Source organism: Diuraphis noxia, unplaced genomic scaffold (genome assembly GCF_037042655.1).
Source record: "Diuraphis noxia isolate RWA-SAM2 unplaced genomic scaffold, SU_Dnox_SAM2 contig0002, whole genome shotgun sequence".
NCBI classification, from domain to species: domain Eukaryota; kingdom Metazoa; phylum Arthropoda; class Insecta; order Hemiptera; family Aphididae; genus Diuraphis; species Diuraphis noxia.
The window spans coordinates 50896183-50950074 of record NW_028301712.1 but is presented as its reverse complement, the minus strand read 5'-3'; the positions used below and the strand labels follow the sequence as shown (position 1 = coordinate 50950074).

Here is a 53892-nt window from a genome sequence, read left to right as displayed (position 1 = left end):
TAAAGACTATAGAAGCCTTATAAAGTATACACTATTATTTTATTATGCTACCTATTAATTATTATAATATTTTATCGTACATTATTGTTGTACATCTGTAATTCATAACTTACTGTCGTACGGGTTTCATATGTAATAGTGCAAAATATAAATTCATGGTTATAAAAGTTTAAATTTAGTTGAAATATTTTCAAAATTGCAGTGTCTGTAAGAATTGATAATGAACAAAAATATTATCAGGAATCTTGTATTACATTTTAAAGGTTTTTGTAGGAAAATGTGTCTTATCAATACCTACTTACGGGGAGTAAAATAAACAAATTAAAAATATTAGAGCAAGCAATCAACGATTTTCTTATTTTTTAATTATTTCAAAATAACTGTTAACCTTAGTTTGGTACTTGAATTTGTTTTTGAAAAAAATTGTTTCATAATTTTCTATACATGCTAAAATATTTAAAGATTAAGTTTCTTTTTCTAATTTTTTGTCAATAATCAAATGAATAAATTAAGAAAAATAATATTGAAATAATGTTATAACATTGTTATAATTTAAATTTAAAATCATTAACTTTTTTGGTTATTGTTATATGATATTTAATTATTTAAATTAACAATATTCATAAACATTAACCTCTTTGGTATAAAAAGATTTTTATAATGTTAGGGTACATATCTTTGGATTTACCTTATTAACGAAATATAATATAATCTATGGCAATTGTCAAAGTCGTTGAAGAACACGCGTAGTCGATTGATTATTCTAAAATCAAAATTTCAATTAGCAAAGCAGACATGAACTAAAAATGTTCTGCATTCTGTATGATTTTATTTTCAGACTTCAATATTCAGTATCTGATGCGTTCTCACGTCGGCGTCAGAGTGTACAAACGTAGCGGATTCTACTAAATACGGAAAGATTCGATGTTTGAGGTAAGTTTGTTTTCATAATATTCTTTTAAGACTTAAATTTATTTTTAGACTTAAAATAAATATTAAATGTCACGAAAAATACGGTAATTAAGTATCGTTGACGTATATTTTACTTCTGTGTGCAAGATCGTGTAATAACGCAAAAATAAAAGAAAAGAATTTAAAATAATAAAAATAAAACTCTAGAATGAGTAATAATTTGACTAAAATATTTAAGTTAATATAACTATTATATAACTAAGGCTCCTGCCAATAGTTATATATTACTAGATATAAATACTAAAATTGCGCTATTACCTTCCTCCTGATCGTCGGAGGGTTCTCGAGGTCGTGATTCGAGAACGATCAAGTACACCGTAGTAATAAAATATTAATTATTAAATTATAAAAATCTAATAAATACAATATAATATATGAAATTATATAAATATATGAATATTGATGCGCATGCACCTTACCTTATTCGCAGCTGTCTTTGATATGCAGTTGACGTAATAAAATAAATAAAGGTTTTTTATTAAACACTCAGATTAAAGAAAAACAACACTGTTAAATTTCGATTTTAAAAAAAAGAAACGGTCCAGCTGTCGCTCGCAATGTCTGGTGTTGAAAAGTTTTTAGGTGCTCCTGCACTCTTGAAGTTGTTTTAATTTTGGGTGGTGCTCATGCACTCGAGAGTGGTGCTCATGCACTGTAGAGTGGTGCTCATGCACTGATGGAAGGAGACGACGTGGTCCAGCCAGCTAGGGTTGTAGGTGGCTCCACCAAAGGCCTCTGCGTTTCCAAATACTTAGCATTGTCTTTGGCAACAGAGATCCTCATTGGACCATCCCCTGCTCTGGTGGCACACGAAATAGCTCACACGTGTTGTGCCAGATAGTCACAACTACGTATAAGTTCCCATGTGATTAAATAATACAAATCTAACCTAACCCTTTGGCTGAAACTACCTAGTTAATAGGTTTACACCTTTGACTTATGGGATAGAATAAAAAGAGAAGGTTGGCTTTTGGTTAAGAGGATCTTTAATCAAATTTAATATATTATAAAATTATACCTTGATGCATGAAAATATTTACCTAATTTAATGCCCTTTACAAATAAAAAATATGACAAATTCATAAAAAGTCCTCGCTCTATTAATACGTAAAGATATAGGTATCTTTACGGAAACCGGGATACAATGAGACATAAATGGTAATAGTGTCATGATAAGCGATCTCCTTAAAAATAATACCGAAATTTAATAAATAATAATAATATTGTGTTTTCAACTACGTAATTACAATATACAAAACGCTTAAAATAATATTTTTATGAGCTCTTTTAATTTAAATAATAGAACAGTGTCAAAAAAAATACATACAACACGTTTATTATTAAAGGGGACTTTACAAATTTATGAAAATGCATATTATACCTCATAAAATAAAAACTATATTATACTGCATTTTAGTGTGTCTCATATTTCACTTTAATGAAAATATTATGGTTAGGTATAAAAAATATTTGAAAAATGTAATAACTTTTGAAAAAAATTGAGTTTAACTTATTAAATCTTCATAACAAGCTTTCATAGAATAATAATTATTATGTCAACAAATTGGTCTTGATTAAAACATATAATTCAGCATTTAAATACCATTCAAACTCACATGTGTGATTATTATATATTCTTAAAAAGTAAATCTTTAATAATATTTATAATATGTAAGATATAATATAATTATATTATATAAATTGTGAAATAAGAGAAATAAATAAATTAAACTCAACACATTATTTAACTTAAATGAATGATAATATTCTAAAGTAGGTATACATGCCATATAATAGAAATACAATGATGTAAAATAAAGATTCGTTAAAGTTATTTGTCCATATAAAAGAAAAACAACTTTTGAATGTGGTTAAGATTTATAAGAATTACGTTAGGAAATTGAAAGCAACTTTTATATTACTAGCTTTATAAAATTAATTCAAATCTCTAATACCTACAGGAAAGAAATAAGATCTGGTGATAGATGATTTTTTTGTCAAATACAGTCATTTTTAGACATTTAATTTTTACTTGTAGTATTGGAAACTATACTAGTCTTAGTAATTTACTTTTTTGACTTTGTAAATTTAAGATTTTAAATATTTTATTTTTTAAAATTATAGTTGTCACTATTACCTATTCAATATTTTAAGTGACATACGTATTGTAATTATTATCTAAATAAACAAAAAAATATACTTGAACTTGATGAAAAATAGACGTACAAGTACTAATAATCTCATATAATAGATTATGTTATGGTTTGTATATGTTTAAATAGTAAATTTGAGGCCTAATGTGGTACGATGGTTAGCCGAAGTCTAACTAAGTCGCTAGCTCCTGGATGGGCGACCACCTGGGTTCTTAGTGACGAATCCTCGTCCTATTTACATGTGTTTCAAACTAAACAGTAAAACCAGGCTATGCAGTTGATACATTGAAAAATAATGGCCCCTGGCCTGGTATATGGACACAATAGTCGTACTAATGTAAGAATACCAAAAATAACATTTTTATTTAGAACATAAACGATGGGTACACAAAAAGTGTAATTTAGGACTGGTGTGGCTCGGTGGTTGGCTGTAGTCTTTATCGTTGTCAAGCACCGCCTGGCGTCACTAGCTCCTGGATGGGTGACCACCTGGGTTCTTAATGACGAATCCTTTCCCGCATACACATGTGTTTCTAAACAACCCATAACGACGTAGAAAATGCTAATGGCCATAGTTGCCAATGTTAATGATGAAAAGAGTTTATTATGTAATTATAAAAAAAAATACGAATCCAATTATATATTGTCTAAGTCTATCAAATATTATAGTTCATAGTAAATTTTTTAAGAATAATAATTAAAAATAAGTATGTAATTAAATAATACAATTTTCTTCTGGACAATTTATCTTTATCACATAAAAGATACAGACACTGCGACTTAAAGATCACCTATCAAACAGCAAAATGTATGCATAATAATAAATAATACATTTTATTGTAATTATTACAAAATCATATCATAAAATCGTCATAATTCAACTTCTGCTGTCGAGAGTCGTTTTTTTTTTGGTTATACTCTATAAAAATAAATAAAATTATCATGATGACACATGATATTTTTGGGGCTGGAAAAGAATAATAACTATAATTTCAGTGCTGGTATTAGGGGGCAGAATTCAGATATAATACCCATTTATATAGGTACTAATATTTAAAAGTTGTTTTGCTTTAATGAGTATGTCTCACCTGTTCGAGTATTAAATTATTCTTACAAGTGCAAAACATAAAAAAGTTATGCTCAGCAGTTATTCGGATCATCAGTTTTTTATAATAATAATAATAGGTAAATTCTCTTGAACAGGACTTGTAAGTCGTAGACAATATATTATAATACAGATTTATCATTAATACTTATTAGTTATTACTCCTACAATCTACGTCCAATCATAAGTTCAAGTTTAGATCACAGTATTTGATTAGATAACATACTATAGGTATGACTATATCCAGACAGTTTCTCCCATTATTATATAAGCACTCATCGCGGTCAGGCTTATGTGCTGAAGATTATATACACCAAAGAGATGGGCATGGTTCTATCCATATTGCAGTGGCTTAGCCAGGATTTTTTTTTCAGAGTGGGGGGGGGGCTGATCAATTTTTTACACAGCGGTGCATTAAATACCTATTAGCACGGCCGAAGATATAGAAAACTAACAAAATAAAGATGACAATTTAAAATTAGTAAAATACAATTTAAGACTTTTTGAGTGAATATTGTAGACCATTGAAATATATTTTAAATTTTATTAACATTCGGGGGGGGGGGGCTGCAGCCCTCTCAGCCATACCCCTGGCTACGCCACTGCCATATTGTATTATCCACTGACACAGAATTCCTAAAAATCTAGTAGGGTGATAAAATTTTTAAGAAGTCTAATTTCTTAATATCGGCAAAATGGCGTACCATGGCTTGACCATAACATAGGGTTCGGCGCACTAGTATTATCTAAGAGGTGTTTCTAAGAGGTCAACAATCATGAGATAAACCTGATAAGCAAACACTTAAACCGGAAACCAACTAAGGATCTTTTTATTCAAAGTGTCCTAGTTAATCATCCGTTTGTCACGCGTTAACCCAAATACTATTTATTTTTCTACGACGATTCAAATTGATACTTATTAAACCCAGTGGCGTAATCAGCCTTCCCCGAGATATATTGGGTGTATAGTACTGTATACACTCTCCCTCTCCAAATCCTAACCCTGGCTACGGCACTGCTTTCCCCGCGTGGAAAGCAGATGGTTAGATATATAAGTCATAAGAAGGTTAGGTTAGGTACCTATGTAGACTATGGTAAGTTGAAGCACAGGTGATGATACATGAATATCATCACTGGTCGTAACCTTTGCAATGATATTTTCCTAATAACTATTAAGGTATATGACATTGTAAACATAACAATGAAAGAAAATATTTTAAAATTACTGAGGAAACTTAAATTATTTTTTTAATTAAATTATTATTGATTTAAATTTGTATAAATTATGTATATTATTTTTAACTGAATCAATATTGCCAACATTTTTAACATGGTTTTAAAGCCGCATTTGTGTTATACCGGTATTATATACATCCGTCTATTGTCAATCATAATAAGTAATGCGTACTCTGATCAAATAATAATCATTAATTTTAATATACACAATAATATTTTTGATAGATAATTTAAAATAGACTGCAGTCCATAGCTGCGAGCTGTATTTCTTTTTTATTATAATTTTTGCAACTTGTGTTTTACAACGTTCGCCACGTTGCCCTCATAAAATAAATTTTAATAAAATAAATACAAGTTGGATTATTAAATCAAAATAATAAGTATTAAGTTTATGCATTTGGAAGTTATAGATTGCAGTCTTCAGCTTGTTCTCCCACTGAAGCTATTTTCAATTTGTTCTTTTTTGCTCCTCGAAATATATTTGCCTGCGGGCGCCAATACCCTCTTTCAAATTTTTTTAATATTTGTTTATTGTTTACACAATTTGTAAACGTTCATAACTATTAACTACGACCCTCTTATATTTCATTCAATCATTATTATAATATTTTCAATAGTTGTTTTGCCTTTGACTATATTTAGATCACACACTGTAGTCTTCAGCTTGTTCTTCCACTGTTGCTTTTTTAAATTTTTTATTTGCTCTTCGAATTACATTTGCCTGCCGGCGCCAATACCCTCCTTCACATTTTTTAAAAACATTTTTTTAATATTTGTTTATTGTGTACACAATTTGTAAACGTTCATAACTATTAACTACGACCCTCTTATATTTCATTAAATCATGATTATAATATTCTCAATAGTTGTTTTGCCTTTGACTATAGTTAATTCACACACTGCAGTTTTCAGTTTAGTTTGTACTCCGACTGTAATTTTTTAATTTTTTTTTTTTAAATACTCGAAATAAATTTGCCTGCGTGTTTCAATAGCCTCTTTCACATTTTCTTTTAAATTTTTAAATTTTTCGATTGTTACACAATTTTTAAACATAAATATCCGTTAGCACCTAAATTATTGTATCGCGATTTTTATATTCTCAGTGGATCTTTTTAATTTTATCACACAATGCATTGTTCATCTTATACTCCCACTGTAAATTCTTCGACTTGATAATAATTGACTCCGACTTGAATATACTTGACTGCGACTTTATTCAACTTGTTAGTCAAGTCGTAGTCAACTATTTTCAAGTCGTAGTCAAGCGTTTGTCAAGATGTGTCTACTCATATTCAAGTATTGAGAAGTCAGAATCAAGTTTGAGTCAAGACGTAGTCAAGTATTTTCAAGTCGGAATCAAGTTATAATTCAGTTGTGTCAAGCCTAAGTCAAGTTTGAGTCAAGTATAGTCATGTTTGAGTCAAGTTGTGACACGTCATAGTCAAGTATTGTCTAGTCAGAGTCAATTTTTGGAAGTCAAAAAATTTACAATGGGAGTATAAGAAGAACATTATCGTGTGTGATAAAATGCAAAAAAACTATTGAGAATACGAAAATCATATTATCATGTTATTATATTTCAAGATTGTTTACATAATAATCGAAAAATTTAAAAGAAAATGTGAAAGAGGGTTTTGGCGCCCGCTGTCCAATGTATTTCGAGGAGCAATAAAGAACATTTATAGTTGGAGTACAAACTGAAGATAAATAAATGCAAAAAAACTATTGAGAATACAAAAATCATGATAGAATAATTTAAGTGCTCATGGTAATTTATGTTTATAGATTGTGTACATAATAATCGAAAATTTTAAAAATTAAAAAAAAAAGCGGGTAAGTCGTGGATGTCGCTCTGCTGTACAGTAGGTTACTGTAATGGATGGGATTAAATTTGAATGCAATGATAGGTATCATTGTATACGAAAAACGATTCTGAACGGAGATGATTTGTCAGTCTAGGATATATTATATTTAAATATTGTCATATATTTTATTTTGAAACAAATATTTTATTTTTCAATTAAGACGCATTTTGCATATGGCATGGTTAACCATTAGTGTAGTTATCATGTTGTTATCATAATTCATAATACCTTATATATCCGAATACCTGGTTTGAGGATAAATCGTTATCATTACGCGATTTCATAAAAATTTAAAATTTAAACGCACTTAAAATTTGTCCTATAATGATGCTTCGAGTTTTCTCTATAGCTACTTGAAGAAAAACTTATGGTAAAACTTAATGTTGTATTTTTAATTTTTAGTTATAAACGCAAAAATTTTTATGATTTTTCAACTATTTTTACCGACACTTCAAAAAAAAATTCTCAAAAAAATTGAAAATTTCAGTGGTCTATAAATATCTCAAAAAATGTCTAAAATTTTTGAAAATTAAACTGTATATAGATAACACTAACATAAACATTTGGTGAAAATTTCAAGTATTTACAGTGATCAGTTTTTGAATTACAACCATATAAAAAAATCGATTTGGTCGAAAACTGATTTTGCGTAAAAATTCCCATTTTTCTGTCATTTTTTTTTTGTTTATCTCGATTTTTTTGAAAACTGTTGGAAAATGTTTACTTTTGACCTCTATAATGCACCAAGGATATTCACTTTTACATCATAAACCACCCCCAACGTTTGAAATTGAAGCATTATTTTGACTAGTTATGCTGTACCCAGACACAAAAAAAAAACAAAACACATCATTGTAAAATCAATACATTCATCACTTCGTTCAGAATCTAAAAGTGAAAGAGTTGGGACAGTGTCTCTTACACTGGCGCTCGCAGGAAATGCATTTCAAGAAGGAAAAAAAAAATTTAGTTTTTTTGGTTATACTCTATAAAAATAAATAAAATTATCATGATGGCACATTTTTGGGACTGGAAAAGAATAATAACTATAATTTCAGTGCTGGTATTAGGGGGCAGAATTCAGATATAATACCCATTTATATAGGTACTAATATTTAAAAGTTGTTTTGCTTTAATGAGTATGTCTCACCTGTTCGAGTATTAAATTATTCTTACAAGTGCAAAACATAAAAAAGTTATGCTCAGCAGTTATTCGGATCATCAGTTTTTTATAATAATAATAATAGGTAAATTCTCTTGAACAGGATTTGTAAGTCGTAGACAATATATTATAATACAGATTTATCATTAATACTTATTAGTTATTACTCCTACAATCTACGTCCAATCATAAGTTCAAGTTTAGATCACAGTATTTGATTAGATAACATACTATAGGTATCTTGACGCCAGCATCATGTAGCGTGGGACGTCACGTTTGGGCAATAATGCCGGCCGGCGGCCGGACTATAGATACTAGATAGTATTCTAGCTATTTCAATAAAATATGATTGATTAATGGCTTACTGCTTACTTACAAATTTTAATTCTTAAGCATTGGTAAACACTAATCACTAATGTTTTTAAGTTCATTAATTGTTTGGAATATTAAAGTTGCAATTATTATATTTTGTTTAATATTTTCTTGATACTAGTAATAAAAAGTAAAGTAGTCTAATTCAGTTAAGGTATGATAAAAATTACTTACTCTGATATTATTTTTTAATACCAATGTAATAGCTTCACATGTTTCAACTACAATTCTTCTAATTGATTGAGGTGAAATTGCTGTAATAAACTTTAGTTCTTCAAAGTTTGCACCAGTAGCTAAAAATTTTAGAGTGCATTATAAACGTTGGCTTGGTGGTATAGCTTCTCTCAGATGAGTGTTTCTTTTAAAAATAAATGGTGTAACCATTTCCAATAATTCTGAAAATGTCGAAATGTCCATACGGAGGTAATTTTTATAGTCGGATGGAGATGATAAACGCAATTTGTCAAGTAGATTATGTTGAGAAAATGTATGTCTCTTCTTAAACCATTCTTTCATCCAGAATCTTTTTTCTTTGCAATAGCAACAAGAGCATCTTCTTTCATTGTAATAATAAAAGTGAAAAATTCAAATTTTTTTATTTAAAACTGGTAAAATTAGTAAAATAATTAAACAGTATAGAGAGAATAAAGTAAACTCAAATGGCTATGTAGAATAAATGAGAACTGTCAATCTTGATTGACCATAGGTTGTATGTGTATATGGCAACAATCAGTCATCAGTCGAACTGTCATTCAAGACGATTGTCATTCTTTGAATGATAGTGTATGGTCCGCTTTAATTTCTTATTTCCTTACTATAACACTAATTACTATTTATCTATCTATCTGTGTATCTCGGTTTTTCTCCTATTTTACGAGTTATTTATTAATTAAAATATAATTATTAAATTAAATTCACCAAAATGATATATTTAGAATTAGTATATTGTTACCTCATTGTAAACTCTCAGATTAATATACACTTGAAATCATAAAATAGCAAGGCTGGGCAAGTTAACTATTTTTTTTAACTCGTTAAGTTAAGTTAATATAGAAAAAAGTAAGTTAAGTTTAAAGTTAAAAGTTACCTCTATTTTTTTTTAACTTGCAAAAGTTACAAGTTAATTAGAAAATAAAAGTAGTTACTTTAAGTTAAGTTTAACTTAATTAAAAATAAGTTACTTTTTTTTTAGTATAAAATTAATAATTATACTGCCTACCTTTTTTTAAGCTAACAAATTACATAATAATTAATAATTCAATAAATGTCTTAAACATTTTAAATAAATGTATATAATATTATTATGGCTACATAATTGTGCCTACTGCCTATACAAGCATATGATAAGGCGCGTCTATTAGCTTATATTATGGTCGAAGGAGTTTACCACGATTTAAGATAGTCTATCTTAAATCGTGGATTTTACAAATTGATATGAATTGTTTTACCGCCAAAAAAAACCATTATCAATCTTAACCTATAAAACTGTTAAATAACAAACACAAATTGAGTTTCACTTGTTTCAGACTCTGTGCCCGGTGGTTTCAGGATTATCCGTTATTTTTTAATATTTATGGTTTTCTATATCATATTATGATTATTTGTTTTTTTAATTTGTTAAAATTGTGTATGTTAATGATTTCACTTTAAACCTTATTCCATCTAGACTGAATGTCTGAATGTAATATTCGTAATTTGCTGTTGTAATAATCTATACTTTACAAACATTACACAATGGCTACCAAACAACAAAGCCAAAACGCCATCACTCTCAAAGGGTCTGCGAAATTGGTTATGGACTATTTAAGTGAGCATAATATAAGTATTATACCTAATAATTATTATTATTATGATTATTATTTACCTGTCATATAATGTCCAATTGTAATAACATCAATTATTCGATCTAGATTTTGGAATTAACAGTATTCTTTTTCAACGGGGAATATACCCACCGGAATCTTTCAAAACAGAAGAACATTTTGGTCTGTCGATTCTTGTGTCAACAGATACTAAAATTCAACAGTTCTTACAACCCGTTCTCAATCAAATGAAAGGTATATTATATTTAATTATTTAATTAATATCATTATCTGTGGTTGATAATATTTTTTCTTATACATAAACAATTCATTTTAACTATATAGTATATTTTATCTGCAAGAATATTTTCACATAGGATTTTTTGATTTTTTTTAAAGCAAAACATTTTAAAATTAAATATTCTTAAAAGTCCTGGATGATATTCTTGCCTTTAAATTTTATCAAAGATCAATTTACTCTCAATTTAATAAAATTACCTGAGTTAAACAGGTTCTTCTGAGCATAAATTTAGTATGTTATGCTTTAATAATACAGAGATATTAACTGAAACTAAAAACAACTCGCCCCCTAGTACGTCAATAATCTCCCTTCACTCTGAGTTCAAAATCTCCACCGATTGATTCATTAGCTTCTCACTATTATGAACCATTTCATTAAAATACATTCAACCATTCAAATCTTCTAATTTCAATTATATTTCTTATACTTCTTGATAACCCATCACACTTTCTTAAACTAAATTAGCCTAGAGACTTTACATTTAAAAAACTGCCTAGAGTTATGACTTAGACGCCTCTTCCATATTACCAATTGTACCTATACATTTTTATTACAGATTGTATATTTCTAATAAAAAATAAAAAAAGAACTTAGAAGTCTAACTAAGCATCATAATTTTTCAATTATTCAATAGGTAATTGATGAATTTAGAAATAAATTTAAAACAAACAATATTTTGGTAATTTAATATTAAGCATAAATTCCTAAAAATGTCTAATTAAATTAGAGAATTGAATTAACTTTTAAAGGTAGGTACCTTGAGTTATATTAGATTTTTATAATCCTTTTGTTTTAAATTACTTGATTATTACGAAATACCTACATTTAATAATATATGTATATATATATTTTTTTTTTTTCATAAACTAATGAATAATTTTGTACCTAATTATAGATTAGGTATATTCAATTTATTGAGATTTTTATATTAACTTATTTTAAATAAAATAGTTTTCTGTAAAAAGTTGTATAGATATGCAAATTGCAAATTACAAACTTACAGACATATTATTTACTAGTTATATTGTACGTACAGTTAAAAGTACTTCCCATTCAAGGTTTTTTTTTTAACATATATTTTTTAGATAAAAATTTAATTTTACTTTTTTTTAGATTGGCTGTTAGAACAAAAAATTCAAAAGATGTCAATGGTTATATCTAATGTTAACACCAAAGAAGTGATGGAACGCTGGGATTTCAAATTACAGTATGAAGGATCTGGCGATTCAAATCCAGACTCAGTTGGGAATAAAGAGCTAGCAACAATCCAAAAAGAAATTAGAGATGTATTAAGGCAAATTTGTTCTACTGTTAGTTTTTTACCTTTACTTGACTGTCCATGTGCTTTCGATTTGCAAATATACACTAAACCTGATGTAGATGTACCACAAGAATGGTCTGAAACTGCTCCTAGTTATATTGCTAATTCTCAAGAGTTACAGTTACGATCATTTTCAACTTCATTGCATAGAATGGATACTGTTGTCAGTTATAAAGCAGACTTTTAAAAAAAATCTGTTATAGCGGTAATCAAACTGATTAAGTTTTTTTTTTATACTTAATTTTAATATACATGAATACTATTTTGTATACTACGAATTTCAAGTTAAGTGATAATTAGTATTCTTATTTTGGAAGCTAATATTTTTATCAAACTACTATTTTGCTAATCATAAATCAAATAATAATTTGTTTTGTTTAAGTATTTCATTAAACTATTTTTCTTGATCACATTATTGTTAAACATTTTTTTACTTTATTTTAAGTGCCCTATTACTCTATCCTATAGTATTAGATAATCAATTTGTGTTTCATTTTAATTATATTTTATTATTATATTTTTACTCTTAAGTTGTATACATTAAGAGGACGTGTCACCAAACATTTACGCGTACAACGACCGAGAGGATGCGCTGTTATGTGTTTTCATGATCCGCAAGCGTTTAAGTCACACCTACTATTCGCAATTCGTAACCGGTCGACAACTGCTCGTTTGGGAGTGCCGGTTATTTGTCTATGAGTGTTTGTCCAGTACGATTCGTATTATTATAAAATTCATTATACGCAAATGCCGCCATATTTTCAATACCCGTGCATACCGATTATAAATTATGATACTGCTTACCTAAATTTATGTTCCAATATATAGATCGTAAAACTGTATTATAACATAGCTTGATTTGTAGTTATTGAATTATTACATATTGTAAAATCTAATAAATGGTAAATACAATAAATACAGCGAATTAAATTAATATTAATTTTCCGTGTTTTATCTTTTACGTTCAACTGTTAATGTTAATGTTACTGTTTGTTTAAAATTACTATACAAACTATATATTAAGTATTACACAATTCAATGAATTACAGTTTATCAAATGCAAAAATCAATCAATAGATTTAGTATGTGACCTATATTATTTATCACCATAATATGTTTATTTAAAAAATAAATTATAATCATATTACCTATATTAATATTATAAAAGGATAACAATCAACAATTTCCTGTTATTTAACCATAAAAAAAAAATTAATATAAGTCCAACAAGTATAATATAATTTTTATTTTATTTTATTTTTTTTTTATATTTTATAATATTTTCTTTGATGTGTGGGGGTCAATAATATTGCTTTTTTGCATTCGCTTTCTGTATTGAGAATCAACTATTTCAGGTAGTAAACATTCTTCGTAAAATCTGAAAAATATAATAAATGCTACTTACAAAAATACCAATAGAATTTTACCAATTCATATTATATAGAAACCAAAAATACTTCTGAATAATAATTAATAACTTCGAGTTTGTTCCACTTCGGAGTAAATATAAAAAAATAGCATAAATTCCGTTTTGTGATGTGCATTTGGCCTTGGATCTGATAGTAGTAATTACTATCTACTTTTAACTTGACTGTATTGTTTTTATTTATTAAATAAGGAATCTAAAAGCAATATTACTATTTTAGTGGATATTACAATTTACAATACATTTTCATCTAGACTATTATTCGAATAAAGTATTTTTTATATTAAATACTCCTGATTACGAAGTACAAAAATAGGTATAAAACTTTTCAAGAAGAGTTTGTTCCAAACTTTCATAATCATTAACAGAAAACGGACATTTAACTTCAACAGTAGCATTATCTTCTATTAAAATTCCTTATACTTCCCGAGATATTAACTGGTTCACGATAAAAAAATGAAAATCACCCAGTATATATATATGTATGTGTGACATCAGTTAGAAATTCACGATGAATAATAATAAAGTATTAAGTGAATTAAGAAATTAATGAATATCACAAATAAAATGGTGTGCATGCCGTCTAGAAATTCTTATGATTAACAGAGTATGGTTTAGTCACAAATTAGTAATAAGTATTAATACAATGATGATTTTTTTTATAGTGTTTCTGTTACATTTGCATTGATGAAATGAGTAATATAAAAGATATTCCTTTTATATATGTGTTTTTCTTCAAGGGTGTTCCTAGTAAATTTTTTTCTATATACCTACCTATTTAACCGAACCTAACTAATATTACAATTACATACATATAACACATGTCATCATAAGTTCAAACAAATTACTGCTGGTAGTTGTGTAGCCTATAGGTTATTGAATAATACTGAAGACAACATATTGTATGATTTAAGGAATTGGAATTTATTTAGTGTAACCAATGGCTTATTTTAGGTAAGGGTAGCCTAAAGGTATTGCAATAAAATAAGTAAGAAAAAAATGTGATTTGCCAATTGTACTTATTAATTAAACATAGGTATCAATTAATTTTATTATATTTTAAATTTTGATATAACATTAAACACAATAAAATTAAAAAAAGGGGCGTATAACGATTCCGCCGATTTTATATCAACGGGTGGAACCACGTGGGCGCCTGTGCACGAACGGTCGTGGACTTCGACCCTTTGGCGATCGACTGATACCCACGACGTAGCAGCAGCACGGGGGGGCGCGTCAAAGAAACGGAACAATGGTCGACACGAAAGGGCGACGTGTACATCGACGGACCCGTGGTCGGACAACGCGAACAAAGGGCACACACGAGATTAATCGTCGGCTGGACAAGTGCGACACGAAACACAAAAACCAACGAAAGCGCACGATGACACAGTAAAAAACGAAAACGACCGGCCTGGCAAGTGCGCGAAAACAGTACCGGGTGTCAACTCGTAACGGCCAACAACAACTGGTTGGCGGGTCGTTATAGCTGTAGGCGCGGGGCGCTGTAGCTGGTGGGGGAGCGGGGTCGAGCTTTGCGAAGATTCGACGCCCACCGCGCCGCGGCCGTTGGAACGGAAACGGTGCACAATGTTCTAACAGCTTGTATAATTTTTTTGACGATTCCTGTAACTGTGGCTTCAGCTGAAAGATTTTTCTCCAAACTTAAATTAATAAAAATTACTTAAGAGTTAAGGATAAAGCTTGAAAGAAAATGTTTTTACGTATGTCGTGATTCTTATCGAGACTGTCCCGTATTGTCATATAGAGTATTTGGTTATTCTTATAGTGGTTAAAAAATTATAAGAATACATAGGAATGATTTTTTTAAATTAACATTTGAAGTTCAAATATTGACAAAAATTCGTCAAAATCACCTCCGTTCAGAATCGTTTTTCGTATGCAATGATACCTATCATTACATTCAAATTTAACACTTCTCTATGATATAATAGTGATCCATACGGCACCTAATGTACCACAGAACGGTACGTTTTTGCACATTTTAACATTTTAATTGCACATTTTTTAAATTTTAGCTGCACAAAAATCCGGTCTTTATATCATTATAAATGCGTTATTACTGCTTTACGACGTTTCTCTGTTTTTCTTATGTCATATTTAATAATTATTATGAAATCAGTAATTATATATCCACGTATATTCCGAAATTATTATATGTTAATTATCTCAATGATATAAAATGGTACTATGGATATTATTGAATTCTGTAACCCCGTAGTTACTGGAGTGTCACACTTTTGAGTTTTGATAAAATGAAAAAAAAGGTAGAAAAGAATTGACGTTGAAATAAAAAATAAAAATAAAGAATTTGATTTATATGAATTATGATTTGTAGTTAAACTAGTAATATTAAGATGGTAAGGCCTTTCGGTTAGTTTTTTTTTTAACGTTCGAGTCGCAATCTAGTTAAAATTAATATAAGAACTATAATAATATATTTCCGATTCCAGCAACAAGCAGTATAATGAGGAATGAGTTTACAGAATTATTCTTTTAATTGTTTATTAATCGATATTTTTATATTAGATGAAAAAAATTTGCGATTTGTATAATTTGTTAAACAAACATAACACATAATTTTAATTATATACATTTAACCATCAAAAACATTGTAATAAATAATTATTAATACAATTACTATATAATTTTAATAAAAACTTAGCTATTTGAGGGTAACAAAATTAAAATTTACACTTAAATAGTTAAATATAGGTACAAACTAGGTGAAACATGATTTAAAATTATAATCCAATTATACCATATTGTGCTTTCCACCAGTGATTTGTAGGTATATCAAACTGCCACCACTTTAAAAGAAGTGAGAATAGATATCTCAACTTCTGCAACAGATTTATTAATCGGGAAACCTCGCGAGACATCGTGGATGAACATATTTTCCAAGTCTCCACGAATTTTCAGTGACGATATTACGGCAGCGTGCGTTCTTGTACAATGTTCAACTTCCTCCAAATGTTTCTCTTGTTGGTAGTACGACGCGACGACGTGAATTTCAACAAGAGAGAGAACTGCGTGTTTATAGTTAATAATATTTAATATTACTACATAAATAAATCAAGTATGTCGTATATATATATATGCATATATATATATATAGATGTTGTAATTATTTTATTTGTCATACATATTATGTCTACCTACACTAATAACTAATAATTAGGTAAGTAAAAAATACTAATAAAAGGACCGTCACATCCGCTTGAGTTATTTCTAACTTACAAACGTATACCATTTTTGATTTATTATTAAACCTAGAATTAGAAGATTCTCAGTGTTTGTACATGGGTTTAATATAATTTTTTTTATTTTTAAAGATTTAAGAATATAAATATTTTATCGAAATATAAAATAATAAAAATATTATACATAAACTATTTTGCACTCTGCCATTGTAGATGGCAACTCTTTGAAGTATCGTTATATCCATTTAAAAATCTATACAACGATTCTAACATTTATTGGCTGTTTTAGGAAAAAAAAAATTATTGGCTGCTTTAGTAATTGGCGACTATTTGACGAAACTATCTTTTTAAATTGTTATGTAATAGATAGGTATAGGTTAGATTAGGCTAGAAATTTTATTTTTATGCAATATTTTACATATTCATAATTCGTTTGAAAATTTAAATGTACAATGAACTATTATAATACGCCAAATAAAAAGAACATAACATATTTTGGTTATAATTTCATTTTGTAAGAATGCATTTGGATATTTGAATTGGAAATGTAATTCGGCTAAATGTAAACTCCTACACAAAAAACCTTTTTACCTGTAAATCAAAGATATTGTATAATATCCTACACCCCAACACTTTATTTGTATCTAATACCTATACACAATTATGGGATTGAAAAGCTCAAAAAGCTAAAATTGATAACTTGACAATAATAAACATGAAAAAATATTATTACAGATAAAATATAAATACCTGAATAGAACGTGTTTATGTGCTGTGTATTAGAGTTTACCATCAAAGTATGCCACAAAAGTAAACGTAAATGAAAATGACTTGTTTTATACAATTTTTTATTTATTTTGATGTGATTACTGATAACCTATTATTTAAGTTTTTATTTTTATAAAGCTTAATTGATTTTTGTATAATATGTATTGATGTATTGTAAGACAGATAGTTTATTGATACGAAAACATATTTTTTTGACCGTCACTTATTACCACACAAACGCGCAAAATACACATGGGACAAAACCACACAAAGATTTTAAAATAATAGATATCCAATTACTGCATACGTATATTTTGGACGGTTATCAACAATAATCTATTACAACATTATTAAGCTTTATCTGTAAAATATTATATCCAAAGTGTACTAATTTGTAGAGAGTTTTCAGTCGGTTTTCAGTCTTTGAATCATCGCATGTGACATTTAAAATAAATTTAATATACAATGGTATATATGGAAAAAAACAAGTTTAAATTTTAAACCAATATTAGTGTCTACAAAATTCATGTTTTAAAAACTTAATTTTATTATTATTACTATATTACTACAAATTATGACTATTTAAGTGCTATTTTTAATTATTTAATTCTATGTAATATATTTTTTTAAATTTTTATATTTAATAAATTTATGCGGTATCGTACCTACTATTTGTTGTGTAGAATATACTTTTCTATAAATCTGTGTTGTATCGTATTATTTTTGTGTGCGTTAGGTATTAGGTCATGTTTGTGCGGTAATGGTAAGCTTCGATTTTTTTTTACAAATTTGTTTTTTAGCATTATTTTGATTTGTCTATCAATATATAAGTAAATTGGTTTTTGATATTTCATCCATAGGTTCAAGAGAAAATATTGCAGAAATTTGTTACCTAAAATGATTTCATGTTAGATTCCAGCACTAGTTGGCCTCCCTCCTCATATTATTCAAATTAAATATTGTGCATAAATTATAAAATTTACTTATTGTGCTGTCTAACACAGATTGTAAATATATTCTTCAGATAAAATAAAAAAAAATAAATATTTTATAATTTATATAAGTATAAGGTGTGTACACCTATGTCACTTGTCTACCTTTTTAAAAATGAATTTAACTTTTTGTGTAAATATTATTATTTTGTTATCGCATTTAGGAATTAACGCTATCTATGTTTGGAGTTAACACTATCTTTTGTAGGAGTTAGAACTATGTCTATGTAGGATATAAACTACATTTGAAGGAGTTTACTATTCCCAGTAAAGTCGGCCTAGAGTAAAGCAACTAGAGACTAACAAGTGGCATCAGATAATAAGAATAGCGAATTTGCCTTACTGATTTAGTAATTTGTTATAATAAAATCACGTATGATACCTAAACACGACCCGATTTTATCCGTAAATGTTACGCATGAACACGCATAAAAATTACAAAAATAGCAAATTATGAAATATAGAAATATAGAATGATTGAATCTATTTTATATAGATTGTGGCTTATTATCATGTGCTCTCTTAGTAATCATTAGTTGATAACGTTTGACGATAATTATCATACAGTCCTAAGTAAGCGTAGAAGGCAGAGGCTACTAAGTTCAATTTAATACACTTAAGCAACTTACCTATCGTTCGAACTCGAGCAGAATGAGTACATTATACGAGGGCAAACTGTAAAAAAAAGCCTGTCTGTCGTGACAAAAACTTTATATATTATTGTTGTGATACGACAACTCCTACAGTTGTCGGAATGACTTGCAGTCTGATGGAAAAAAGGTTAACCAACGGTTGGTGTCACCGTAATATACTGACAATTAACAGCGCCATGCACACAGTTATAATATAATGTATTCGTAAGAAATTGATGTTAATTAAAAAAAGTTAGAGGGATGAGTGAGAGGGACCCAATAATAATAATTGTGCATTTTAGGAAAAAATTATCTTTAATCCGGGCTTGGATATACTGTAGTCTATATGGGTAATTACTAATTATTAATTCTATGCTTTCGATCAATCTTTTAGCAGTTTTGTACACTATTGAAAAATTAATTTTAAATTATTTTTATGTTAAAATTTTTTTTAATAAGCGTTTACAGTTCAAAATTTTAAATCTGTCGAAAACGCGAAAATTTGCAAGTAATTTTGAAGTTGAAAAATCATAAAATTTTTTTTGTTTATAACTAAAGATTAAAAATACAAAACGTAAGTTTTCCTTCAAGTAGCTATAGAGAAAACTCGAAGCATCATTATAGGAAAAATTTTAAGTGCGTTTGAATTTTAAATTTTTACGAAATAGCGTAACGATAACGATTTATCCTCAAACGATTTTAAACATTTGTTATTATTCAAAAAGTATAAGTCGTAGATACTTGAAAATTTTATCAGTTATTTAGATTGGCATTTTCTTTACATGATTTAATTTTCAAAATATTTTGACTTTTTTGAGATAATTATAGACGACTGAAATTTTCAATTTGTCTGAAAAATTTTTTTCGAACTGTCGATAAAAATTTTTTGGCCCTATCAAAATACTTGAAAATTTAATACAAAGGTCCTCATATGTTATTCTTATAGTGAATGAAAAATCATAAGAATACATAGCGACAATTTTTTTTTATTAGTAATTGAAGTTCAAATATTGACTAAATACGTAAAAATTACGGCAATTTTCAAATTATCTTAGATCGAAATTCATAAAAGTTTTTCTTTTTAATTCTAAGATTTGAGAATTTAATACAAGGCTCATAATATATTTTTACAATAGCAGTTGAAAAATAAAAGAAATATATAGCTACATTTTTTTTTTTACATGCATTCAAATTTTAATTTTGACAACATACGTAAAAATCACGAAAATTCGTAAATTATTTTATTCTATAAATTCATAAAAAAATTTCCTTTTATACCTAAGATTTGAAAATTTAATACAAGGCTCCTTACAAGTTTTTCAATCTTTATCACAAAAAAAATGTCCATCGGAAATTCAAATTAAATTTTTATTAGCATTTGAATTTCAAATATTGACAAAAATTCGTCAAAACCATGAATATTTGCAAATTATTTTGTAGTTCAAAATTCATAATATTGTTTGTATTTATATCTAAGGTTATACAATTTAACACCAAGTTTTCCATAGGTTTTGCTTCAAATAGCTATAGAGACAATTTGAAGCGTCATTATAGGAAAAATGTTTTGAGCGTTTGAGTTTTAAATTTTTATGAAATCGCGTAATGATAACGATTTATCCTCAAACCAGGTATTCGGATATATAAGGTATTATGAATTATGATAACTACATGATAACTACACTAATTGATTAACCATGCCTTATGCAAAATGCGTCTTAATTGAAAAATAAAAATATTTGTTTCAAAATAGAATATATGACAATATTTAAATATAATATATCCTAGACTGACAAATCATCTCCGTTCAGAATCGTTTTTCGTATACAATGATACCTATCATTGCATTCAAATTTAATCCCATCCATTACAGTAACCTACAGTACAGCAGAGCGACATCCACGACTTACCCGCTTTTTTTTTTAATTTGATACTAAATATATTTTTGTAGATTGTATTGTACCTATCCATATTTCATACGCATATAATCGTGACTCATATAGTCTTATATGTAGCCATGTAGGTATATTTAGTTATTAGATAATATGTATAAAAAAGAAAATATCTAAATTTAATTATATTTAAAAGCTCAGTGTGATGTTGACTATAGTTCATTAGTTAATAAAAAATTTAGAAAAAACATCAATTTAATAATAAGATGAACCCCTATTACAAAGGTAGTACTTAAGTAATTCCATAAAAATAAACAAAAATAATACAATTATTAAAGATATATTAAAAATCTACATTTTGAAATTCTTCTTCATCGTGTTGTTCAATCTGTGATGTTAAATCCGAACGCAGTCTACTGTAATTGGTCTCTTCGATTAATTTCTCTTCTTTGTAGAATGACTGCACTACTAAAATCTGGTACACTAAGGCAGCTAAAAATAAAATAAATAATTATACCGTTAGTCATTATACATGTTAGTACATGATATAATTGGTGTGAATATTATTTTTGTATAGTCAAAGTATATTTAAACGGGAATCGGTCAATAATTTTGCATAACTACTGTGGGTAAATTATGCATTTTTGAGTGGTATAATCATAAGAAATAATTGTATAAATTTTTAAAAAATAAATAATTTTTTGTTTTTGAAAGATAAGTACCTTTATAATAACCTAACCTATATATTTTTACGGAAATTGATAAATTTTTTTGGTCAATACTTGTTAATCTCCAACAGGTTGGGTATAGAATATTTCTGAATATAGGTATAACCACAACATTAGTTGATTGTGGGTATCGAAAAAAGGAACTCCTACTTCCTGAAAATGTCAATAGCTCCTAACGCCATCAATGAAATTATATTTACATTCGTGGACTATTTTGTTTTGGATAATCCAACAGTCCAGTCCACAGAAAATAAATGGATACCTACCACCCCTGAATAACGACTATGATACCAAATATACTTCTTGAAAAAATTGTTATACTACCTGATGTTTACCTATCATCAATATTTTAGTATTTTTTTCTTTCCATAAAAAGCTTAAAAAAATATATAGTTCTATAACCTATAGTAATATAATAAATTATCTTTGGAGGAGGGGACTATATATGCCTCTACACCATCACCAAAGATACCACTGGCGAGTGTAGTATAAATCAATTATTTCAAACATGTGTTTCTGAATAAACATTTATTTCTCCAACACTTTTAGAATTTTTTTTTAAATAAAAATAAATAATTTTTGAACAAAAAATCAATATGTACATCTTTGTATTACCAAATATTTTCATTTAATACATATTTTATTTATGATAATCATACCTAATCAATAGAATGAATGTTGTCTTCGTTATTTTGGAATCAGTATTAAGGATGGCACACGGATATTTGTTGCCTCCGTTTTACAAATGTATAACATGTAAAAATTTTATAATTTACAGCTTAAAAATGGTCATTACTTACTCATAAATAGTAATATTAATAAAATCCTTCAAAATGATCTAGATAATATTCTTACTTTTAAATTTTATAGGTTGTAAATTCACTCTAATTTTAGAAATTACAAATTAAATTGTATTATTATGAACGTAAAATTGTCCATGTTGTAGGTATGATTGTAAGACGGGAAAAATAAATGTCCGAGTGGCGTCCTCTTAAGTGAGTAAAAAACCGGTGTTTTTCCCGTGAAATTTTTACGTATAAAATACACGGCCCGTTGCCAATAATTTGAATATGAGACTACTGGTATAAGGCATAACTGTTTTATAGTACTGTACTACTGTTATTGTTTATATCCGATGTATGAATTCGACAAATAAGTATATTAATTTTACCGTCAATAAGCACAAAGCATAAGAAGAATCCAACTATATTATGTTGGACGAAACTTGTGTGTTTCAATAGCACAACAATCTCAATGGTGACAATTGTACCAAATTGAACACAGCCGATCAAAAGCCATAAATAAATCTTATGCGCAGCATTCTAAAAAACAAACAAACAAACAAACTTAACTAGGTACTTAAATATTGTAATTTGTGCCTAACTATATAATGATAAACTATGTGTGTTTCTTTTTTGAACTAGGTATCGAAATATCTATAATGAATATAGATAGGTAATTAATATATATTATGGTAAGTTATACCAATTATTATGTTATACAGATTACAGACATATACAATTTACGATTAAGTAATAATTTAAGAATATAATACAATTATACAGAAGTAATTGATTATGTAAGATACATATAGGTAAATATTAATCTAATTATATGTTGGATTTTAACGTACATTCAATGTAGCTTGTCTCAAGCCAAAACTCGCGAACAGTGAAGTAAATCCGACGAGCATAAAAACTAACGTGATGTAATTCAAAAATACTTCTAAAACAGAAAAATGCATGTTTATGTTAAAATGTTTTATCAGGCATGAATAATTAAGCAGTTATAAAAATATGATTAGCACATGACGAGTCATGACTGTTATAGAAATTATTAGGTAGGTTAATGTACATGCCAATTAATATAAAATATTATGTACATTATTGTACCTATACGTATTGAGTATATTCATTTTTCTAATAATTTTTGTCTGATCGTTTTTCCAACAGTAAACAGTAATTTAATTAAAATAATATATTTAGTTTTTAAATTTGTCATAACTCATAAGTTCTTTATTTAACAAATTAATAATTTTTCGTTTTGATTGTATACCTATTAGTATTTATATTTAATAATGTAAAAAACAATCTTTATTTTAACACTGAAATACAATTAATTATAGTAATTGATCGTGTGTAGTGTATACAATATTGAAATTATTATCAGCTGGCCTAGTCCATCTCCGCTCAAAATCGTTTTTCATATGCAAAGATTTATCATTGAATTCAAATTTAACACGTATATTATAGTGACATATAGGTACTCAAGAACAAGGTGCACACCATACATACTTTAAAGCAGAATGGTTACATATTTTTCTCCTTTTTTTAGTTAAATGTACCCATAATGTACCATAATTATAGTCTATTAATAAGCTAATAAAAATGAACTTAAATCATTTTCGAATATTCACTTTGCTTGTTAATTACTTAACTATATTATACTTCAACACGCTGCAAGGGAGACGCTATCAGTCTCGTTTATAATATTGCTAGTAATATTAATAGTGAAAAAATGTAAATAGCAAAAAGTTCAAGAGGGAATACTTGTAACTATACTTCTTTCCCACTTGCAAATTACAGTATTTAATGTATCTACATAGGAATAAGGCATTTCTAATTAAAAATTTATTTATTTACCGTCTATAGCTTGTACTAACTGTTCAATTTGACTGCCGTCCATAATTTTGTTTTCTTTTGGCACTTCATAACTTACGTTATATTCCCAAATGTAATAACAAATATAACAAATCGATGCAATCTAAAAAAAAAAAACTTATTGGTAATTAGGAATATTTAATAAATTTACATGAATTGATAATTATTTAGCTTTAAATCGTTTCAAACTCTACTAGAAAGTTTTTTTTTGAAAATTATTTTTTAATACAATATTCCCAAATGTTGATCAAAAAAAGTAGATCGCTAACTTTTAATTAATCACTAATGTGTACGACGGATAGACGCATATCTTATTGTTTATTACTTAACTAGTAAATATTCATTTTTGGTACATACATTTGATGTGATTTCATTTATACCTATTTTACTCCAATCAAAACTTGTAATTTAGCTGTAAGTATTACTATTTTTTTTATCTAATCATAATAAAATAGATATTAAAGCTATTTGTATCTATATACTTGTACTGTCTAGTAGAGGCCATTGCAAGGAGGCAATTTATTGGTTGGGTGCAGTAGGTAAAATATTGTTAAACATTTGTTTTAAAATTTCTTTCGATAGCTTCGGGCCAAACCAAATCTCAATAGTATTGATGAAAAAATTAGTTATTTAATGGTTACAAATACGGTAAAACATTCCGTAACCCTGTAAAATGTGTGACATTATATATGTAATATCATTGATTTTAAATACTATTATAGTATTTATAATCAATGGTAATATGTATATAATATAATTAAGGGGAATTAAAAAATGTGAAGTAAAAAATCAATATTAATTTAATTAATTTTACATTTAACTTACCGAATTGATAATTGCTATAATATTTGTTCCTGTACGCAGCGGCAATCCAAAGCACGACGAAACCATATTTTACTGTAAGATTTTACTAATGTATGTTTAAAAAAATAATTAATTCATATAAAGTATATGAAATATTTGTTCGAATCTGATGAATATTGAAACACAACTACTAACTAGTGTTATAGTCCGAAATTATCAGGAAGGAAACGATTGATAAAGTTGACCTTTGCTATTTTATCGGATCGAATGGAAAATAAAAACTTGATACGTGTATATAAAACATAAATATCTGTTTTGTTGTTTTATATAAATAAATGTTTTATGTTGATATATGATAACAATGAGACTCAAAACAATAACACATTTTACTTATATTGAATATGCAACAAATATAAATTATAGATAATCACATAATATATAGGTATGTATATAATTAATAAAATATTTACACCTAAATTTAAATACGTGTAAATATTCATAACTGATAGACAACAATTAATTAGGTTTATTATATTGTATTATGTTATATTATTAATTTTAACTTTCAAACAAAGAGAATAGTAATAAAATAAAATTGAATTGTAATACAGGATGTAACAAAAAGACCTGAAAAATTATGAAATAAAAATGAAAAATTGATAAAAGTTAAACGTGTGAAAAAAATACAGATAATAAATAATTTAAGATTTACTTATATCTTTGGTAAGTTAATACTAATAGTATTTTGAAAAAAATAATTATTGAATTTCGAATTAATTTAAATAATTACATACTTCCAAAAAAAATAAAAAAATAAAAATTTTCCATAAATAATAAAAAATAAATAAATATTATGCACTGTATGAGTGCAAACATTTATTAATAATATTAAAAAAAAAAAAAAAAAAAAAAAACTATTCATGTATAATAAAATATTGATTTGAACAAAAGTAATTCATTCTGTTACACATTGTGAATAGGTCTTCCACCATTTTTATTTATTAAAATATATGTATATTATAAATTCAATAAATACACTTCATTATTTTATTTATGCATTATCACGTAACATCTATTGTTAATTTTATTAGTTATATTATCTACTTCCGACACTGAACACATAGTTATACATAAATTAATACAATTATTTAAATTGTTTAGTTTTAGTGCCTACCTATAATGGTAGTATACCTATACATACATTTAAAAAAACGATAAATGGTAATTTTACACTTTCTAATTGAAATACTACCAAAATTAATTGCATGTAGGTATGACATAACTTTACATATAAGTCAACATTTAAATGGGATCATATTATAATATATCATGACGTTTACAATATTTTTTATAATTGTCAATTATATCTGCATAGACAAACACACGACATAATATTAAAAACGCATCGATTTAAGTAAAAATTGATTAGATTATTTTTATGCTCAACAATAAATATTATATACTAGCAGCATAATCATATTGATCCTGCAGCAGGGCGTTGTCCGTGACGAATTAAATTACTGTGAATAATATAAACTACGGATTTTGAACACTGCAGTTATTTGGATTGTTTTAACCAATTATTATTAAAATACAAGTCAGAAGCATAATAATTATTTATTTTCTGTAACCCCAATGGCATCTACAGCATATAATTAAATTAAATTAATATTTTTAGATATTTTTATAATATTTGCAAGAAAAAAAAAACTGAATAACGTGTTTAATGTTTATAATTGCTAATGTAATTCGATTCCCAAACTATTCAAATTTAACTGTCTATTCGTATCTTATTGTTTACGATTGGTTTTGATATTTTAGTAGCAACATTACATGAGTAATATTTTTATTCAAAAATGTCACTTGGCTTAGTGACGTTTGACATCACTCCTATAGTTCTATTTAATAAGATTTATTACTTATTAGTTATGAAATCAGAGATATGAAATTAGAACTCATTCTAACTATTTACATATTGTACAATTATTAAGTATTTCCATATTAAAAAATTAAAAAGTAACTGATTTTATTATATAATTCGAAAGCATAATATGGTATGATGAAAGTATACATACTTAATGATTAGGGCTCGGATTTTGTAGCAAAATAAATCCTTAAAAAATCATTTGAAGTAGCCAAAAAAAGCATTTATTAATTTAACTCTAAAAAAGCATGTTTCAATTACACATAAAATTAACCTAACCTCCCTGATTGTCGATTGATATTTACCGGCCAACTAAAATATTAGAACGTGCTATAAAAATATGTAGGTACCTATAATTCAGATAATTTTCCCTTTCCTTGAGTCGTAAATACAACTATAGATAATTGTAGATAAAACTATTTCGGCACAATAACGACAGTTATTTTATCAGTCATATATTTATTACTGGTTTTATAATTTCTGGTAATAATAATATAGTCCAAGACGTATAATATACCTAGAAATAAGCTAAGTTTTTAAGAAAAATATGTAAAAATCAAGAAAAAATAACCAAATACCCCCTATAAGCAATAAAAAGCAGATTTTGTGGAAAAAAGCAAAAAAAAGTTTACTTCATTAAAATCAGAACGATTCAAAATGTATTTATAAATAAGAATTATCTTTCTATCACACTCCCCTCAAAAGAAGCATTTGCTACAAAATCCGTGCCCTATTAATGATATTGTTATTGTTAAATAATATTATTATGTAGGTATTAGGCACATACAATTTTCTTCAAACGATTTCAATTTACAGATTTAATAAACTACAATAAATATTACATATGTCTGACAATGGGCACAAAACACTTTTTACCAAATATGGATTGCACGACGAACTGGCAAATTTGATCATACAATTTTAAGAATTTGCGCGGCGCAAGTCTCTTACAAATATCGGGATGTAACTGGATTGGTCTTCTGTTTGATCTGTAAGCAGATTCTCTGGTATTTTATATATCGTGGATCTATTTTCATCTGATTGAGTCTTAGGTTTTGGTACATATTTCCATTTTAAATGAACGAAATCACTGATGGCGGCCAACTTCTGTTGTTTGTAATATGATTGCACGATATATATTTCGACCGCAATAATTGTTATTTCAAGAAAACACTGAAATACAAAAAAGGCCGTATAGATGTATTTATTATTTAATAATTTGTAAAGATGATTCACGCTGTTCAAACTCACAATGGAGTATAAAGTTAATGAATTATAAACATTTATTGATAATGAGAGGTTTTCGAATTAAGCTTAACGTACCTAAATGTTATAATGATTTGGAATGAAAAACTGCTAATTATAATATTCACGCATCTGGGCGACAACTTTTTTTCACTGATAAAATATATATTTAAATTATAACGATAAATTTAGTACAAACCATAAAATATTCTATATCTTCAGTAATCGTCATATTAAAGATGATGAAGATTAGAAATATTATTCCTGAGCATAAGTTTGAGTAATAAATCACTAACCAAGCATAAATCTTTTCTGGAGAAACCTGAGAAAAAAATGTCATAAGTATTTTATTTAATAGGAAATTAAATTTTACAATTTTAAATTATTAACAAAGACTAAGCATTAAGGATATTATTATCTGTGTTGAAATAAAAATTTTTTTTATGTATTTTACTGATAATTAAGGTGCCGAAAATGTCACAAAATAGAATTTTTAAATTTTTTTTTAAATTTTTTATGAAGTTTTATTAGTATTTTATTAGTAATCTGGCCTTTATGCAATAATTTTAAAAACATTTTGTCTATTCTGATATCCTGTCTAACGGTTTACCGATTTATCAGTATTTATATATAAAATAATAATAATAACAGATATAATTTTATAAGTTTTCTAATTTTCTATTTAGAAAAAAAATATTAATAATAAAAACAAAAATTAAATATGATAGCATATTATAATTTTGAAACATAACGTTAATTTGCGTTTTCATGAAATCTTATAATAATAATTATATACAATATGAATATTTTGTCCTTCATACATTTAAAATTAGTTAATTTTTTAACACATATTTTTAAAAATGGAAAAAATACATGATTAATGTATTATTATATTATATATTTTTTTTAATTTTTAATTTTTATTTATTTGTTTACGGGCTGGGCTCTATACAACAGTTTAACATAATGCAATAATATATAATTTAAATAATTAATACAATGACACAATTAAATTTATATAAGATAATAACTACAGAATAATAAGTATAATAATGATAATAAAAAAAATAAAAAAAATAAAATATATATATAATAATAAAATGTATCAGTTTTTATGAACGGTGTTCTCATTGGCCAGCCGCATCATGCGGTCTAACGGATTATTTCTGCCATAGTTGGTAGTGTGCCCAGAAACATCGAAAGGAGCATGGTATCTAGTAGTACGGGATGGAACTTTGAAATTGACTAACGAGAGAAGTGAGGGAGCATCTATACGACCATCAACCAGTTTATTTAGAAACTCTATGTTAACGTTAACTCGCCTGTCAGCCAGTGAAATGAGGCTGAGTTCCTGCATAACTAAGAAATAGTCATGGGGAGGATGATTTATTTTTAAACAAAAGCTGCGCAAGATAAGAACCGTCTCTGAACACGTTCTAGTTGACAGGAGTCAGATACCGTATAAGGGTCCCATAGGACCGATGAATATACTATAATAGTGAACGGACCAATGAACAGTATAAAGTTTTTAATGAAGAAGATGAGGTCAATCTATCTTCTTCATTAAAAACTTTATACTAGTACTTGATATGCGCATCACAAACCCAAGCGTTTTTAAGGCTTTGCAGCATATCATTTCAGTGTGGGAGTGAAAATTGAGATCGAAATTAAAGATAATACATAAGTCTTTCTTACTACATACCGATGTCACACTTGAACCATGATCATAACCTATTGATCATAATACTACTCAATATTCTTATCATATTATCAATATTAGAAATATTGAAAGATACTTACAGAGTACGTTGATTGTTTCAGGCTAATGTTTAAATAGAATTCCATCACACCCCATGCCAATTTTACGATAAATAGGTAGTCCATAAAAATTTCTAAAATCATTCAAAACATCATAAAATACAATAAATATTTATATCTTTATACATTCAATACAATTAAGATTAGGTGATATATCTGTTTGCACTTGCGGCACGCTTTTTAAATTTAATTTGTAAAATTTCAATTGGGCGGTATAGCTCGTGGTTATAAGATTGATTTTTTGAATCATGTTCCATAGTTATTAAAATCTATTATTATACATAACAAATGTACACAAAAAAATTAAAAACATATGGAAATGTATAAATATAAAATATTTACAATTATATATAATATACATTGTAATTCACCAAGCATGCTAACCTACACCTTTTCCTTTAATACATAATATATAACAAATTTATTCATATTCTAAGTTTTGGAATTTATAATGAACTTCTGTTTTTTATATTAGAAATGAAAATTATTTAGTGGATAACTTTTTTTAGAAAATATTGATAAATCTTTTACAAAAATATAAATATATTTAATATTGGATCTAATATTTATAATTGATGTGGTGCCGCCACTGGGGGACTTCCCCCTCCTGTCAATCAATCACCATCACATTTACTTATTGTATAACTTGTATAACTTGTTAATACAGATTGTTTAAAATTTATTTTACCACGTGAAACAAAAATAATGCAAGATGGAATGTATTTTAGATTTATGTAAATGGGTGTATATAATTTGCACCAAATTAAAATTTTTTTTTATATATTTGTTATTTGTACCACTTTTTAAGATTGTAGCACTACATAACACTAAATAAAATGGCATAATATAATCTGTGCCATCTTGTACCAACCAAAATTGTAATTTTCGTCGCTTTAAAATATCTTAAAAAGCTACATTTCTGGGCAATTATGAAAATATGTATAAAGTAAGATATATAAATCTGTATACGTACACTCTATGTATAAAATAAATTATACTAGTAATATTATAATATAATATTCCAATAAATTATTTTTCATGTACCTACCTATTGTTCATGCTTTTTGTGTCTAGTACAAATATATTTTAGAAATATAAGAAAACGTACGCTATTAATATCGGATCAACTGTAAATATTATGAAAGGTATTGCTGTTCAATATTGTTCGATGTTTCGAAAATAAATTGATATTTTTTATAAGATTGGACTTAGATCTCGAATTAGACGTAGGTAATCGATATCGTATCTACTTACTTATTATTAATGGTAGACCGAAAGCTACTGATGATTTGAAGTTCAAATTTCAAATTTTGAACTTACTTTAGTTCTGCTACTACATTAGCTCACTTGGTTTTTGTTAACAAGATAGAATATTTGTATAGATAGAACTGAGTTTTCTGTAAAGAAATGATGGGCGGGGGTAGTAAAAAAAATTAACTGATTTATCGCGTGTTTGCTACCAACACCAAATCTAAATAATTATTTAAAGAAATTGTGTTTATTTTTTTTAATCCCCCCCTAGCTAATTTATACATTTACTGATTTTCGATTATAGACGTATAGCTGATGCGATATCAGTAAATTTATCAATTGGTAAATTCCAACAAAGTTGAAAACGCGGTGCAAATTACATATTCCATTTTATTTTCTGTCGTAGCACAAATTACCAAAATTAATTTTTAAATGTGGCGCAAGCGAAACCCTTGTTATATTTTTTTATGTTTTGACACTAATTACACTTATACAATTATAACATATTTATAATTATTATTATCATCTCCAATGTAAATATAATAACTAAGTTATTTGTACACCAACAGTTATTAATAACATTAATAAATACTTAACACTCAGGATAGGTGACATTTTTATTTTCTGATAAGAAAATTTGTTCGTAGAATTGTAATGTAGTGTTATATTAATTTGTTCATCAAAATAATAATCAGCAGGGTCTTCAGGACTGAATGTTTGTGATGTAGAATTTTCGTTGCTGGTATGCTGATAATATTGATAGTAGTTTGACAAGCGGTGTAAGAAATCGTTCATTATTATTAGTGTGGTCAAAAACTAAATAAATATAAAACAATATAATATAAATAATATTTTATACATCGTACTTAAGTAAAATCATTTAGCCCAAGTTCTAATTACAAGCATTCGGGTAAAACCGTTAAACGTTTGTTAATTTATTATAAATAAATTATTATTTTCAAAGATAAATGCTAAATGGTCTTAGATCCTTTAACAATCTCCACTAAATATGTACAATTATTCTGTTATAATAAAATTTAGACACTTTAAATTCATTTATTCATTATTCCGAAAAATTGTCACTTAATAATCATGAATTCACATTAATTTTAATAAAATAATGATGGTTCAAAAATATACACGTATGCTTATTGTATTTAAATTCTGCATAACTTTTGCTACTAATATTCAGTATAGGTATGTATCCTAATATAATCTTAAAATAATTATTGAAAATTATGTGTATATTATGTCCTATATTATAGTATTACACTTACACTGTCTATTGACATATTATGTTACTATTCTAATTCAACTGGTTTCATATATATATATATAATAATGTATAATAATTATATATTAAAATAATAAAATGTACATTAAAAACTTACTATGTTAAAAATGTAAATACAACTAACGCCGTGACGAATTGAACAACATCCAAAACACGAGTTTGTCATGATGGTCGTCGTGTATATAATATATCATTAAAATATTGAAAAATGAAGTGTAAATAATAATGCATAGGTAGTTTATAGAACCATATTATGCTATGGATTGATTATTTTTTTAAAGTAATTGTTCACTATAAATTAATAATCGTTATGTACAAATGAAAGAAAATATAAATTCTTCTTTAACTTTGTTTTTATTTTATATATATATATATATATTATGATGATAATCCGACGACCTATACCTACTGACTGGCCACTAGCCACTAGTTTAGTTTATTATTATATGATTTTAATGTTTCCAAAATAAATAAAATGTTCATTTATTGAGTCAGTACTATGTTAACATGCATTTTGTACCTTAGTCTTGATGTGAATTATGTAGATAAAAAACAGTGATTGTAGTAGGTACAATATTAATACCAATATTATATTATATTACATAACTAAAATTAATTATTTATTATCGGTAAAATGATAAATGGTAACTTAACTGTTTGTGTAGCTACCTACATATATAATTGTAGTTGCGATGCAAACAATTATTACACTAAACTTTTTTTAAATTCTATTAAAGAAAACCTGTGAGGAAACTTATATACATTTTTCATGTCAAAGGTGCTAAAATTCAAAATTACATGCATCATTAACTAAAAAAATCTATACAATTATGCAGCGTGACGAATATCGTAAAAATTTGACTAAATATAAATGAAATGGTGACCATGTATTTTTGTTATTTAATATTTTGAGCTGATGTTACAAATAATCATAAAGGTCAATTGTATTAAAACAAAATTCAAAATGTCACAAAATTTAAATGTATGCAAATGCATAAACAAAACAGAGCCAAAAAATATAATTTTTTTAATTATACCATCCCATGTCTAAATATTGCTATTATCTATAAATATTTAATCCACACATTATAATTTCAAGTGTTTTCGGTAATTTTTTTTTTAATTTGATTCAACAAACACGCTTTTTAGAAATATAATTTAAGTTATTAATATGCAATTTTGAAAGTACCCATAATAGTTTGATATTATGTAGAATATAGCCTGTATAATATACTTATTTTAGTTTATCGTAATATTCATAATGGATGCAAGTACAACAATAAAATAATATCGTGATTTTTACTATAAATTGAACATTAAGGTCAACTAGGTATCACTTACACACTGTTAAGTAGAAAAATTTTGAATTATTTATTTAAATATTGTAATAATTTTAATAATGATGATTAATGCACATGTTGATATAATGTATTTCCTATGAAGAATAAGGATTTTAGGTTAAAATGTTAGATTAAATAAAAAATATATTCGGATACCTAGTTAGATGGACTTGAGACTCGAGTACTTAATTTAATTTAATATAGATATCATATAATATCATTGTATTTAATCAAGGATATATAATGTATAATATTGAATCATATCAATCACAATTTTAAATTTTCAAAAATTAAAAAATTAAATTGAAAATTTTTGTAATCTAATAAAAAATAAATAATTTTTAAAATTCAACATGATAATATGAATTTTTGTCAATTTTATTTTTTGAGCATAGAGTTATGTTTAAAATATAGTAGCATAGTTAATTCTGTATGATATTGGTTATGTACGGTGGTATTCTAGATCCTTCTTGGGTTTGACCAGATGTTCTTTCATTAAAAGTTGACGACGAAGAATATTCGACACCTTTGGACACCACTTCTCCTCGTGATACGTATTTCCATTTGAGTTGTACGATGTCATTCAGCATATTTTTTTCTTCAGAAACATAGTACGAGTGGATTACAGCGATCTCAAGACTTATAATAGCTATGTATATCAATTTCTAAAACAATAATCGTAATTTAATTAACGTTTAACACACGCATGTTAATAGTATATTGTAATAAATTAATCAGGCGCGTAGCCAGGGGGGGGTGTTACAGGTGTAATAACACCCCCCCCCCCCCCCTCAGCCGTGGTATACTTAATATTTTTTTATCAAGATAAAGATGCATCATAAGCACGTATTATCTTAAATCGTGATTTACACTTATTTATCAAAATGAAGTAGGTATATTAGTTTATATTACGATAACAATAATGTAAAGCACTAAAGCCGGGATCCGGCATTATTATTTAAATATTATTTATTATAATATATAATATATAATTTATTATAATAAATATATTATTTAAATATTCAGTTGCGTTTTATCGATTACTCGTTTCATGCACGATTTAATATATCTTTTTATGCAGCGTGTAAGAAAACGTTTACAACTTCTTAGTTATTGATTATTTGATTATCATGATGAACTATCGTATACCTACGTAAAGTTATCAATTTTGTGTTCATAATTTTTCAATTAATTTTGAATAACACCCCCCCCCCCCAAACATTTCTAGCTACGCGCCTGAAATTAACATTGAATTTTAATGACGTTTTCAATAGTATAAAATAAATATTGTCGCTGTCGCTATGTTTGAAACTTTTATTACTAAATAAAAACATAAACTAAAAAGCAACAACCAGTTTAAAATTGTGTAAAAAAAAAAATGATTTTAACTTTTTAAATTTTTAAATGAATATTTATAATATAAGACGAACATTTTAAAAATAATATAATTTACAAGTTTGTTCAGAGCATATTTTGGTACTAATTGGCATAACAGCGTTTGTATATTTACAAATAGGTTAATTGAGTATAAAATTATATGTAGGCACTAGGCATTAATTGATAATACGAATTTATATGACAATACCGGAACTACCTATATGATACAGAAATTGTGTGATGGTCTATTATTATCATTACAAAAATATTATTATTTTAATAATAGTATAATAATATCATTATACATTTCTGCAAGCCATTCATACATTACTATAAATTTCCACCGATTACAATGCAATTCAAATAATAATTAGATATTAAAAGCCTACATGTTTTTTAATTTCCACTTACAATTATACAATACAATACTACACACCTATAAATTTCATTATATTATATTTAAACACAAAAATTAATTCTCTACAATTTAAAATATTAAAAACGTGTATAAAACTTTGGAAGTATTTAAAATGAATTAGTCTGCTTTTAAGACATTTATAATAGATGTATTGTACCTACAATATTATATTTATTATAATACACTATAGAAGGCATTTTATAACACATTGATGGTAGGTAGTTATATTTTATGTTCACATCATGTGATATTCATTTAGTCACTTTTTTCAAAAAACCATGTTATTTTTAACATATCTGAAGTTCTTTTAATAATTAATATAATACATTATTATAAGTGACCGAAATAATAAGTTTGACACTTTTAAGATTAAGTCGTTTTCCTAGAATTACAGTGATATCATCAAATTAATTTTAATTTGCAATTGCAGCTTTAAATAATTCACAAATTAATATTGTGCAAGTAATTAGTTCAGGAGTTTGAAAATGTTATTTTATTTTATAGATTTTTCAGTATATAAAAAAAAAATATTTCAAAAAATTGGAAATAAAAAATGTTAATATATTACAATAATACCCGTATCAATTATTTTCAATTTTAAGTCTCTGAATTATTATAATTGATATTATACATACCACAAAAAAATGTCCAAAATGTTGTTGCACCATTGTGAATAATGTATATATTAGAATTGAATGCCTCATCATCAATATTGTATAATGGAGCAAATGCAATACCATAAACAACAAATTCGCGTAATAAACTACTAACCACAGGTAGATTTTTTGAGGAGCACGCTACAATTAATGAGTGGACATAAATAATTATACCATATTGTATGTTTTATGATAATTAATAATCATAGGTACTTTAATATTATTTATATTACTTTAAAGGTGGATTGCTTGAGACAGCAATTCGAGATGAATTCCAAAACGACCCAACTGATTGTTATTATAAATACGTAGTCCATGTATATTCCTAAATCGAGTAAGCGTGTAGATATAATTAGCCGACATGACAATATTTTATTAAGTATAACGTGAAAAAATAGAATAAAACTGGAAATATGTTATTGATCTAGTATTAAACATTTACCACTCATGACAGGAATCCTTTCGACATCCGACCAGTAATCAACAGACTCATCTTCTGCAGTGCTATTGTCATCGGGAGAAACAGATGTATTACCATTTGAATTGATAACCCACTTAAAACGTTCATACTGTTCATTACGGTGATAAATGTGTTTTAATGCTTCCGTAATATTCCAAACCTGTTATAGTAATTATGTTACTACAATACAAATAATATGATAATTTTGATATTTAACGAATTAGATAACTTTTGATTGTACCTGTATTGCTGAATAGGTACCTTTATTATTTTTTGTTTATTATCTGTCATCGCGTATTGGAGCGTTAAAAATTATTCAAACTTCAAATTTGAAGGCGGTTTCAAATAGAAAATTAGATTTAGTTAGTAGTAGTATTATAGATGGTCAAAAAATGTAATTTTTAAAAGGAAAAAAACTGAAATATTTATGCGATGCAGTTTTATTAAAAATCATACCTATAATTTTTATTGTAACTTAAAATAGAATAACTATAGGAATTATTATAATTTTCTAAATAATATTAATCTTTATCATTATTTATTTTTAATCATAAATATATAAAATTCTAATTTTAGCAGTTACCTTATATCTTCAGTAACGATTTACACTCGAAATGCAATACAACACGATCGACTTCCCTGTTTTCTAATTAATTGTTCACCTCGTTGAAATCTCGATTTCAACTTAATACTAATAAGTACGTTATTAAACCAATGTACGCAAGGTGCCAAGGTTAGAAAACATTTTTTTTTTTTTAAATTAAATAATCCTTTCCATCTATTGTCATTTGATTATCATGCGTAATTATAACGTGTTTACATTTTAATAATGTTATGCATTAGGTTCATTTGTTTTTAGTGTGGGTATAAGTTAAATAATTTTTTATTTAACACTTATAGCATGTGCCATATTGATATAAGTATAGATATTATACAGGCACCAGCATTCAATGATGACATTTTGGCATCCCCACTGAAATAGCTTTGGCGAAATAATATTTTATTTTAGATTTATTTTGTCATAGACAAATAAATGTTGGTTTAAATTATTTTAAAATTTATTTTTATTATGATGATGTGTATGCGTAATATATGTAATAAAACGTGATTGATTTTTAGTATTATTGATATTAAATACAGCCACATGGGCACGCAAGATGCAGGAGCAAAGTTCTATATTTTGTTTTATTATGTCGTAAGCTTGTAAATACTCTAATCACATAAGTATATTATTAATTAATTAATATATATATATAGCTGTTCAATTAATAAAATTAATGTTATTACTTATTAGGTGTATGAGAAAAAAGGAAATACAAATTATTTATCTTGGTTAAATAATAATATACAGAGAGATCTAATTAATTGTTTACACTCATAATTTCGAATTTTTAACTTTTTGAAAATATTTTTTTAACATATATCATGTAATTTCAAAATAATATTTCTTATTATTTTTTATAATCATAATTTTGAAGGTTTTATTATTTTTTTATAACACAATACATACTACACATAATACAATACTTCAATTTCTTTAGACATAATTCCGCTCACCACTTTTCAAGACCCATAAGAACGATAAAACACATATCAATACAAGCTTGGAAAAATACATGGGCGAAACAAAAAACAAAACTTAATGAAATTAAATCAACTGTTTTTCACTGGCCTATAACTATCATCCTGATAGAAAAAAGAAAACCAATATCAACAGGCTAAGAATAGGCCACACCAGGATAGCACATGGCTACCTAATGTCCCGAGACGAGCCCCCCTCGTGTATGACGTGTGGGATCGAACTTACAATTAAACATATTCTCACGGAATGTCTTGCATACCTCGATGCAAGAAATCCCAATAATCTATCCAGCGATTTATACGATATACTAGGACCTTTTCTGCAATCACCAGACATATTCGTGTTTCTCCAGGAGACAGGACTGGACAAACTTATTTAATCATTAAAAAAAAAAACACAACCTTATTATTATTATTATTATTCTCATATAATTTAGGCATTTATTGTTATTGTTATTAAACTTTTCCTTTATTATTATGTAACACCTTTCAAAAAAAAAAAAAACGTATCTTATCTCAATGGCCAAGTTGCAGAGGGTTATTTCTTTAATAATAATAATAATAATAAAAAAAAAAAAAATACAATACTTATAAATTACCTATGATGTCTTATAAACTACATTCTCAGAATTCGAATTTCATGGGTTGAAATACTCCGAATAATAGTATAAAATTAAAAATGCATAATGTCATTTAAAAGAGTAGAAAATATATAAAAATTATAACTGTAAAATAATAGTGTTTTTTCAGTAATATTCTTTTGTAATTGCTTAAAGTTATCTAAAAAAAATATTTTTTCCTTGTTACCTAATAATATAATAACATTTGTATTTTTTGACTATCTTTATTTTTATAAATCTATTATAGATCAAATAACGTAAAACAAAATTAAAACAATGAAGATAATAAGCTAACCCGCAATAACATAATAAATACAAAGTAAAAACACGAAAAATAAAAATAAGATAATATATTTTAGTAGCTGGATACCTATTATAAAATGTGATTAAAATCGTTATCAAAATAAGAATTTTAACTAATGAGTTGACATCGAATAATAACTACATTTACTAAATCTATTTACATTTTACAGGCTCATCACAAAATAACTATATATACTATACATATTATAATATGTTTAACAGAATAATCTAAAGTTCTTACTATGTTTATAAGGGCAATCGCACTGACGCCATGGTGTAGTGGACAACATCCGAAGCAAGTCTTTAACATTATATTAGCAAAATATCACAACTTAAATGACTATTAATGGAAAAGAACTGAAAAAATTAGCATATCATTAAGATTTTTATTATGTTATAGAATCATAAACTATTATTGTACAGCTTAATGTTAAAAGCGTAATTATTGTAGTTATTTGTACGCTGTAGGTACATTCATCAACACTATTAGAAAACAACTAATTTAATAATGATGAAAAAAATAACCAAGAGATTGTAGTTATATTCTATCGTACTGCAAACTTGTTTGTGATAAAAATATTATAAAATATAATATATACCATGTATACACGTTTTAAAAGACCTGATAATGTATTGAACAGCTATAAATAAAAAATATGATAAGTGATGATTATGTTAGTTTATAAACTAAACCAACGGTTCCCAAACTGTGGTACGCATACCACAGATGCCTGCTGGTTAGCAAAAGGCAATACATATTGGTATGCAGTAGGCTGTGTAGTCTGAAAAATTAATACTTTCATATTTTTACTAACATTTGTGATAACTTAATATTATTTCTTTATTTTTATTATTTAATTTTTTTTTGTGGAAATGGATACTTAAAATATATGATAATAAAGCCTAAATTATTATTTTTAAATGTATAGAAATTTCAAAAAGTTCTATTTTTAGTAATTAATGGTACGTAATAGTTAAATGGTCCTTATTAATACACATGAATGGTACACAAAATTAAAAGTTTGAGAATCTCTGATCAAAACGTCCTGTTTCATTGAGTTATAATTTTACAACGCTGTACAAAGTACAAAGTACTTGAACACAGTATTTAGATTATCAAAGGAAACGCTTTTTGTTTAATTTATTCATTATATTATCATATATTTACATATTTCAAATGAAAATACGTCAAGATAAAACATTATTGACATAATCATAATCATCATATCAACTATTACAAATTATAAACAAAATATAAATACCTAATTAAAAAAATATTAATTTAGTAAATTTTCTTTTACATAATTTCTATTTAAAATATAATTTATTAATCGTAATTTTAATACTTGAAGTTTCAACGCGGTAAATAAATATTATAATATTATAATAATAGTGTACACTATAGTGCTGAGTTGCACGAACATAATATTTTATTGAATCAATAATGAGTGAATGAGTGATGGTTCCTTAAATATGATTTAGTGATCCATGATTGGTCCATTAAATTAATTCGATTTTCATACAACTCGATATAAATGTTTCACTGAAATCTTATGGTGTTAAAGATATCATTTTCATGTTCGACTACAGTTTTAGTTATCATAGTTTTATTTTCAAAAAAAAATTATTCGATGCATTCAAAATAACTATTGTTGAGCATCCTTTAAATATAAATGTTTGAAAGATTCTGATTTCCTTCTAAAAAATCATTTGTTGTTTTAAAGTTGTGCTAAGTTAACTATTGTTTCGTATCTTAATGTAATATATATTAATATAAGTTTAATTTATTCATTGATTTATTTCATAACATTATTGTATCGCCTAATTTTTTTCTATGTGTTTTAAGCTTTTAAGAAGTTAAATTTAAAATGTATGTATATAGTGTGTTACAAAATAACGAACTTCTTTGACATCAAATACATTTTAAAATAATACTTGAAATCATATAATAGTTACCTATCGTATGAAATAGATGCATAGGAAGAGTAATATTATCAAGTTTAATTATGTTCAAACATATTTATTATTTAGTTATCATGTTATTCAATAAACGTACATCATTAAAAACTTTCGTTTAGCAGAATCAATTTTAAGTTGGCAGCTTAAATATTATAGATAATAATTTTATTAAGCTATAATCAAAATCAAAGGTTTAAACTACATTAACTGTATTTGTACTTTTTTTTTTTTAAACATTTCAATTTTCAAGCAAGTTATAATTAATATGTAAAATATTAGCAGAGCCGTGCCATGGAGGGGGGGCTAATAGGCATAAGCCCCGGGCGCATCGTTTAAACTGGCGCCAAAAATTTTTTTTATAATATTTTAAACTTTAAGAGGGCGAATATTTTTAAATTTGCCCTGGATGCTAAATCTTAGCGGCACGGCTCTGAATATGAGTCAAAGTAAGTAGTATGTCCATTTAAAAAATGTCCATAATATCTTCCAAGAGAAAAAAATTAATGAATTACAATTATTTAATACAATATGAGTCTTAATGTATACCTCAGAATTTCGTATTTTTGAAGTAAATAACATATATTTAGAATTATTTGGTTACTGAGGAAACTCGAGTGGACATTCAGGATTATTTAAATACAAGAAGTAGTGAACAGTAATACACTTGGAAATTCAATGAAATAATGACGGTTTTTTATCGCTTTACTAATGTGTCGGATTTCCAGATCGTAATTCACTCTATATTGTCTAGTTATGTAGAAACTGAGCGTCTTATAACCAAATTGATTTAATAAAATCACGTTTATAATAACTAGATACTGGAATATAGTATGCATTTTTATATACATTTATATTGTAATTATATTACATATTTACAGACACAATATTATTTTAGATAGGTATATTGTATATATTTGAATAGTTGAGGCAAATTTGGTTATTTCTTGTAGAATTTCAATTATTATACAGATTTTTCAGTATAAAGGTGAACAAGTAATGATGAAACAAAAAGCAGTTTGATGTATTGGTTGACACGATATCTTATACAAATATTGCATGGTAGAATCAATGAGCTATAAGTAAAAGTGTAGAATAACTTCTTTAAAAGAGTTAGATTTGTTCAAAGAATAATATTTTTTAGTTATGGTAATAAATAATAATAAGTGGTTCAAATACCTATAAATAGTAGATTCTTTAATTGATACTATATATCTAATTTGACTTTCAAAATGTTTGTGTTTTTTTGATATATCAACTCAAACTCAAAAACAATAAGCTGTATACATAGGTAGAAATAATACCGCTTTCCCTAGTTATAAGTTTTAAAGTTAAGTTGAGCTTAATGGTGAGTATGTATTGTAATATGTATAACATGTTGGTCCACTATAATCTACCAAGGTGTTCTATAGGTGCATTTCCCTGGCACCCCCACTTTTGAATTTTGGATTCAAACCAAGGGCTTTCGTTTGTGCTAGGATTGTGCTGGATTGTGCTCGAATCTCATCGTTTGTGCTGCAACCCTTCAGGAGTTATAAGGGGTAGCGATTGGGGGTGCCAGCGAAACGACTGCACCCCCACTTTCAAATTTTAGATTCAAACCAAGGGCTTTCGTTTGTGCTGGATTGTGCTCGAATCTCATCGTTTGTGCTGCAACCCTTCAGGAGTTATAAGGAATAGCGATTGGGGGTGCCAGCGAAACGACTGCACCCCCACCTCCGAATTTCAAAATTTAAATTATGCCATTCGTTTGTGCTACGTTTGTGCTGGATTGTGCTCGAATCTCATCGTTTGTGCTGCAACCCCTCATTAAATACAGTGGAGGGTGTTATATTAGAGCCATGACGCAACCCCAACTCAAAATTTTGGAACACCAAACGAGCCATTCTTTAGTAATTCGCCACTTATATTCTGAATAATTTTTTCGACGTTAGTACTCTACTACTTCTGTAGTTATCCATATACTTAATTAGGGGGTTGTAAAGACATGCTTTGAAAATCCAAAAACAATTACAGTTCGTTTAGTTTTATCCTAAATTGAATGTGGTTAATAGGTAAAAATGGTCCATAGGTGTCCATTAGTTATTTCTCGTAGTTTTTAAATTCATATAACTTAATCGTAGGTGTTTGGTTTTTATAATTTACGTAATCGTAATTGTAAAATTCAAAACTCAAATATACGTAAAATATACTAATAACAAAAAAATATATACTAATAATAATAATAATAATATATGATATTATAATAATAATATTAATAATAATTACCTAATAATTAATAATAAATAAATTATTAATTATTAATATTATAATCTAATGTATATAATATGCTAATAATACACAAATATACCTACTCTCAAATATACGTTTTTAACCCTAAAAAACTAAACAGAAGAGCGCCTTACTTAAGCCGAAAAATCTGTATCTCTAACGGTTGAATAAAAAATCAAAACGAAAAAAGTGTACCTAAAAAAGTTAACCAAGGAAATACGTGACTCAAAATAGACTTTCAAATTTAGCAAAACCCCTATTGATCATTATAATTGGATATTATTTCCAGGCTATACTTACATACCTAATACTATAATAGTTGTATTTGTTGATAGACAATAATTTATATAATTATATAATGTATATATAAATTATATAAAAATTAGTGAATACAGAAAAAAATGGAAAAAAACGTTGTACATCACACATATTATATAATGTTACTTACCTACCATGATTATCATAATCACAAATGGGTATTTTATATTATTCAATTAACTCTTATCTAATAGGTAGGCAACTAAAAATAAATAAATAATTTCTTTTAAAATGGTAAATAATAAAATATATAATATCAGTAACTTGATATGAAAAACATAAATAAATAATTTGTATCCAAAATGCCCAAATTCCTAAGATAATATCAAATAGATTGTACATGCTATAATATTATTTTATGTAGTAGGTACCTACTACCTATGTACGATATAACTAATACTACAGTCTGTGTTAATACAGTTATAATAGGTACCCAAACATAATTATAACCAATGAAATAAATTCAATTTGTAAAATACCTACTTAATAATATATTGGTGGGTGCCAGATTTCTCGATAGACAGTAGGTAGGACACTTGGTAGTTATATCAGTAACTAATAACAATCAATCGTCATAATAAAGAGGTGAAAAATGTTTGTACAATTAAAATGTATTAGGGGTAATTTTAATTAATAATCATTTGTTAATTATACTGTACTTTGAAGTCGATTTAAACAATAAATTATGGATAAAATGTGTAAATGTAGTAAATTGATGTATCATTTTCATAAGACTGGGCAAGTTACCTAATAATATTTTTGAACTCAGATAAGTTAAGATAAATTAAAATCTAAATAAAATTAATTCAAAATTGTCCATCAATTTAATTAAGTTACAAGTTAACCAAAACTTAATATTATATTTTTAACTCAAGTTAAGCTGGTAAAAAAATAACTATCTTATTCATAAAGGTGGAATTGTTTGTTTTACCAATTATGTTAAATATAAAATTTTAGACCATGTATAATTAAGTATTAAGTTTACAAGTAATTCAAATATGAAACAGATTTTTACTTGAAAAGCACGGAGCTATATTATAACTTAGAAATAAAACCTAACACTAACATTTATAAATTTAGTAGGTAGAGCATTATTATAGCCTGGAAATAATATCCAATTATAATGATTAATTAATAATTTGTTACTATTGAGGTCTGAGGAGCTATCCTATATATTACATTTTCATTAGCCAAAACAAAATTCACGTGATGCGAGTATGTGAGACACCTTAATAAATGACCCATATGGAAAAAACCAACTTACAAACGTTCCCCGTGTCTCGGCGAGTGATCTATATTAAATAATATTATAACTTTTCTCAAAATCTGACCAGTAGTTTTCGAATCTTTAGAAGACAATCACTAATTTTTATATAATTTATATATACATTATATAATTATATTAATTATTGTCTATCAACAAATACAACTATTATAGTATTAGGTATGTAACATAATTATTTTAATAAAATATATTTAAATTAGAGTTGTACATGAGTACCTACCTGTAGATAAGTACCTCGTAGTCTGCACCAAAACATGTATATATTGAGGTAACAAAGGTATTTAATTAAAATATATTATTTTAATATTTAATTAAATAAAGTCAATATTTATTACCATTTACTATATAGGTAACATTAAAATATTTAGACATTTATCTATGTATTTTAAAATGTTTGACAATAAATACAAATCGAACCTATCAAAGTGAATAGGACATAGCTAAATAGGTACCTATCAATAGGGGTTTTGCTAAATTTGAAAGTCTATTTTGAGTCACGTATTTCCTTGGTTAACTTTTTTAGGTACACTTTTTTCGTTTTGATTTTTTATTCAACCGTTAGAGATACAGATTTTTCGGCTTAAGTAAGGCGCTCTTCTGTTTAGTTTTTTAGGGTTAAAAACGTATATTTGAGAGTAGGTATATTTGTGTATTATTAGCATATTATATACATTAGATTATAATATTAATAATTAATAATTTATTTATTATTAATTATTAGGTAATTATTATTAATATTATTATTATAATATCATATATTATTATTATTATTATTAGTATATTTTACGTATATTTGAGTTTTGAATTTTACAATTACGATTACGTAAATTATAAAAACCAAACACCTACGATTAAGTTATATGAATTTAAAAACTACGAGAAATAACTAATGGACACCTATGGACCATTTTTACCTATTAACCACATTCAATTTAGGATAAAACTAAACGAACTGTAATTGTTTTTGGATTTTCAAAGCATGTCTTTACAACCCCCTAATTAAGTATATGGATAACTACAGAAGTAGTAGAGTACTAACGTCGAAAAAATTATTCAGAATATAAGTGGCGAATTATTAAAGAATGGCTCGTTTGGTGTTCCAAAATTTTGAGTTGGGGTTGCGTCATGGCTCTAATATAACACCCTCCACTGTATTTAATGAGGGGTTGCAGCACAAACGATGAGATTCGAGCACAATCCAGCACAAACCTAGCACAAACGAAAGCCCTTGGTTTGAATCCAAAATTCAAAAGTTGGGGTGCCAGGGAAATGCACCTGTGTTCTATACAGATGTTCTAAAAAATTCTTCAAAAATAATAATCATGTCAGATGGATTATTTTTTACCAGCCTTGGGGAAATTACGTGGACTTCGGCTCATACTAAAAAGTAAGTAGGTTAGTAGTTCAAATATACTAGGATATTATTACCCCCCCGGTAAAAATATTCGACAGGGGGGTAAAAATATCCTAGTATAGTAGTATATATAATTAATTATCTGTTAAAAATATACTAGAATATATTTACCTCCCATTGAATTTTTGTAGTAGATTATTTTTACCCCCCGGTAAAAATATGTTTTGAAGGGGGGTAAAAATATCCTAGAATATAATCAACGAACCGTATGTAGTTCAAAAATAGTTTGTCATAGGTACTTGTAATTTGCATCAAATAGACATTTGCTATTTATTATACAATTTGCAAAATATTTGGCTCATTTTAAGCTATTTAGAATTTTTTTTTTCTTAGGTTTTTTTGCATAGTTGTATATAAGTATCTATATGTTTATGCTCAGTTAAAAAGTATGACAATTTAATACAAGATTCCACACAATTCAACACGTACTCGTTAAAGTATTTTAAAAATATACAAAATATAATATGTACCTTACCTACCAACACATTTATTATTTTTTTTGTCAACGATTGAAGTAGTTTTGACCAAATAGTAGATTGATTTAGAGAAATAAATTATTAACATATTTTGCATTTTATCATTGTCTCATAATGAAAAGGTTTTAAAGTAATTTTTGTAATTTTTGTAATTGTTCATTGAATCATTTGTAAGTTAAAGGACATTGAATAATATTTTTACTGTAAATACTAAATTATAAAAAGTTTATGCAATATCCAGAAATTCAATTAACTTTAGTTTAGAATCAAAGTTTTTTTATCCAACTTGATTGCTAATTAAGTATAATACCGTACATTTTATTTTGAATTGTATAGTTGTATTTTTATTCTTATCATAATATTTAGCGACAGTCATGAATATGTTGAAAATACTGTTTAATTTCTAATAAACAAATCAATATAATAATAAGAACACATTTTTATAGGGGGGGGGGGGTAAAAATATCCTATATCAATTCACCTGGGAGGTAAATATATCCTAGTATAATTTAAATAAAGTTTAATTTATCCCAGTATATTTTTAACCCCCTGTAGAACAATTTTACCGGGGGTAAAATTAACCTAGTATATTTTTACCGGGGGTAGATTTAACCACCTAGTATAATTTTATCCCCTTATAATTTTACCAGGGGTATAAATATACTAGGTTTTCTTTACCCCCGGTAAATATATCCTAGATTAATTTTACCCCCGATAAAAATATACTAGGATATTTTTACCGTGGGGGGTAAAAATATCCGTGGGTAAAAATCGCCTGTTACAGAAAAGAGGGATATTAATGGACTAATTATTGAACTAAGAGTTGTTATAAGGTTTGAAAAGGTATTACAGAATTGGTCTGAGTTCATATTTTGACTGTTGATGGCTCTGTGTATGATATGTTTCTAGGTTGAGTGTTTAAATCGGGAGCTTTGACAAGTCGAATTTTTGAGGCAGACTTTTTAAATATTGACTTGAATTCTGGACATCCCTTGAAGTTCGAGGTGTGGTCTAAGGTATATGGAGCAAATTTAGCGGGACTATTTCGGTCTTTGGAGGTAAAATGATTAAATTCCATCAACATTGTGTAGCCATATTCAGGGACGTGCCTAGAAATTTTCTTCGGGGGGGGGGGGGGGAAGTAATTAATTTATATTAACTTTTTAGACATTAATGTAAGTATCTGACAATATAGTAAATAAAAACAATTTTATGTTTTTAATTATTACCATATTTTACACTTTTCTTTTTTTGGATTCATTTTTGAACCTTTTTTACAATTCCATATTTGGCTAAATTGATCTGAATTCGTGAGGCTCCCAATTACTCGTAACATATTTGGACTGTGACTGTTAAATATACTTCTGGTTAATGATTCACGTGTTGTTGCTTCACAGAAATTCTATAATAAACAATATTAAGCAATAATATCTACATGATGGTTAACAGAACAATAAAAATAAGAACTAAAACTATATTTTTTACGTTTATCAATAGATATTCTTAACTACTTACATTTGCAAAAGCTAAAAAATATACTTGTTCATTACTGTATTGTTCAAGTCCAGGTAGTTTAGGTTCTTCACCGTTATCATTTACAAATTTTCTGTAGGCCTGCAATGCTATATTCAATCCACCATTATCAGAAATATTTTCATTCAGTGTCTTTTCACCACTGATCTAAAATTGCATAAAAGTAGTTGTTTTTTAAATGAATTTTTATATAAAATTATATATTTTATGTTTGATCGATTTGACAAAAATTGAAAGCACGATTTTCTCTGGCATCAGACGGCCGAATAGTACGGCATCGTGATGCCACTTTTAGACGCCTCGTCCAGACCCTGAAGGGAAACGTACTTCAAAGATTTTAAAATTACCTATAATTCTTATTTATGATTTAGTATATAGTTAATAATTTATTATTGTAAAACCCTATTCTGTTGTGAAATTATTTATTATTTTATTTAAAACTTATTATAGCGAGCTACTAGATGTTTTTTCTCTGCAAAGAAAATCTACGAATTATAAATATGTTTTTTTTTTTGGTGGTGGGAGAGAGTTTAAATAGTAGCAATAATAAATGTTTTAAGCATTATAAAAAATGGCTATGCAAAAATCGATCAGCAGAAAAAGTTGTTGTCAGCACAAAAATATATTTATGTTGAAATAGAATAGTAGATTTCCTTATTTCCAAAATGTGAGTAAATGAGTTATAATTCTCTGAAACCAAAATATTTTTGTCAAAAACTAATTTTACGTGATAATTCTCGTTTTTCCTTAATTTATTTTGTTTTTGCCGGCGTTTTCAGAATTACTGGCAATTTTAAACTTTGCTTCTCTAATGTACCTATACAAGATTCATTTTCCCACCGGAAAAGTGACTGAAAATGAAAATCATTGCATAATTTTGACTACTTATCGTTATCGTATATACAGAAAAAAAAAACCACATCATTTTAAAATCAATACATTTATCTCTTCACTCTGAATCTAAAATACCTTTTTTTTTATATAGGGGACGAGATAAGATTCATAATTATCAATGAAACAATTGACGCGTTTTTTATACTCCGAGATAGTTTGATTAGTCCACCATATATTTTCAATTCCATCTTGATCGAACTTTCGGCCAGTATTGTCAAAACCATGTGTTAGTTCATGGGCCAATGTTATACCAACAAAACCATAGTTTAGCATCCTTAAATTAATATAATTACCAATCAGTACATTAATTTATGTTTAATAGTCAAACTTCAACATACTGCAAATCATGTCCAAATAAAGGAAATTGTAATATACCAGCTGGAATAGCTAAAAATATATTAAAGTTTGGTTTAAGTAATTATTAAATTTAATATTGTAACATTTTTAAATTAGTATTAGTTACTTATTGCATTTGCTTGGTACGAGTGTGCTGCATTCACTTGTAGGGGTTCTAATTCCCAACTAAAAATATGTGTAGATTTTATAGTTACATTTTTTATCAAATATTATAAGTTTTTACTCACATGCTAGTGAAATTATTGATCTGTCCAATGCTCATTAACGATTTGTCCACTTTTCGTTGAATATAACGTATAATGTTACCAAAATAGTCATTATCTATAACTTCAAACTAAAACAAATATTCAAAATAATCATTCAAACAGTATAAATATTCAACACAAGTTAATGAAATAGTTACTTTAGAGTAATAATCATCGAGTTTAATCGAGTCAGATATGAATTTAGGAAAGCCAATTAACGCATTCATTTTTTGTGCCTTGTAAAGTATTTTCTGTTTGGTCGTATCATCTATCCAATTTAACTCTTTGACTATTTTTTCGAACGCCCAATGTATATTTTTCAACATTTCACTCACCTACATAATACATCACTATTATTTGTGAATGCAATAATTCAGTATTTTCAAGTTTACTACCATTTTTGTGTTATTATAAATCGATTCCATATTTAACAATAAACGTGACACTGCCATTCCCATAATTGAGTTTACAGCATTTGCACAATAAAGTGATCTTGAAGGATTATTTTCTAATCCGGTTGTTTCAGAGTAGAATCTATCTTGTATAAATCGCATCTTATTTGAAGTGTATGGCAAAAGATTTTTAATTACTTCCCACCATATATTGATTACTGAAATAATATGAAGATACAAATAAAATTTATAAAAAAAATATTAACGAAATGTATACTACTAATAATTTGTAGATGAATCAAATCTCACAATATTTGACCATAACCGATTTGAAGGCTATATTATATATAAATTATACACATATAAAACCAATGGTAGGTTTAGATATACTTACAAGCTTGGTTTTTATGTTTACTGATTAATTCGATTAGAGCTTCAAAATATTTAATATCATATATAAGAATCAAATCAGTTTCAAAATCCAATGTTACATTTTTCACGTCCATAAATAGAGTTGTCAAGAATTCTTTCCAATCAATCTATATTATTTTTATTTAAAATCGAATTTATTATTACTCATTTAAAATAATCATTACTCACTAAATGCAAGTACTAAAATGAATTGTAAGATTCTAAGTTGTGATTGGTAAGTATAAATTTAATGTATTTGTAAAATATATTTCCAGAGTTGTTAGAGGTAAAATAATGATAAATTACTCACAATTTGGTCATTTGCCTTAGTGAAATTCTGTGTAATATTATTTGTAAAATTTTGTAATTCATCGACAGTCATAATAAATGGCGATTCAACAGCAGTATTATATTTTTTTATTATTATCTACAATTAATTATTCATCGGTATCATTATAAAGAAAAGTAACAATATAAATATATAATGGTTAATTAATTAATTACTTTTGAATATTCATCTTTGAAACTTAATAGTTGTGTTATGTTTTCAGTGTTAAGAGTTGGGGCATATATTTTACAATCATTTGAATGTAATTTATAAATCTCTTCCACAATGTCGTTGACATATTTTTCATACGATTTGAAATAATTATTTCTATCTACATATTCTTCGCGATCACTTGTGTTACCTGCTTTTTTATTTATTTCTTGAGTATTAAGCATTTGTTTTGAACTCATTTTCTTATTTATTTCTGTTATTTTATGCCTATATAATTGAAAAAATAAGTAATTTAACTTGTCGTAAACAGAATAAAAAAATATTTAAATTCTTACACTCGAAATATACTTGTATGACTTGGTTTACCTAGACTAATTCGATTAATTGACCGATTTTTTACATCTGATATGACTTCAGTTACAAACAAATAGTCTAAGTTAATTTGCTTTTTTATTCTGGCTAGAATTGACGAGAGACTTGATGCTTCTTTTCTATTAGAAATCATCTCAAACGGCAAACCAATTTTGTTTAAGATCTGAAGTAATTGATTACTCCAGTCTGTGTTCGATTCACCTGAACATGAAAATAGTATTTGATAAGGAATGTCGCCGCCTATTTAATTAAGTAATATCTATTATAGAGATATTATAATAAGCTAACACACCTGTTGCCGTACAAGAACGATATAAACGTCTAGCCTTTGATACTGCAGAAGATTCATTGTCACTATCATCCATTTTCAAAAAATCTAAAAATTATGTTCACTTAACTTTAAAAACAGGTACTGAAATGTGCTCTAATGTGTATAACTATTCACCATTTAGGTTGTCATACATTGCAACGGTGGCAGTAAAATTCTTTTGTCGTTGGTAAAATATGTCCGGCTTCATTTTACCGCCACCGCTGCGTGTGTTTTAATTATAATTTAATTGTACTGTTTAATAGTATTTGATAATTATAGATATGCCTATGCCTAAATATTGTAACGTTACAATTTAAACGAGAATTACATTACAGCGATGTGTAATAATTAATAACTGTAAATATAATGTGAATATTCAATAATCTTCGTAATTTCTTTTTGGTTATTCTAAAAATAAAATTCGTCAAATAGGTATATATTGAAATCTTATTATATTTATTTATTTAAGAACATTTAATAATGTTACATCTTTTAAAAATCACAAAATTATTGTCTCTCATATTATTTACGCAGTTAAAATAAAGAACAAAATGCAAAAATTTAATCATCAGATGAATCCATACCTCTTACAATTTCTGATATTCTATCTTCTACATCGGCATACAAATCAAATGAAGAAGCTGATTGTGGTATTTTATGAAATTTTTTAAAACGTCCACAAGCAAATTGAAAAAAATCTTCACAAGGATCTACTGATTTATTCATTGACTCAACTAATATTGTAGCTATTTCATAACAATTTAAATAACAATAGTTGTTAGATATTACAGATGTTTATAATGTTCCATCATATGTCCATAATAATTATACTTGTAATATAAACAAACCAGATTTTAAGCAGACTTCCGTTGTACATATCTGTCTTTGGTTTTCCGTCATCTTTAGGTCTGAGGAAAAGAACAAAAATAACGAAAGGTATATTTATAGTATAAATATATAACCATTTCAAACAATTTCTTAATTGTGGATTCAAATATTACTTCGAAAGAGTAATTAAAATCAATTTTGGTGGGACAGAGTGGCCAAGTGTTCTAAGGAGTTGGCTGCGATTCGTACCGTCACCGGTTCGAACCTCGGTCACGGGCGGCACCTCTCTTCGGGCAGTCATTGTGTCTGGAGAGAGAGGCTGCCATACCACATCCGGACATGGCAAAAACCTACGAGTGCCAGAGTGCCCATTAGAAATTCTGCCAGACACAAAAGTGTTCCAAAAACCTTCAGTCCCAATAATACCAACCAACCTACAGCTAATGGTCTTAGTTGCCGAAGCTTAAATTTAAAAAAAGTCAATTTTCGTATTGATAATTGATACATAATGTTATGAAAAAAAAAATTATTCTTAGTCCTTATAATATTATGAAAAAATATTAATTACAAATTGTATTTGTCGATCCAACCAACCATTTACTCAACGATTAAATCAAGCATACGGTATATAA

At 26.7% G+C, this 53892-nt stretch overlaps 5 protein-coding genes across 7 annotated transcripts; 1 reads left to right on the top strand and 4 right to left on the bottom strand.

The window, feature by feature from the left end:
• The first annotated feature begins 10376 nt into the window (after positions 1-10376).
• mad2 (mitotic arrest deficient 2) lies at positions 10377-13229 on the top strand. Its single transcript, XM_015516693.2, has 3 exons — positions 10377-10672; positions 10776-10922; positions 12082-13229. Exons 1-3 carry the CDS (start codon positions 10600-10602, stop codon positions 12474-12476), a joined length of 615 nt encoding a protein of 204 aa, XP_015372179.1. The 5' UTR covers positions 10377-10599; the 3' UTR covers positions 12477-13229.
• Positions 13230-16532: 3303 nt separating this feature from the next.
• On the bottom strand, positions 16533-25623 carry LOC107167576 (uncharacterized). Its single transcript, XM_089218429.1, has 6 exons — positions 25434-25623; positions 24591-24711; positions 23582-23673; positions 23120-23270; positions 21566-21712; positions 16533-16765 (listed from the first exon to the last, which is right to left on the bottom strand). Exons 1-6 carry the CDS (start codon positions 25497-25499, stop codon positions 16533-16535), a joined length of 810 nt encoding a protein of 269 aa, XP_089074555.1. The 5' UTR covers positions 25500-25623.
• Positions 25624-27413: 1790 nt separating this feature from the next.
• LOC149058638 (uncharacterized) lies at positions 27414-33786 on the bottom strand. 2 transcript variants are annotated; one of them, XM_089219542.1, is made up of 5 exons: positions 33042-33530; positions 32248-32466; positions 30382-30474; positions 28781-28903; positions 27414-28509 (listed from the first exon to the last, which is right to left on the bottom strand). In XM_089219542.1, the coding sequence occupies exons 1-5, from the start codon at positions 33108-33110 to the stop codon at positions 28258-28260; spliced, it is 756 nt and encodes a 251-aa protein (XP_089075668.1). In that variant the 5' UTR covers positions 33111-33530; the 3' UTR covers positions 27414-28257. The 2 variants fall into 2 exon arrangements, with proteins under 2 accessions (XP_089075668.1, XP_089075669.1); XM_089219543.1 differs by lacking the exon at positions 28781-28903 and having other exon boundaries at positions 33042-33786.
• Positions 33787-34638: 852 nt separating this feature from the next.
• On the bottom strand, positions 34639-40190 carry LOC107171542 (uncharacterized). The gene is made up of 5 exons (XM_089219544.1): positions 39941-40190; positions 37178-37355; positions 36969-37060; positions 36715-36876; positions 34639-34949 (listed from the first exon to the last, which is right to left on the bottom strand). The coding sequence occupies exons 1-5, from the start codon at positions 40007-40009 to the stop codon at positions 34707-34709; spliced, it is 744 nt and encodes a 247-aa protein (XP_089075670.1). The 5' UTR covers positions 40010-40190; the 3' UTR covers positions 34639-34706.
• An 8454-nt stretch (positions 40191-48644) lies between these two features.
• Positions 48645-53340, bottom strand: LOC107171541 (neprilysin-11-like). 2 transcript variants are annotated; one of them, XM_089220122.1, is made up of 15 exons: positions 53281-53340; positions 53017-53178; positions 52415-52498; positions 52086-52323; positions 51756-52017; positions 51562-51678; positions 51235-51379; positions 50844-51058; positions 50607-50783; positions 50431-50537; positions 50310-50368; positions 50185-50233; positions 49922-50120; positions 48935-49099; positions 48645-48821 (listed from the first exon to the last, which is right to left on the bottom strand). In XM_089220122.1, the coding sequence occupies exons 1-15, from the start codon at positions 53330-53332 to the stop codon at positions 48645-48647; spliced, it is 2208 nt and encodes a 735-aa protein (XP_089076248.1). In that variant the 5' UTR covers positions 53333-53340. The 2 variants fall into 2 exon arrangements, with proteins under 2 accessions (XP_089076248.1, XP_089076249.1); XM_089220123.1 differs by having other exon boundaries at positions 50310-50378; positions 50438-50537.
• Between the last annotated feature and the right edge of the window lie 552 nt (positions 53341-53892).

What these genes read in the sequence shown, in the direction of transcription:
- mad2 (XM_015516693.2), top strand. Translation starts at nt 10,600, where the DNA reads ATGGCTACCAAACAACAAAGCCAAAACGCCATCACTCTCAAAGGGTCT. An exon ending in ATTGGTTATGGACTATTTAA is followed by an intron (nt 10,673 to 10,775) that starts GTGAGCATAATA and finishes TATTCGATCTAG; the next exon opens with ATTTTGGAATTAACAGTATT. An exon ending in CGTTCTCAATCAAATGAAAG is followed by an intron (nt 10,923 to 12,081) that starts GTATATTATATT and finishes ACTTTTTTTTAG; the next exon opens with ATTGGCTGTTAGAACAAAAA.
- LOC107167576 (XM_089218429.1), bottom strand. Translation starts at nt 25,499, where the DNA reads ATGGTTTCGTCGTGCTTTGGATTGCCGCTGCGTACAGGAACAAATATT. An exon ending in GTTAGTACAAGCTATAGACG is followed by an intron (nt 23,674 to 24,590) that starts GTAAATAAATAA and finishes TTTCTGTTTTAG; the next exon opens with AAGTATTTTTGAATTACATC. An exon ending in TGAGACAAGCTACATTGAAT is followed by an intron (nt 23,271 to 23,581) that starts GTACGTTAAAAT and finishes TTTGTTTTTTAG; the next exon opens with AATGCTGCGCATAAGATTTA.
- LOC149058638 (XM_089219542.1), bottom strand. Translation starts at nt 33,110, where the DNA reads ATGACAAACTCGTGTTTTGGATGTTGTTCAATTCGTCACGGCGTTAGT. An exon ending in AAATGTCACCTATCCTGAGT is followed by an intron (nt 30,475 to 32,247) that starts GTTAAGTATTTA and finishes TGAATGATTTTA; the next exon opens with GAAATTTTTATGGACTACCT. An exon ending in TGAAACAATCAACGTACTCT is followed by an intron (nt 28,904 to 30,381) that starts GTAAGTATCTTT and finishes TTTTTTTCTCAG; the next exon opens with GTTTCTCCAGAAAAGATTTA.
- LOC107171542 (XM_089219544.1), bottom strand. Translation starts at nt 40,009, where the DNA reads ATGTTAAAGACTTGCTTCGGATGTTGTCCACTACACCATGGCGTCAGT. An exon ending in CGATTGCCCTTATAAACATA is followed by an intron (nt 37,356 to 39,940) that starts GTAAGAACTTTA and finishes TTACTATAACAG; the next exon opens with GTTTGGAATATTACGGAAGC. An exon ending in ATTTTGGACATTTTTTTGTG is followed by an intron (nt 34,950 to 36,714) that starts GTATGTATAATA and finishes TTATTGTTTTAG; the next exon opens with AAATTGATATACATAGCTAT.
- LOC107171541 (XM_089220123.1), bottom strand. Translation starts at nt 53,332, where the DNA reads ATGACGGAAAACCAAAGACAGATATGTACAACGGAAGTCTGCTTAAAA. An exon ending in CATACAAGTATATTTCGAGT is followed by an intron (nt 52,018 to 52,085) that starts GTAAGAATTTAA and finishes TCAATTATATAG; the next exon opens with GCATAAAATAACAGAAATAA. An exon ending in TCAAAGATGAATATTCAAAA is followed by an intron (nt 51,679 to 51,755) that starts GTAATTAATTAA and finishes AATTAATTGTAG; the next exon opens with ATAATAATAAAAAAATATAA.